This window comes from Electrophorus electricus, chromosome 7 (assembly GCF_041902795.1).
Source record: "Electrophorus electricus isolate QZ-2024a chromosome 7, ASM4190279v1, whole genome shotgun sequence".
Taxonomy (NCBI): Eukaryota; Metazoa; Chordata; class Actinopteri; order Gymnotiformes; family Gymnotidae; genus Electrophorus; species Electrophorus electricus.
In genome coordinates this window covers 26020949-26091503 of record NC_137503.1, presented here as the reverse complement: position 1 = coordinate 26091503, position 70555 = coordinate 26020949, and the positions used below count along the sequence as shown (strand labels likewise).

Below are 70555 nucleotides of genomic sequence, written 5' to 3'. Positions count from 1 at the left end.
TCGGATTAAGCTCTTCCCGCCTCTCCACCCATTCCACACACCTCCCATCAGCAGATGGGGCTGAGAAAGTAGCACTCGTGGAACTGTTGACATGCTCTCCCCAAAGTTTCTAATGGCCATATCCTCCACACCCTACGTACCCTACACACACACACACACACACACACACACACACACACACACACACACACATGCGCACGCGCAGACACACACACACACAAACTTCCTAGCAATCAGAGGCTGAGAATAGGAAGAAGGGAGAGGAAGTGACCGTGCATTCACAGGCTGGGAACAAGGGGTGAAGGGGGGTGGGATGGGGGAGCGGAACCTGGAATTTGCAAAGGAAAAAACAACAGGCTCCCAAAAATACCTCTGACCCATCCCCAACAGCAGATAAACAGAAATATTATTCCTCTGTTTCTCAAGCCATCATCTTGCACTCCGGCCCCCTCCCCACCCCTCCCCTCAGCACTAACCAGGAAACAGAGAGGTGGCTGCTAATTATTGACCTCATTAGCTTCCCGTGTAATGACAGCACAAAACTCAATCAGCATCTGAAGAGGAAGGCTGCATGCTATAGAGATGAGTGCAGGCAGTTTTTCCGTGCAAGAGAATCCTGAGTGTTTTATCCTGTCCCTTCACATGCACCTCTTTGGTTTACATTACGACTTCCTTTATACCACCCCATGACGGCTTGGCTTGGCCGCGGTCACGCGATTCATTCATGATGGCAATGGAATGCCTGATTTGCACCAGCTCCCGTGACCCAGCCTTTTTGGAAAGAGTCCCCCAGAGCATCGCCTTGTACCATCTAATGTTGGGACTTTGGTGCCATCAGCGGAGGTGACATGAAAGTAGTATGAGGTAGGCCACACACTTTGTATTGAGGAGTGAAGGTGGTGTGTATTAGGCCACACACTTTGCCCAGTGTTGCCAATCTGAGTCCTTGCCCTGAGCAATCGGGGGAGGGGGTCATGCCCTGAGGTCACTTCCTTTGACCTCAGCTTCCTAAGTGATTCAATTTTCTACTCGTTGGCCCAGCTATTAGCATTTTCTAAAAGAAAACCTCATCCTAATGTTCTAATGTCTCCTTAATTATGAAAACCTAATTTTCATTCAGAGGAAAAAATCTGATTCATAAGACATATGTTAACATATGGTGCTCGGGCATATCCAACAGCGTCGATGCAGTACTAACCCAAGTAAAACATGAGCAATAAGGAAGAGGACGTGCCTAATGACAGACAGAGTCAGCTCTGTCAGCAAGTCACAGTTCCTCCACAAGGTGAAGGAGAGTCACGCTGAACTCCTAAACTACTATCTACTGTAAACCGCTAGCTATTTAATGAGGGCAGTCCCATGATACCATTGCTACAAGGGAATCAGTCATAATACCATTGTTCCACACCCTGAACAACTTATGTGAGTTGTTACAATTTTTTAATATGAGTGATAATTGTTTAATAAGTATCTAGCATGTCTGTGACAAAGCTATTTCACATTAAAGAAGATTAGATATATTCCACAAATCATAAAGATTTACACACCCTGATTCCTTAATTGCTACCCTACAGTAACACCATGGTGTGCTTCTTGTTGTTGAGAAGTCCAGGGGTGGACCACGCGCATGTACCCGCTGGTGATTTTCCGCCAAGCGTAGCCTACAGTCATCTCGCCTTCATTCTTGACCAGGTTGTCTGTGCCAGTGGAGGTCCACTGTCATGTTTCACAGGGGGATTGATATATTTCAGACTGTGTTGACTTTCCAAACAGTGTTTCTGGTTGTGAAAACTGAATAAGCAATTAGGAGGCCACAATTGGTTTGTAAGTTTTCTAAAAGACACCATTACAGACACCATTACAGATTCTTAAGGACAAAGTAGATTACTATCTTGACCTTCACGGTAATCTATATTTACTTCAGTGTGCAATGACGGGCCCAACATAAAAGGGTGTGTAAACTTAAGACACCTTCTATTTTTGGACAAGCACTTTTTGTTTATTAAATACCATTACATGCATTTCAAGGATGATTAATGCAAATTCCCTGTCTCACACCTTAAAACACTGAGATTTCTTCTGATTGTTATTTTCCTTTCTTTTATTAAACATCAGAAGCCTGATTTTGACATTGATTATGAATTGATAATGTTACAGTAAGAGCTTACATCCCCTGTTGTTACAGCAATGACTGAAGACTGTGCATTATTAGAGTGATTTTAGATGGATCATCCTGAAACTAGTAGGCTATTAAACAGCCCCCATGTCCTTTCATTCAAGGCATTGGTTCCTAACCCATGTGCTTGGGACCTCATCATCTACACATTGTTGGGTTTTCCTAATCTGACATGTCTGACCCAGATAATTGACGATCTGATCATTAGCTAATGAGGGAAATCAAACTGAGGAAAATGCAAAGCCGTGCAGAAAATGGTGTTACCAGGACACAGATTGTGAGCCACCGGTCCAACCACGTACATCCTGTTGCATTGTGGAAGAGTTTTTCTATGCAATAATAAAACTGAAAGCCTCGATTTAGCAGCTGGTTTGTAATTGTTACAGATATACATCTTATTTCATTTTCAGTCACAGCCTGTTCAAGGTGTGTGTGAATACATGATGGTGCGCAGGTCTTATCTAACCCCTATGATCTTTTATGCATAGCCTACTGTACACAAGACAAAGATTAGTGGTAATTTATGAAAACAAAGGATGAAATTTCAAGCTTTCCCTTTACTTCATTATGATGAGAACAATCTTATTATTTTTGGATGTACCCTTGCACTTGGAGTGCTATCAACTACACCATAGTGCAAAATAATTAAGCATCATATAATAATACTGCCATTAGAAATAAAGATTCATAACTAATTTTCCTTTTTAATTTGCATAAAAAATGTGAAAATAAAGATACGGAAATGCCCAAGGTTTGAAGACTTTGTTATCCTAGAGAATAACATGGGAAGCAAAAAGAAACAATGGTAGGCTTTTTCCCTGTAACACACAGCAACCCCCCACAGCCTAATTCTGCCACTTCCCTAATTGCTTTGTTATTATATGTGGTCCAGGGGCCTTCATCAGAACTAAAGACATTTCATTAATTTTGAGTGTTTGACATGTTTTTATTTAAACACTTTATTTAAACAAGCTTTCTTGGTGTTAGGCTTAAAGCAGGGAGTATTGGGGGGGGGGGGATTTACAAATCTAAGCTTTGTTTTTTTACGACACACATGAAACGCTATGGGAGAGCACAGCGAGATGGTTAGGGTGAGAATGCCGCATGTTATATCCTGTTTGAAGTGACCTATAAGGACATGCTCTTGTCCAGAGTAAACAAACATCTAAGTCATCTGATGGATGAATCATACCAGCATGAGATAAAGGCAGGAGGGTTTCCTGAATTCAGAATGAATGGCTGAACTTGAAAGGAAACGGTATTTAGCATGAGGCTGAACTAAGAGTTAATGCACACTTTGTTGACTCATTACTGCTGTATGCTGCTCTGGACAAGAGCATCTGCTAAATGCTGTAAATGTAAAGCATTTTACATTTGATTACTGACCACAGCCACAGATGATTGACAGCGCTCTCCTCTTGCTCCCCTTGTAAAGGAACACTCAAGACATTTTTATGTCTTGCTTCAGTCACACTATCCACTGTTTAACCAATGAACATGGCTATGATACTGTAATAAACCAAAGGGTCCATTATTTACCTGCCACCCCTGTTCTGCCTCTCATCAGCCACCTTTGCTGGGTGGGTCAATATGATGCAGTGGAGACAGCTGGGATTAGTCCTTAATCCTACTGTGTTGAAGGCTTTACACAAACGCGCCCATATCTCCCATGTTCCATGGCTGTGCTCCCGACTCAGATCTGCCCTCCTGTGCCATTCATAATACATGTGGATCAGTAGCCAAAAGTTGCAGGGATGTGCATCCCACTGCAGGTGGTCCTTCTGTTCTACATTGTCGATCTCAGCCCCATGTTTTTCATAATTATCAAGCAGGGCTGAAAGCAGAGGATGGCTGCTCCTGCTATCATCATGCTATCTGGATTTATCAAGTTCATCTGCTACACTGCAGATTTGGGGAAAGCTGGCGGGGGGTGAATATGGCACTTAGAGATTAATTCAGATCTATCCTTAGTCTATAGATTGTTTCCATAGTTACCTGTGTCAAAAGATGTGGTCTCTATATAGGGAAAACCTTGAATATATCTAGGGCTCATCTGTGTCCTTGAAAGATGAGTTATGTGGTTAATTTTGTCTTTATGTTTTTTATTTTTTATGGTTAACTTACTGTTTTCTTTTCTAAGTTTCCAGTCAGCACATCCTCCACTTCTGTAAACAGTACTTGTATGGAGATTCAAAATTAATCAAAAACATAGTGACATTATTTTCCTAAAGTTAGTTTAAATAAAAATATTTCACTATTCTTGATGTTAATTTTAAACTGAAGCTTTAAATAGAACATATTCACATAGTGCATTACTCTATATTATAATCTCAAAAAATAAAACAAAAAGAAATGAAGTTATATTTGAGTAAATATTGGTGACAAAATGTTTGGCAGAATAAATTCCAACTACGTGACATATATTCATGGGTCAGTGTTTCAGTAAATAATATTGTTTCAACTGTTCCCAGTTGAGAGTGTTAGTATTAGGAGCAGGACTGAGCTGACCACAGACACACCACTGTTTGCTAAACACAAGAGGGAAAGCATGGAAGTAAATGGTCCAAGTTTTAAAACGTGCCTTTATGTAAAAGTGATACCCTCTCACACTTTTTCCAGTGTGTGTCTGTGTGTGTGTGTGTGTGTGTGTGTGTGTGTGTGTGTGTGTGTGTGTGTGTGTGTACACGTTGTGGTGATTCTCTCTTAGAGAGACTTAATAGTTTGCCAATACATATGAGAATGTGGTTGTAGTTTGACAAATATATCATTAGGTGAGCGGGTGTCCATGGTAATGCCATTTTGTTTTACATATATAAATATACATCCATCACCCACTTTTTAGAAGGTATGAAATGTTTATTTGTATAGAAACTTTAAAACAAGCGATGTAACACCAAAGTGCTTTACACAAGGTTTGTAAGAGATCAAGTATAAAAAAAGGAATGCTCTTTTGAAATGGCAATGATCTCAGTGGTGAGATGGCTCCAGAGTCTTGGGGTTCTTGGGGCTCTCTCAGAAGATTTTAGGGTTCTTGGTCTTATAAAGATAAAACAATCAGATATACAAAAGTGATCGGGCTCATTTAGAACTTTAGAAATTGACCATAACACCTTAGATTGAATTCCGAATTGAATTGGACACTAATGCATAGATGCTAGAATTAGTATAATATAATTGGTATAATGCATATATATATACACACACACACACACACTATTAACCAATTAAGTGGTGAAGATCAAATTCCCGACATTTACTGAGAAAGTTTTGTGATTTAAAAATACAAAAGACAAAGCTTTGCCCACCACTCTAAGTACATAGAGGTCCAGCAAGCAACACTGAGATCTAACAAAACTCCAAAGTTTTTGGAAACATTAGAAACGTCTTATACAGTTGCTATGAACTATCCTCCAATTCTTCATCAGTGGTCAGTTATTGAGCAAAGGATTGCTGCGGGCCAGACCACTGACAGCACAGCTGAGAGACTGGCAGCAGTGTCCACAACAGAGACACTCACATGTGCACATGTGCTGCTGTGTCCCATACGCTGCCATGTCACTACTATGAAGGCCAATTTGAGAATGGGCCGCAACTGAAAAAACGTGGTCCTGTTATTCAAAAAACAAACTGATTTGTGATGAACAGAGGAGAGGGTGTGGCTAACAGATGGGCTAATACCCAATATAGTGACATGTACTTTCAACTTAAGTGCTTCTAATAAACTGTATAGTGAGTGTATATATAACTCACACCTTTTTGATTTTGATGAGTATGATTTTACAGGCTTTAGCAAAGCCCATTAGTTTCTGATGAATTGAAACCTCGATGTTTGGAACCCACGTGACAGGCTCTCTAAATGGTATCAGGCCTCTGCTGTAGTACACCAGCCTTCTGATCAATAGATTGAGTGTTTTACAATGGGGCTCAGGCTCACATCAAACACCGCAAAGCCAGCCGTCCATTTGTGGAGCAAATACAGTCTGTAAGTGAAATGAGTGTAACAGGTGGCTTATATTGCTCTGATATGCAGCACCTTAGCAGGGACGTATGCCAGGCGGGCAGCGGATCAGCCAAAAACAGGTTGTGGCTCGGAGATCAAATGTAGCATTAAGTAGTGCGAAACTGCCATGTTTTTAATAGTGGTGTAATTCAAGTTGACCAAGGCCATCTGCCTTCGCTGCCAGGGTGGGATAAAAAAGAAGTGTTGATGGACATTTTCCCTACTGATCTGGAGTCAGCACTTACAATCTGGGATTTGGAAACCTGTTATAGAACAGCACTCAGGGGAGCGTGCACATGGATAATAAAAAAAGCAGTTGTTGCTATGCTACAGTGATAGCCCAAAGTCTCTTTTTGTAGATATAGTAGCCAGTGTCCATATTGTGTCATACTCACACTAATTGCCAAGATAATACTGTTTGACTGGCAAAAAAATATTATTCATTGACAGCAATGGCAATTATTAACTACTATTCTTCTGTATGCTTTTAGATGACTGATCTAACAGCACTATCAGAGGCTGTTATGTAGTGCTGCAGATTACTGCTGGTTTGGTAAGAACTGTAACTCGAATACATTATGTAACATGTTTAATCTTTATGGGTTTTTGGGTCAACAAATGTATGTACCCCCCAAATAAATACACAGAGAACAAACACACACAAACCCTGGCACTTTGTTGCTGCATAATTTACATTCCAAAATTCAAAACAATGTGAATTTATGTGTCCAGTTAACTTCATTTGCACAGCCATAAAAACAACACAGTTGTTGTGAGATTGGCAGCATTCTGAGGAGAGGAGCAGAGTTGAGCGTCCCCCTGTTCCGTTTGCGTTCCTTAGCCACAGACGTCTTCTCCCTATACCGTGCCATAGAGTTAAGGGAAGTGGACTAGACACAGGAGGAAAAGCAGTTACTGATCCTATCTTCCACACTCACTATGGGGTGATGGGGGAATCACAGGAAGTTTGGTCGAAAATCCCAGTTATCCTTCTGTCACAAAGGAACACAGATCAGTTCTGGCATGTATAAGGGTTTGTATAACTCTGTCTTGTGGTTTTGGTCAAAGGAACAAATACTCTTGGCAACAAGAGCATATGGGCTGGTTTCATCTGCTTTCTTGTGTTGGAAGACTGCCTAATAATTCTGTCTCAGACAGACATAGAAGACCATTGTCTTCACTGAGGCATTGAAATAATTGTTGGGGGCAAATGAGCAAGCAACAAGCAAATGCATGGACAAGCATACAACAGATCTGAAACACATCTCACCATTCCAAATCTGCGTTCATCACTTACTTATTAAGACTTCCAAGTGTTCCACGGCAGATATAAACAAAAAGTTTTGATTACATTCTCTGTGTAAATTTAGCAGTATCCACATGTGAAATACAGCTATAAAATACATTGTTGACATGCAATTGTTGACATACGACAGCAATTGTTACTCATTTATGACATTTCAGTTAGAATAGAGACATATGGCGCAAGAATGATAAGATAAAACATATTTATCAGCGAATCCATAATCTAAGATCCTGTCATCACAATCTCTGTAGTGCAAATAATATAAAATTATACCATCTGAATGAAGACCTCCTTTAACAAATTGCAGCATGACTTTTGATACTATACACAATTCTATTTAATCAGGACAAATTAAATTTTGAAAAGCTAACAAGGGCAATGTTCTTTAAACAGGTGCACAATAGTTAGTGCAGTAGCATTTGTAATAAACTCTTTTATACATTTATTTTTAGTTTAAACTAATAGTACATAATAACTTAATCTAAACTCTTTGAGTTTACTTTGCTGGTAACAATGTGCTGTGAACACATCTAAACTATTTTCATTCTGATTCAAAACAACTCTATCTGTATTATCAGCAGGTCAAACATGTCAGAAACACTTACAGATATTTCTAATTGCTTCACTGCCAAAGACAACAGTATTCTCCAAGAGCAGAACACAGCTAAGAAAAGAGATCTGAAACAGGTTTATTATCGCAACCAATTAAGAAAAGAGATATGAAACAGGTTTATTATCACAACCAGTTCTAGGCAAGCATCTGGAAATGCTAACCTGCATCAAGAATTTCCACAAAAGCATTCCTAAATAAAGCCCTGGAACCTTTATACAATTATGACAACTAAGTTTACTTGAAAGGGGAAAATTGCTTGCAGTTTCAGTTACAACTCTGTTTAATCTTTACTTTTCATGTAGGTGTACATTTCATGCAATACAAACTGTACTAACCATCATGTCTTTTTTATATTTTTATATCAGTAATGTTAAAAATGAATTCCATCAAAATTTTGAAAATCAAATTCACCATTCTGTAATTAAAAGGAATATTCCACAACTGGTAGTTAAATTATCTTTTTAATGTGGCTAAACCTCTTTTACATGACCTAACATAATGAAAACATATTCAAAACAAGAATTATTCGGCATTGTTTAACAGCTTAAACGGCAGTTCCTTTGTATGGTTTCGCTAAGTCTCTCTGAACTAGTATTTCCGTAACCCCTCCTCCTCCTCTGTGTTTCCTAAGAGTCTCCGTGTGTATGTGCCATGATTTACACAGGCTTTAGATCGCAGCATCTGCGCGCGTGTGATAAAAGTTACAATGGGCTGGGGTAAGATCCGTTATATCTTTGAGGAGCAGACGACTATGCAGTACAGTTTTGATGTCAGAAAGTTATGGAACGTTGGAACTGGAGGTAGAATTAATCTGCAGGTAGAATTTATTAAAGCTGTCATTTATCGCCTGACATCACCTGGTGAACTTCAAATACTAAAATGATTATCAACAAGTGTTAGGACATAGGAATGTGATAAATAAGATCATTTCGAAGAATTACAATTTAGGCAACTTATTTATTTCCTTAATGACGTAATAAGCGCTTAATGATCCGTCATGTCTATTCATAGTGGCCCATGATACATAGATGCACCTGCACTACTGTGTATCTTTAAAAGTAGTAGTTTCATAGATCAAAGTACCTAAAATTATTATCTTCTGTAACCAAAGAAACGGGGCAACAGATTATAGCGGTGAAAACAGCTCAAATGTCACTGCTCGCCACAAAGCAATTACACTTTCTTTCATAATCTCTCACCACCTGTGCCTGGGTCCAGCCTTGTCTTCTGACTGTCACATTGCCCCGCTCAAAGTGCCCTGGCGAATGAGCGCACTGGTTAGTGTAATTATACATCATTCCCCATCATTATATTGCAATTAATGTGCTTGTGTTCAGATGAGCTAATTCATTTTCAGTACAACACAAACGAAGCCAACTGGAATTTAAATTAAGTTTTAGCAGCCTACGATTTTCACCGCTCAGGCAGACGTGAGTGATAGAACACGAGCACAGTCTAGCACCAGATGGTAAGTGGAGAATCCTCGAGCGACAGGGCAGTCATATAGCACAACCAATCAAAAATCTCTGTGGATACTGGCAAACTATCGAGACCAAATTACGATTAGAAACTTAAATGAGAGAAGGAGCATGCGGTCAGACTGAACGAATTTCCCCGTCACTTGCAGTAGCCAACTATAGGAATTATTCAGTTTTACATATTATCAAGGAACACCCATATAAGTAACTGTAAAACTGCAATTAAATCTGAAATAATCCATGTATAATGATATATTATATTATATAACTCGTTGTATGTAGTCCTGAATCATAAAAAAGAAAGTGATCATGACGCCTTGGCTGGTTGTATATCATTCCTTTCCCTCACTGCACTTCTAAGATGTGTCTGACCGTGATTTAAAATAAACTACCATTCCACTATGTAGCCTACGTAAAAGACTATATGTTATCCGAGGTCACACGTCATGGCACGACAGGTAGCCTACATTGGCAGCAGAATTAAGAAAATGTATTATTTTACCTAAACTGACGCAGTTATGAAACCTGAAAACACTAAACAATTGCCATTTTACTCTGTCATTCCGAGTCGATTGCAAGGAATATTATACGAATTATGGCAGTTGTGAATTTAAATAAGTGCTCATTAACATACAGCTGAATAGTAATCTCAACCCCCATCGCTGCCACAGGCCCGCATGAAAAGCCACATGAAAGCGCCCTCAGCGCGCTTCTAACGAGAGGCACGCGACTCAACAATAAATGACACGCTGCATTCGAGATAGAAGCTGTTCGTAAGGCGTTATGCGGCACTATCGCTCACTCTCTAGGCAAAATAATCCCATTTCATTTTTTTCAGCCATTTTTATTTTATTCAGGCATACGTTGCAATCCTTTCATTCATTAGAACATACATCTAGTAAGGCAAATAAAATCGTAATTAATTCTGAATGTAAATATATTAAGATAAGACTGTTTCTGTAGCCTAACATATCTTATCTTTAATCGGTAATATTTAACACCTTATTATATGGTACGCACGGTACCAGTGCTTTATATCAGAATTCAATCACGTTATTTACCGTGAAAGGGTGAATTCATTTCGCATTAAACCGAAACTATAGGTCGGGATGTGACCCCGCTGTGGCCGTGCACACATTTAATGATGTAATCATTCATTCAAGTGACTGGACCATACTGACGAAAGTATAGTGACTAGTTTTTGTTTTGTTTTGTTTTTTTTTCCCTCCGAGGTGAGGAGTTTGTCGCTGATATTTATCCAAAACGGTGTTAAATATTTGTACGAAAGATTTGTATTAAAATGCGTCCGTTATAAATATGTCAGCAGATATGTCATTTTTGTTAATAATCACCCGCTCTCAATTGGTGGTCGGCACTGAGGTGGTGGGTATTAAGCGTGGATATCATTGTTGTTCTAGCAAAGGGGCAGTTGAATAAAGTGGGCGGTGTTTACTGATGGACAGTTTATGTAATGAGCAGCGCGGACACAAAGCCCGTATAAATACTCCGGGACGCAAGAAGTAAGAGTTCATTCACGACTTAGAAGAGAAGCGTTGGGACACCCGACGTTACAACCCTAACGCACAAAGTACCAAAACAAGACATTACCACTGACACGACATACATCAAGGAGATCATTGTGGAATACTGATCATGCACGGTGGACAAGCAAAGGATAAGAGGGAAAAGACTGGATATTGATCTTCCGTTTAACCTTCACCTTTCTGGATAACCTGGAAATTTGAATGTGCCCTTTGCGCATAGGAGGGAAGGACGAGGGGAACTCAACGAAGCTGACGTGCAGAGGAATATATTTTGTCGTTCTCGTACTTTTGTGTTTTTGTTTTTTTTAATCGAAACCTTACATTTTGGAGTAGGAGTTTTTAGGGAATATAACCGTGGGTGACGCGGCTGCCCACGAGCATCGGAAAGCATGGCAGCCTGGTTCACCTTATTCATCCCATTTTTCTCGACGCTTTTAACGCAGGTAAATAATTGCAGGTATTAGGTGGGGAGACTAGTTCTTGTCAACAGTCAGAAAAGTATCAGCTAATAACTACAGCACTGTCGTAGTTATGCAGATATTGCAGTGCAATGTTGTGATGCGTGTCATCTTTTCTCTTTAGATATTTGGAACTGGTGTATTCGAACTTGACCTCCACGAATTCAAAAATTTCAAAGGTTTGCTTGCAAATGGAAACTCGTGCAAACCTGACTGCAGGACGTTCTTCCGAGTTTGCCTTAAAAACTACCAAGCGGTCGTATCTCCAGGTGATTGTATCTTTGGAAATGCCATTACACCAGTACTTGGGACAAATTCATTCAGAATTGGAGGTGACGCTCTCAGTACACCGATTCGACTGCCACTGAACTTTGGATGGCTGGTAAGACGCAGAGAAATTGCTTTTAAGAGTAGACTTATGTACTGAAAAGTCCATAAAAGATGATGGCAACAAATGAAAACAGTTTGTAGAAGACAAAAGCAAGTATGTAGATTAGCCAATCGAAACTCATAAACTATTAAAATATTTTACTCACGGCAGAGAAAAATACCGCAAAATCATTTCTATTCCACTTTTGTTTACTTCATTGTCTTTAAGGCATAAATTCTGAAAGTTCGTGTAGTATCCTACGGATGATCCACTCGTGCATATATAAACTAGCTCTTTAATATGCTACTATATGTCATTTTGTGTTCTTTGAAGATGTAATTACAGATTGTTCTATTTTTCTTACCCCTCAGGGATCATTTTCTTTGATTATTGAGGCCTGGTATTCACCTCTTGGGAATCCACCTGTAGGTAAGTGGATCTATTTGTAGCCACTAGAGGGCAACACCACAATATATATACATATACCTTGTAGTGCGCAAAGCATCTTTCTTTTTCTTTTCTTTTTTCATTTATAGTGTAGATTGCCTTAATTAATGTGTCTTTTTAATTTTTTCTATTAAAAGCTTACTTTAATAGAAGTATTTTTTTTCAATAAGAAACGACACTTTCCTCTTGCTTCAAAACACCTTCACGTTCTCATACTCGAACACAATTGAACTTCCTGGGGTTTATTTTTGGCGTGGGAAAGCGCAGAGGACTTTGGTGAGAATACCCAACGCTTGCCAAAACCATCCGACTGCATTTTCCTGTATTTTACACCTTTCTGTGTCCCGCCCTTTGGAATGGGATAATAGCATGGGAATGTTTTGCTTTACTTAAAGGAAAAGGAAATTAATTTTACCCTATATATTTCAGGTGCCCTGAAATAAAAGGCAGTTAGCCAAATTACAAAAGGCCAAACGTTTAACATTTATTTTTAAAATGCATATAATAAAAACTAATATTTTGCGATAGTGTCTAATAAAACTTAAATGATAACACGAACTACGGTCTTAAAATGTGACTGTATGTTTTTCTTTCTCCCTAGACTCAGACAACCCCCATTTACAGATTAGTTCTTTTGCCATCCAAAGAGAGTTGGAAGTAGGGGCTGAGTGGTCTCAGGATGTTCAAACCAGGCAGCAGACGGAGCTAAGGTATTCTTACCGGTTCATCTGCAATGAAAATTACTACGGCGACAGTTGTTCGAAAATATGCACGCCCAGGGACGACCGTTTTGGCCACTACACCTGCAACCCAGATGGGCAGTTATCCTGTCTCCCTGGCTGGAAGGGAGAATACTGCGAAGAACGTAAGCAATCAGAGATCACAATCCACTGGCCTTAAGGCGACTGAGGCTTCACCTTCTGTCATCAAACAGAACAGTTGTTTTCTCATGTGCAAACATGGTCCCTGCTTTTAATAGCCTTTTATATAAATCGTTCGTCTAAGAGTCTTCTTTTAAAAAAGAAAGAAAGAAAGAAAAAACAAAAGAACGGAAAAGGGAAACCCAGTTTATTTATTTTGCATTTTATTCATATCAAGCATTTACCCTGACAATAACTGATGTTTTTCACAAATGTAGGCTAATCTATTTGGGGCATTTGACAAAGTTTAAACAGCGGTATCTTTGTAGGTCCTTGCCAATTTTGGGCGCGCACTGCTTCAGTAGTCTGGCTAGCATCCATACAATGGTGTGCCAGGCCACTTCCACGAGCCATTTGGATTGCCAAAGGTTTAGTTGTCTTGCTTAGTTTATGTTCTGCAAGTTACCAGTTATTCACAGATGTGCATTTGTCTGGACTGCACACATATTCGACCTAATTCTTTTGAAACTAGTCTATGACCAGAGATACAGTTCTTCGAGACATCGCCTGGCAATCACACTGACATACTGGTTTGTGTATACTCCACGCGCGTTCTTAGTAATTTAATCCCAGGCGAGCGGCATGGCAAGGAGGAGGCAAGCACGCGCCGGGTTAATCGCGGTATTATTATCCGCCACGCGCCACGAAATTGTAGTCCCCATTGTTGCTCTGCAGCGTAGCAGCTGCAAATATGGTTCGCACAGACTACATACAACAATAGGGGCAGCTGTCCGTTATTGAGATAGAGCATCTGTTCTGGCCTAACCAGCAGCTCAGTACGGGTCAGATACCAACTCAAAATCAATGTCACATACAGCCCAACACAAACAACAGTAAATCAACCTGCTTCCATAGCAGTTGGCCAGTTTAACAGGTTCTCCTAAATTGTGTGTACTAGCAGGGAAGGCTTTAGTCAAGCTTTTTTGTTTTGTTTTGTTGTTGTTGTTGTTGTCTTGTGTCTTGTTGAAAATAAACCTAAACCCCAGCAATACTTATACTTAGGAGCATCAGTCATGTTAATAAGCCTCAATTCACCAAGATGATATTTTGAATACTATTTAATATTATAATTTTTTAAATAACTTGTAGTACCTTGTGTAATCTGTTTCTGTGAGTGTGATTATGCAGTATGTTGCTTGGTGAACTCAATCTGAGTTAGGCTTTACTTTCAAAGCTAATCCTTTGGCCTCTTCGTTGACTGAGCTTGCAACCATCTATTTAGTCCATTTAGTACTGAAAATGCTGGCACCACTGGAGCCCCTGTACTAACAGCAGTGTCTGTTTGTTGTTGCAGCAATCTGCCTCCAGGGGTGCAGTGAGGCGAACGGCAACTGCTCTAAACCCGGAGAGTGTGTGTAAGTACGCAGTCCAGAAAAATGGGTGTGTGACACACTTTTGAATGAATTATTATTGCTCAAACATCCCTGTGTAATGCCAGGACACTAAATGGGAATCAGATGTTCGTAAAACTCCCATAGCATAATGGCTGCTTGTCAGCATGTCCAGTACGCCTGAGATTCTAGTCCTGACCTCACACCAGAAATCTGTCTCTTCGCCTCGAGTGTCAAGCTCAGGCTGTGTTCATGCTGTCATTTTATTTTCACTCTACTGGCCATTTCTGACCTATTTAGAATACAGATCCCCGCAATGGGAGTTTAGCCAAGATTATCTCATGGTGCTAGATACACAATTTATTTGCAAATCACCATTTGGTTGTGAGTGAGAATAATCCAGCAAAACTGTAATTTGGTAAATATGTGGTTATGATGATTAACATAAACATACAATTATAGCAAATTTAGTTTGAATTTTTTAAATGGGTACTTTAAAAATCCCAGTGTGCTTATGTGGAAATGTTGTGTGTTGCAGCTGCAGAGAGGGTTGGCAGGGCACACTGTGCACAGAGTGCAAGAAACACCCAGTGTGCAAGCATGGCACCTGCCAGCTGCCCTGGCAGTGCGACTGCAAGGAAGGCTGGGGGGGGCTCTTCTGTGACCAAGGTGAGCCTGAACACTGCCTTATTCCCCAAATGATGTTTAACAGCTAACTGAACATATTATTGAATACATTTGAAGATACCTGAGCAAAATGTGATGAAATAATTGAGTATAATTTTATAATTCAAACTGAACACTGTATATATAGGCTTTTTGCATGATGATGAATCGTATAGCAGCTACAGTGGGAATGGGGTAGAAGCCAAGATGGTTATTCACCTACAGTCGGTGATAAGAAGTGACAATTTAGGATTGTAACCACCAGGCACTGTAATTGTGCCAAAACAAACACTCTGAAGTGGAAAGTGGAACGTAGGTCCTATTTTAAGTGGTGTCGTTGGCGTTTGACACTAGATCTGAACTTCTGCACCCACCACAAGCCGTGCATGAATGGAGCCACGTGCATGAACACTGGCCAGGGCAGCTACACATGCACATGCCCACCGGGGTACACTGGAGTCAACTGTGAGCTGGAGGTGCGACACTGCGACAGCAGCCCCTGCCAGAACCAGGGACACTGCACTGTAAGTCAGGCCTCTGCTCAGTCACCAGCTCTGATCCTAAACCAGCACACCATTCTTATGTCTTTGCACTGCTGTTTGTAACTGCATGTACTGTGCCAGCACTGAAATGACATGCTTATCATTTGTTTCCCATGTCCTTGTCAAATTGGCTAAATGTTGTATCCAGTTTTGTATAATGCTTAACAGAACAAAAAGGGATGGAATAGTGCCCTAAAGGCCTGTGTCTTCTGTCTGCCTATAGGAGCTGGATAATGGCTACATCTGTACATGCCTGCCAGGCTTTGAGGGCACATACTGTGAACACAGCCTGCTAACATGTGCCGACCGACCCTGCTTTCATGGGGGCAAGTGCCATGAGCGTGACAATGGCCGCAGCTACTCCTGCGACTGCCCCCGAGGTTACACTGGGCTCAACTGTGAGAAGAGAGTAGACAAATGCACAACCTGGCCCTGTACCAATGGTACGTCCCACCCCATCTCACCCAACCACTCGGCTAGACACACCAGCAGGACTTAGCTGTTCCTTATCAATTGTCCTTAGAGCTATCTGGGCTTTCCAGAAGTTAGACAGATTATATCTCTACCCAGTAGGTAGCAAACTTGATGTTTTAATGAGCATACATTTCATTACGTTCATATTATGCTAGTGTGTTTCATTATGCTTGTGACTATTACTGTAATATGAAAAGTCTGGAAGCAGAGAGGTTACTGTGGTGGTGCTTGTAGAATTTAAAGTGGAATTTATTTCAGTTCTCCAGTAATATTATCCACTCTGTTACCCCTTCTTCGATTGAATTTAAAGATCAATTAGGGCACGTTTGTGTATTTTGTGTATGTGTAATTGATGCATGCCTGTATGTTCCTGCAGGAGGCACGTGTGTGGTGCTGGCAGGTGTACACATGTGCAGCTGCCGTGCCAGCTTCACAGGCCCGCGCTGCGAGATCAACATCAACGACTGTGCATCCAACCCCTGCGTCAACGGCGGCACCTGCCATGACCGCATGGGCGACTATGTCTGCTCCTGCCCACCGGGTTACAGAGGCCGCAACTGCCACCAGCTCTCCGCCGCATGCCCCTCCCAGCTGTGCCTCAACGGTGGCTCGTGCGGCACCATGCCAGGCGGCCCGCCCGTCTGCTTCTGTCCTGCTGGCTTCACGGGGCCCCGCTGCGAGTACTTCGCCGTCACGCTGCCCATGGCGCCTGCCTCCAGCGAGCCCCAAGACGGCTTCCAGTGGGCGGCCGTCTCTCTGGCTGTGGGCCTGGTGGCCCTGCTTGTGCTCCTGTGCATGGTGGGCATCGCCCTGCGGCAGGTCCACAGGCACGCCAGCACCGAGAGGACTCACATGGACACCATGAACAATCAGTCAGACGCACAGAGGGACAACCTGATACCCACCTCGCAGCTGAAAAACACTAATAAGAGGGTGGGACTGGAGGTAGACTGTGGGTCAGAGAAATCCAATTACATACACAAGAACTACCACTTAGACTACAACTCAACGAAAGATTTCAAAGAGACCCCTTCGCAAGAGGACAAAAGTCACAACTATGAAAAGTGTTTAGAAGACAAAATACCACTGAGTAGAATGTACAGGTAAGAGAGGAGATTTGCCTGTTACGGTGGCAGTTAGAATTATATTAAAGCTTGTGCTGCTGTAGAATATAAGACATAATTTAGATAAATTCTACCATACTACGATACCCTCTGTTACCCACTGTTTTGGTTTCTAGCTGTCTAAATTTAAATGTGTATAATCTCAAAAGCCCTATCCACATTTCAGCCCCTATCCTTATTCACGTGTGTAATTTATGCAGTTGGTCTGGTTTCCATTGATGTGATTAATATAGTTAAAAGGGGATCTCAATCAGAAGCCTTTTAAAGGGGTGAAAATTAAAACTCTCATAATATTTTGAATCCCAACAGTAAATGTCCATCTACTTATAGATCACAGTTGGTTGTGGGACCCATATCCTTTTACACTGATTTAACACTGTGTGTGATTTGTTTGTGCAGTGAAAAGCCAGAGTGTAGGATATCAACGATATGTTCCCCAAGAGACTCCATGTACCAGTCTGTGTTTGTAATAGCAGAGGAGAGAAGTGAATGCGTCATAGCAACTGAGGTAAGAACGGACAGGAAATACCCATAATTCCTTAAAATGGCCATGGTGGTGGGTAATGTAATTTTCATGTTAAGTGCTGTAACTGTTGTTATTTATATAACAACCCCACTGTACATATCAAAGCATGCCTCAAACCCGTGTTCTTCTCTCATTGCTCTCTCCTCAGGTATAAATGACAGGAGGGTGTGAAGAATAGGGTGAGGAAGACACAATCAAAGCAGAACTTTCTGGATTGTTTACAAAGACTGAGAGACTGGAGATGATTAGTTTGTGAGATCCACTGCTGCTCTGAGAAACTTGAGAAACTGGAGAGAGCAGAAGCCTGCTCACTGAACACAACGTTGGTGTTCTGTTGACATGTGTTTGTGTACAAACGTGTACAGACCTGGAAAGTTTGTTTTTTTATCCCTCCTGCTACGGTATGTTTTTCCCTCACAAACTGTAAGTAAAAATGGACTTGCAAGAGGAAAAAAAAATGTCTATGGCAGAGAGAAGTGGTCCCACCCCCACATAGAGTGAGCGTTCTCTCTCTCTCTCTTTCTCTCTCTCTCTCTGTCTCTCTCTATCTTCCCCCCTCCACTCACTCTCCTTCACCCTCTCTCACTCTCTTGTGATAATCATGGACACATTGTCTGCCAACTAATCGTTAGAAGGTGCCAGGGACGTCCAACCCTTCAGCCAGCATTGCCAGCTATGCAAGAAGAGAGCGCGGGGGGGAGGGGGGTGCAATCAAAGACAGCCCACCCCAATCAGGAGAAGAAATGAATGTCTGAAAAAATAAACATGTAGAAATGTCAATCATATCAAAAATGACTGTTGTTCTAAGATTGTATACAGCCCAAATTCACGAAAAAGCCTTAAAAGAATGGGACAGGATGTTCATTTTCTTGGATTGTTTGTAAGAAGGGAAAATGCTTGTGTAAAGAACAGGGGGGAGAGCAGGATTGCAGTATATCGAGCTGTGCCGGCATCCAAGAGGAAGTGTCACTGGCTTCTTTTATGCAATATGGCCCGCAAGTACAAGACTGAAAGGACAAAAACCTGAAATCGTGACTGCTTACCACTGACTGCCTAGCATTCATTTTGAGACCAATAATGTAATTTTTAAGAAAATGATTATGTCCAGAGTTAATTTAATTATGACACACTGCTCTTTATATGTTTTATACTATTATTTTGTATATAATGCATATTTATAAGAACCAAACATCTGAAGAATAAAAATGTTAATTCCTTTGACGTATGATTTTGCTTGCTTTGGGAAACATTTAAGATACTAACATGGATTTTCTGCTTTGCAATTATCTGGATTTCTCTCCATCTAGCAGCTCCTCACAATCCTGTAAAAAACACCCTCAGCACCCCAAACACACACATACACACACACTTCCTCAGTTGTAAATTGGCTTGAAATTCAAATCCGTTGCCTCGGATACAGGCCCCTTGAGCTGGTGATGAGCGTGCGCACCATAGGAGTGGCCCCTCCTCAAAAAGCCGAAACAGATGCCCCAGGGTGCGACCCTGCGTCGCTATAAAAACAGCAGCATATGCCACCCTCTCTCTTTCCACGTGGCCGTGCACATAGCGTGCGGAGTGGCAGTAAGGCGCTCACACGCACCCACGTGTGCTCACACGCACTCACATGCGCTCACACACGAACGGGCTTCAGGCACCAGGCTACTCGGCCAGTCCTCGCCTTCAGAGATAAAGGAGAGATCTGTGCTTCTGCCTCTGCTGCTGCCCCCACCCGCAATAAACCAAAACAAAAGGGTAGGCAGATCCCATTGGCACCATATTCCTTCAGCAAAGAGGAAAAGGCTACAGGCTTTCTAGACGTCCAACTGACCAGTTGGAGCAGTCTGCTGCGAGAAGCAGTATTATTTATTGCCACTTTTCAATACAGTCAAAACAGGGTCACCTGGGGTCTCCACTTAAGGGAGGAAGGGTCAAAATGTCATCTGTCATTTACGTTGGTCATTATGTACTCAGCCAACTTTGGCCTTGACCTAAGCTGAGACTTGGTGAAAAATAAATGAGATATTTTGAAATCACTAAAGAGAAATCCCAGAGTCGGCGATATGGGACAGTTAACCACATTGTAAGACTCAGTGTCAAGCCAGTGACAAGCTCACCTCTCTGGCCAAGACTCACAGAAGCAGACCAGTCCTGCCCTTTAAATCATCACCTGGGTCAATGTCAGCCCTCACAGGACACATGCAAGAGAGGGCATATTAGAAAGCATTAAGGTAACAAAGATAACTACAGACGATGCTCCACAGTAGTCTCTCTCGCAGACACATACGAGTATGGACAGACCAAGAATATGGAAGCAAGCAAGTGATTCTCTGGACTGAGAATATTTGGACTGTACCTCACTACACAACAGGAGAGTAATGATCCAAACGTTGCTTTAAAACCTTTTAGAACGTTTTAAACAGGAACAAACAGCAATGGAAAATCGCCTGACCCACACAGTCAAAAGAATTTTACCATTCACATCGCTAATGAAACTAACATGACCATTCAGTGAGAACAGCAGGAGCTAACTGTCAGAAATGACTTCTGGAAGAACATAAAGGCTTAGAATGCCACTCCAATTACATACTTACAGAAACTTTATGAGGGTATTCTTCAACTATGTCAGACTGTAGCTGAAATATTATGGGGAGATATTTAAAATATGTCAGACTGGAGCTGAAGCCAATAAAGGATATTTTGAAGAATACAAAATTTACAAAACAAATCAACGATCAGTTGAAACCATTTTGTTGTGTGAATAAATATATTATGCTGTTGCGCAAATATAAATGTCATGTTTATTTTGACAAGGGTGCTGTTGTTTCCAAACTGCTGGCCTGTATTATATACATAGTGTCAGTCAGTGTTAGCCAGTCATGTCTTATCATGTGTCTGAGCGAAAAGGATGCCCAGATTGAAACACACACATTTCACAAGGTTAGGAGAGCGCTTCCTTTAGCAGCCTGAGTGTAAAACACACTCGTTATCACAGCAATTAGTCATGAGCCTTCCACTGAAACCTGTTCCCTAACCCTGTTCAGGAGAATGAGTGAGAGAGAGAGTGTGTATGTATGTGTGTGCCACACTCTTTGGCCTCTGGGTCTCCATCACATGGCCAGGCATTCTCATTGTGTTATAATCACAGCATCCTGTTTGTGACCTAGTGACATCATTTCCTGCTTCCTTTCTGATTAAAAAATGCAGAACATGCCGGCACTAGCCAAACGCTTTTCTCACGCATCTTTTTTTTCTGTGCTCCAGGTTTGCGTGGATATCACAGATTTCAGGACACCAATTCATAACAAACAAAAAGGAGGTCATATCAAATTAAGAATATTGTTATTTTATTTCCAGTTCCTATATATATATACATATTGTGTATAAGTGCTGTAGCAAACAAAGGTCAGTCTGACACTTGCACAATTACACTTGTCTTATTCAATGCATTACGAGCAGACAAAAATAGGTCTACAGCAAAGCTGAGTTGGAAATGGTCACCATCACTGCAAGGTTTTTAAATACAGCACACAGGTTTTCAGGTCAAATTACTTCAAATGACTCACAATTAAAAATGACTGTCAACTGATTCAAACCAGGCATCCTCCAATCTGCAGTTACTATTAATTAACACTAGGGGTCAGTAAGATGCTCACTGAGAGACTTACTGAAGGTGTCGTCGGCTCACTGATGATCATTTATTACTGTGATACAAGCTTTGGTTTATCGGATTTGAATAGGTTTTGGGCAGAGATTAAACGAGCTTCTTCCATTTGGATTCGAACTCTCTAAAATCCTATGTCCTGTTACAATTCTTTTTCATATGAATCAATGAAAGAAATAATGTGTTAGCTGTCTTGTGTTTCTAGTGCTTCTCACTTTTATTTTGTGTTTATTCACAGATTACTCTGGGAGCAAATCCCCTAGCCCAGGACCAGTACACCCCATGGAGCCCATTCTTCAGTTTGGTTGATTTTTGAAAGGGATATTTTTACTTTTCTTTCTTTTTATTTCATTTTTTATTTATTTTTTAGAGTGTTCATGTAAAACCTGGTCATGTAAAGCACACCACACCTATCAATCATGTTCACATGGCTTGGACTGAAATGTAAATAAAGAAATGAAAACCATTCTGTGGAATCCGCACGTAGGCTTTTTTCCCGTGCCACGTTTACTGTGTACACAAGGGCACACAGCAGCCTTGAATGTCGAGGCCTAAGGTTACTGGTGGAGAGTGAGTAAACAGGCTGTTCCTTGAAAGGTACAACCATGGGAGAAACACCACCCAGCCTTTCAGCAGGCAGAGAAAGCTCGTGCATCACGTAGACTTTTAAGGAGCTTACATTCGCTTGTATCTTATGATACCAGCTAATGCCTCTATTTATAGATAATCCTATTTTAACTTAAGAGGAAAGGGGACCCTGGACTAAAAACATAAGGAAGTGTTGGGAGAGGTGGGGGTGGGGTACTTTGTTTAGCAAAACCTGAAGTAGGCCAAATTAGGGGAAAGTTCACATGAAAAAAAAGAAAGGGTCAGAGACAGAGGTAAAACCTTGGGGATCTAAGGTTCTAATCTTCAGATTTTGCCCTGTTAAACTTGGGTGTTTCTCAGTAGTTCACCTATGACTATATGTAGTAGGCTTTTTAACATAAGGGTTAATTACCCATAGGGCTAGTGCATTCTGCAAATGTATCAGGCCACCATGCATGCACATGTAATAGACTTAATGATGCCATGTTTTCAGAGAACTGAACATATTTAGCCAGAGTCACCAATAGCAGAGTACAGGGCAATGATGGTGATGCGGGAAGTTTGGTCCTTGGAGAAACCCAGAGATGTTGGCAGAATCTTAAGATGTGAATTACAGTGATGCAACAAATGAACAACTGGCTTCAGTCTTACTCAGACTGTGCTTTCCAGCCCCTGTTCTTAGAGCAGGGTCTCCTAACCCAGTCCACAGTCTACATTTTGGTACATCCCAGGTCACAGCAGCCCTGTACTAGGTATTCAGTTCAGTTCTGTTCAATTCAACAATTCAAAAGACCATTTTAAGTGGTAGACATAAAACAAAATTTTAAAATGTCAGACACCCTACACCACAAAACAATCAGAAAACAATACATGATCTTTCAATAGTCTCATTCTCAGTTTGAAACCAAAGATAAATAAACTTTATTTACATGACGCTTTTATCCAAAGCAACTTACAATTACGACTGAGTACAACTTGAGCAATTGAGGGTTAAGAGCTTTGCTCAGGGGCCCAACAGTACCTTAAACACAAAGCTACCATGAACCTTAAAGGAAACCCTAAACTTTATTTAATTCAGTGTTCTTGGTCACTCAATTCAGGGATCACCAGAAGTGCAGATAAAGCAAAAAAACAAAACAAAACAAAAAAAAAAAAAAACCCATGGCGCTTCAATGGGAATCGGATTGGAAATACTGTCGGTATTTCCTTCTCCAACAAACAAATTCATCAAGAGGTTATCAAGCCTTGCATGTACTGAACCAAGCACCTGAATAAGGAAAGTACTAAATTGTAAGGAAGAAATTCTTTACTATACATCAGGTAGCTATGGCTTTATCAGCTCACTCTTGGGAAGCGATACTAGTCTAGGCCAAAGCCAAAATATTTAGTTAACATCTTTTTAATATTTATAATCTCTCTCTCTCTCTCTCTCTCTCGCTCTCTCTCTCTCTCTCTCTCTCTCTCTCTCATAAGGTATCATCCTAAAATCATAATTCGATCATAAAATTATATTCTTTCTTTCTTTTCCTTTTTCTTATTCCAAAAATACTTGATTTAATACCTAATCAAACCTACTGGTGTTCTAGGAGTGTTTACATGAAATGCTTCTGACAAGTTGCATCAGCCTTCCCGTAGTACAGATGATGCAAATATTTTAAATAGACGTTCTTTTGACGAATAAGCATACGGAGCAAATATGATTGATAGTTCTTTAACCAATAAAATAATCTAGAATGCAGGCTCAAGCTACACTTCTTGCCCAATGAAATGTTCGAATCATGATGTAATCAGGGTCGTTGCACATCTGAAAAATTGTGATTGGACAAGAGGAATTACAGCCCACCTTTTCTAATCTGTCATTGGCACAGAATTTGGGCGTAATGACGTACTCCCATGGACAACTACAGCATATATGTAGCCGTCAGTCCGACCTTCATTTCATCACCCGGCCAGGCAGAGTATCTAACTAGAGGTGGTTAATAATAAAGCTAGCTTGTTAGCTAGCCAGGACAGTATCGATAATTGGTTCTTAACGTCGTCATTACTAAACAGTCAAGTATCTAACGGCTTTTCTTTTCTTTAAGAACTCTACATAGGGCGGCTAGTGCGCTAGCCTGCCAGGCGATTTTCGTTTAGGTTTTGACTTCGCTCGAGCCGAAAAGGCGGAATGGCATTTTAAGGCATTATGCGGCAACACTAATGCGTCGGCATGCACCAGGCAAAGAAAAACGGTTTGCGAAACTCCATCTTCACGACTGCCAAGCAGTTGGGCTCCAATACCGTCCGCGGTATAGCGGTGAGCCAGCCGATACCTCTCCTCCTTGACCGAAGGAAGCTAACGCTAGGGAGTTAGCTGGCTAGCTTTTGAGCCAGCCAGCTAGAGCTAGCTGTTTTACGTCGAGTTATTCCACCAGTTATTGTGAACGTCAGTTATTGTGAACGACCAGAGAAGGTTTCTAATCTCTCGTAATGAAGCCTCAAGACATAGTCGCTGGCAAAAACAGCCTCTGGATTTTCGGGTACGGTTCGCTGGTTTGGAAACCCGATTTCAAGTACAGGAGGAGCAAGGTCGGGTATATTCAGGGCTATAAAAGACGCTTCTGGCACGGGGATAACTTCCATCGTGGAAATGATGAAACGGTGAGTTGATGTTTAGTGATGACTTTATAGTTTAAAATAATGCCTGTCTTTGAGTGCATTTGAACTCTGATGTCATGCTGAAACCTCATTTTTCTGTCGTCATGGCAGCCCGGAAGAGTGGTGACGCTCATTGAGGAGGAAGACGTAAGTGGAATTTACAGTTTGTTTTACATAATGGAGATTCAGATATAGCACAGTTAATTGAGTAAATGTCAGGGTTTGCGTTAGTAGTAGTAAGTAAGATATTTTAATTGCCTCCTACACAGGCCTGCACCTGGGGTGTAGCCTTTGAGGTGACTGGTCCTCAAGTACAAGAATCTCTCAAGTACCTGAATGTCAGGGAGGCGGTGCATGGAGGCTATGTTACACGAGTTGTCGATTTCATGCCACGCGATGAGAACCAGGTGCCCGTCCAGGCCCTGGTTTACATCGCTACAGCTGACAACCCGATTTACCTCGGGCCTGCCAGTGTGGAGGAGATCGCTGCCCAGATATCTGTGTCCAAGGGGAAGACGGGCCACAACATGGAGTACCTGCTTCGCCTGGCTGACTTCATGAGGCAGAGCTGCCCAGATGTGGATGACCCCCACCTGTTCTCCATCGAAGGAGCTTGCCTGGCCATCATTAGGCCCATACTGTTGGTGGCTCCGCTACCTGTACCTGCTCTGTAAAGCTTGGAACAGGCTGCCAACATTCGGTCTGACTCAATAACATGCTTCTGTGTTTATGCTGATTGCATCCCATGCACTACAAATGCATTAATGTGTCTTACTGTACTAAGAGAAAAGTGAGGTCCTTTTTTAATTTTTGTAACTAGTGTGCTGTTCACTGTCCATGTTTCTTAGGTCTCTACTACATAAGATGTCTATGGAGCAAGATAAAAGGATCTGTTGCATAAAAAAAAGATCTTGAGAATCTGCATAATTCCATTGCATGCATAGTGAGTTGGCAACAGATTTCTTAATGCGGTTCTCATTTGATTTGCACTCCAAAGATGACTCGGCCATCCTAATCTGTTAAATTCCCTTTGAGTCCTTTGTTGTAAAAGGTTCCTTAGTTGTCACTCAATGGTGTCCTTAAATAAAATATGTAAATGATAACTATCTAGAGTGTTTAATTATTGTGACCTCTTTTGATATTCCAGTTGAATGTTTTAGGTTCTTTGTGATATTTTTGGTAGCTTTTAACTGGAGGAAAAAAAAAAATTGTTGGTTATTATTCCCAATGGCACCTGTACATTAAAAACATCAGGTGAGCAAGTGAGATGCATTTGCAATAGTGCACCACTGCCTAGCTTTCTTGTTTCCATACAGCTGCCTAACTTGGCAGGTATTTTGGCTATGACTGCCTCCTGTATGCACAAACATCCAGGGTTATGCCAATTGGAGCAAGGAACACACTGCACTTGGAAGACCTGTGTTTACAGTGCTTTGCTCCGAAGGAGCAGGAAGCAGAGACAATGCAGATAAAGCCAGGAGTCTTGTCTTTGCTATGAACCTGCACGCATTAGGGCAAATCCTCACACTGTTCAGGCCATTACTGACAACTCTTGTCAGGAAACTGGAGTACAAGTGCAAAAAAACCCTTTCATCTTTGTGATCTCTTCCGTACATTCTATTAAAATGATTCTGTATGTCACAGAGAAATAAAATTGCACCTATTTCAGTCAGTATGATATCTTACCTGTCTTAATCATAACAAATGTGAGCATGGAATTATAGAATGACACTGTCAGTTTTGATATACCATTTAATCTTTTTTAATTTTACTATTTTTAGCATATACATTAATTTTGAAAGTTCTAAAAATAAAAAGTGGCCCTCATAATGAATGTGCTATAGGACAAACCTAGCATTAACTATCCATTGTGGACTTATGTATGTGACCATATTGAATTTGTCTAGTTAATTTGGTGTTGCTGACAGTCAAAACTTTCACCTGAGGAGATTTTATAACATGCAAATTAGCTTTATTAATTATAGTTAACTGCTTCCCCAGCCATTCTAAAGACAAACGGTGATTTAAAAAATTGGACAAATGCATTTGAAATTATTTTGATTTTTATTTTGGATTTATTCCAAGTTAGTAAAATGACCACTTTTCTCTCACCAGTATGTACACAGTGACCTATAAAAATAGACAAGCATTATGGGAAATATGGAGGGCTCTGAGCAATATCCACTGCATTATTTACAAACACTGGACAATTTTACCACATTTAGAGACAAAATAATCCCCAAAAATCACTGATCCCACAAAAATTACGAACTTTCAACATGTTTATCTTTTAAAAAATAAATGGCTTCAATACAATATACAGGTAGCACAAATTTCATAAATTACCAACTTTTAACTTAAGCTATGATACATTTTACATCCATCAGAGAAGTTGAAGTCAGAACTGACCCCACAGCAAGCAGAGTAGTGATATTTTCAAGCAGTGCTCCCCTCCACTTTTTTCACTCCCTACAAAATACCTGGAACTCTTTCTCCTTTCAGGTCAAAATATATATTAGTATTTAATGGCAAAATCTAATTTGCAGCAAATAACTTTACAAAAAGAAGGCTGTTTGGCATTTTATATAGCTAATTTTGAACCTGGAACACAATCCATGTAGCTGTCCATAATAAACGTCTTATCTTCTTCGGTTCGAGGGGCTGAAATAAATTTTACCCTACAGCTCTGCAATTTGCATGCTCCACTGCACAATGCCCTTCATAACTGGGATCAGATTAAGTGCAAGTAGAGGAGCAAAGTTTTGAATCCATATTCTACTATTACTCACTAAAACACCAGCACCTGTTTTAATGTCAAGACTGTTGAAACTGGATGGGAGAGCAAGTTGTTTACTTATACCGAAGGTTAACTGGGAGAGTGACTGAATTTACTGCTATTCCAGAAAGGGGAGAGCATGTTAGGCAGCCCTTTGTTCAGTGCATGATGGAGTTTTGCAGGGGTTCTCAAGAACATCTGATGCTGTTTTACTACCTCACAGTGCACGTAATATTTCATGTGTTACGGCTATTGGTTGTTTCTTACTCATAGTACTCAAAAATATTTTGTCCTTCACAAAACAAATATATTTAACAAACAAACTTTTTGAAATAAACAGGAATTTGCATTTTACCTCAAATTTCAAGCATTCTTGCCATTTCCAGTCTTCCCCAAATAAGATTCTCCTCTTTGATCTATGGGGTTAAGACCACTGCTAAATACCAGGGAAACGAAGCAAAGGTTCACAGTGACAGCAGGGCTGGTGAAATGTTTTGGGTTGGGTAGGAATCCCCTTAAAATGTGGGGAGCCCTGCCCCAAGACAAACATTACTGGCCAAGCTAGAAGCACAAAACAAGCCTCTCCACACACACTGCTACCGCCCCCCATGACTGCTTGGACCTTTGCCTCTCTTGGAGGGAGTGTGATGGATGTGTGAGCTGCCATGTGCCAGCATCTGCGAGCTGGGGCCCATGGTGCCCCCTTTAGCCTGGGAGGAAGAGGCACCCACAGGGATGAAGGTGGCAGCTGAGGAGCGGGCCAGAGAAGGCTGCAATGGGCCAGAAGCAGCAATACCTGAGAGAAGAGTCAAACAACACAAGGCTCTGTGTACTGCTCAGATAAACCAGTGCTGAAAGGCATGAGGAAGTATTCAAAAGAACGTCTATGACTATTCATTTAATGCAGGGGTGGTCACAGACTGGAATATGTTTAACAATGCATATTAAAGATGGCATATAAAAGGCCAATTCAAACTTCTGGTACCTTTGTAAGCATTACCTATAAGGAATGAGAAGACAATTTGAGGGACCTATTTTATGGTGATTGGCATGTACCTAAATCATTGAGCTGTGTACCTAGAGTACCTTTAAACAGCAGCAGATTGCTAGCATGCACCTTTAATGGCATAATTATAGGATAATGCACAAACATTATAAGTATGAGTGTGTGTGTACGTGCACACAGAACCCACCTTTGGACACACTGTAGCCATACGCAGCATACGCAGCAGCTGAGGCGGCCGCTGCCCCTGCCATTGCTCCAGCCATGGCTGCTGCACTGCCTGCTGTTGACTTCCTCCCGCGGCCCTTCCGGCCTGAGCACTTCCCCGCCCCTCCAGAACCTTTGGGCCGTCCACGGCTCCGGCCGGACCTCCCTCTGCCTGGGCTGGCTGTGTCTTGAGAAGAAACGCCTGAAGGAACATAGCGTGAGTTTCACTGGAAAGCCTGGCCCTAAAACCCCAACGCCATCTACCTGCCTGGCCCCAAAACCCCAACACCATCTACCTGCCTGGCCCCAAAACCCAAATGCCATCTACCAGCCTGGGCCCAAAACCCCAATGCAATCTACCAGCCTGGTCCTAAAACCTAAATGCAATAGATCTACTTGGCCCCAGAAACTAAACCCCACCTTTGGACCCAAAACCCAAATACCATCTATCTGCCTGGCCCCCAAAACTGAACCACGCCTACACACCTGGCCCAGCTCAGCTTTTTTTTTTTTTACAGCAATGAGCCAAACCCAGCAGGCTTGAGGCAATTCTGCCAGAGTGATCATTTTACGAAAGGCTTCTTGCCTTCCAGTGACTTTTTAGGAACTTAACGGGCAGGTTTCTTTCTCTCCCTCTCCTTTTCCTGCCCTCTAATCCTTATGGGTGCCAAGGCAACCCCAGCTGGTGAGAGAGCGAATCCAGCCTAGAGCCGTCATGTTTATATGGTACTTGATTGCAACCACGTGGCGCATCGAACATGTGAGAGAGACGAAAGAACAGAGCGGCTCTACAGCAAATCGAGCAGGCTTGGCAGAGTCCTTCCACAAGTGTGAGACGGTACACCAGTGGGACTGTTAGCTAGCAGACTGGATGTAGTGTCAAACATACAAATCAAGGACAAGGTCTGTGGGAAAAACAGTCCAAAGAGTTCCTCTGAAAACCACAGCAGAGAATGGTTTTATATTGCTTTGACAACCCTCGTGTTTACTTAGCTTTTTAAAGCTTTTTTATAGCTTTTTTGGTCTCTGTAAGGCCATGGGGCCCTTTATATTCGGCCGTTAACTCTCAGACACCATGGACATTTAATATTCACAGCACGAGCCACAGGACTTGCTGTCAGTGTCTCTCATTCTCTCGCACACTCTGCATTAATGATAACAATCGTTATTCGTTATGCCTTATTCACGGCACATCATCACTGATTTCTGTTTATACGGGTGAACACCAAGTTGGCTTTGTTTAACAAAATGAAGACCCAGATGGGACAAAATGTTGGTATTTTAAGAGAAGCGTGCCCAGGAGCGGTTTGATCAGCGTGCAGGCGTCGCCCGCGTTCTCACCCACCGTTCATGTTGTCCGACACGGAGCCGGTGCCAGAGGCGGGCGAGTTGGTGGCACGCGACTGCGGGGCAGAGGACGCCGGCTCATCCACGATCACCAGCATGTCACTGCTGCTCTCGTCGGCCGGGAGGGAGCCTGCCTGCAGCTCGCTGCTCAGGGAGATCTGCGGAGACACACACATGCCGCGACGTGGAGGACGGGAGAGGACGCCAGGAAGGGAAGAGTGAGGATTTTGAAAGCCATGGTGGACACAGGAGTGTGTGAGGGCCTGAGTGATCAAGTGCCAGACTGGACCATATTTGCACACATGAACACACTACACAGCTCAGCACTGGAGAGTAAATTCACTTTACTCTTGGTTTGGATAAATAGTTCAGTTGCCATGACAAAACAGCAAAATTCCAATTAACTGTTCAAACTGCACCCCCTCATGAGCGCCCCCCACAGAGCACCACAGGCTGTACCAGGCACCCAGTCAGCTCTCATCCCCGGAGCACCGCACCTCGCTGAAGGGGCTGGGCATGGCCGAGTCCATGTCCACGCTGATGAACGAGTCCTCGCCGTCTGCCGACAGGTTGGAGTTGTCGGCGGAGGGGGCATAGGGGATGACCAGGGTCCCTCCCTCCTTCCTCCTTTTCCCCTCTACATCGTCCTCCTTTTTCCGCTGCGCAGAGAGAAGCGCGGGGGGGGGGGGGGGGGCGTTGTAAGAGCACGACCTGCAGGACGTCTTGGTGATGCAAGCGTGCACTGGTGGAGAACGTTACCTTCTCAGCGTACTTCTCCCGTTTCCTCTTGCGCTCCTTCACCTTGCTGCTCTCCTCCTGCTGCCGTTTCTCCTCCTGCCTCAGGCGCACTGCTTGCCAACACGGGCCGATCACCAAAACCACGGGCAGAGAGAAAGCCAATCAGAACAGAGCCAATCAACCTATCAGCATCAGCACGACCTCGTAGAACAAATGCATGCAACAGGAACTAGACAGGACACGAGCAGAGGTGATGAGGGGTCGGGTAGTCAGATGAATTAGAGTTCAACAACCTAGCCATTGTTGTAACATTCTGAGTCAGAAGCAGAGCGTTTTTGTAATCTGAAAGCACAGGAAGAGGCAGGTTGAAATGTGGGTTAAACAAATAAACTAACGTGCCTTTCGCCTGTGATCACTGGAAGCCACACGCCTTCCCCCACCCCCTCACTGCGCTCCTTTATCAGAACATCAACTCACGTTTCTTCTCCAACTCCTCGTCATCCAGCAGCAGACTGACCACCTCCTTGGGCTTAAGCGTGTCGGGTTTGAAGTTGCCACCTGAGATCACCATTCTTTGAATCTGAGACCCAGGAAGCAGGACAGTGATTAGCCAAAATAACACTCAGGTGAACCTTTCACTCAGGGTGATGCTCAAGTGTTAGTCTGTATAGCAGGTATTCAACCCCAGACCCTGAATTCTGGATTTTGTAATCACTGATTACAGATAGCTTTTAATGTGATTTATTCCCCTAAATACAATAATGCAAATCACTTCCCACAAAGTTCAGGCACTATAGATTTTCCATACAGACCGGTGTGATGACAAAGTGACAAATCAGTTTTACAAACTGTTTAAATAACTACCAGCGATTACATCAGTAGTAACTAATCTGTAATTACAGTGTCAGACATTGAACTACAACATTCCAATGGCAAATCAATCATAAATACACTACAATTGTAAAACGACAATGGTATGATTTAAAATAAATTCAATACAATTTTAAGGCATTCTTCAGACATACTTGGCAGACAAGAGATGTGTGAGAAAGGCTTAATTAGAGCGGGGTGTGTAGGTACCTCACTCTTCTCCTTGGCTCTCTGCAGGATACGCTCCTCAATAGTGCCCTTACATATGAGGCGGTAGACTGTGACCTGCTTGGTCTGGCCTAGCCTGTGAGCTCTGTCCATGGCCTGCTGGTCCACGGTAGGGTTCCAGTCACTGTCGTAGAAAATCACCTGCACCGGCACACACAACAGCGTGCTCACCACACACATCCTCTGACAAACTGCCTCACGTAAGCTGCTTCTATACACTACCTTGTTCTTTTTTTTGGGGGGGGGGGGGGGGGGGGAGATCTACAGTGTAAACGCTCACATTTTCTCTTTCTTTTATAAAAGTGTGAATGGAATTTTGATTTAGGAGCACGCGTACAACAAGACGCATATTTGGATGCTGCTGCTGCTGCTATTTTGTGTGGTGGAAATCTTCCTGGACAGGTTAGAGAAACAATATAATGATTGCAGCAATTGCTGTGCTATGAACTGACTCTGAGGCAGTGGTAAAAAAAAGAAAAAGATAGTTTATTCAAAGACTCAGCCTGAGGACGTCTCAGTTATATACACAAGCATCCGTAAGGCCCTTTCTCAGGCCAACTTTATGCTGTTCACCCATGGGGCATGACAAGAAAATTAGTCTGCGCTTTGTGCATGTCAAATAACATAAATAAAGAATCCTAGCTAACGTGAGTATCAATATGACTGCTTACAGAACCTATGTAAAACTGTTATACATATGACGTGCACACGAGCTGTAACCCGATGGGACGGTTCAATGTTGATTCAAAATTAGATTTGATTCAAGTTCTTGTACTCTAGGTGATTGTTGGTTGATTACTTCATTAGTGTAATTGGATTTGGTTTTCAGTATAGTCTGAATAAATCATTGTCATCTCACTGCATTGTGAATAAAAAGCCATGTCAAATTGATGCTCATAGATGTCTGTGTGAGGTCCTATGTCAGGAGCACCAGTGATCTTTGGCAAAAAGCTTCCCTCAGAACCTTGGCAGGTGGACCAGGGGGGTTCCAGAAGTTCACTAAAAACTACAAGCCATGTGAATTCACACACAAGGTTGGTGTGTGTGCTAATGTTCCACCTGAAGATTCCTGACTCCTGAAACACAGCCCAATTATCATCAATTAAGCCGTTATAGAGGTAAGCTCTGTAGCCTCACCGTATCTGCTGCAGTTAGGTTAATCCCAAGACCTCCCGCTCTTGTGCTGAGAAGGAAGACAAAAATATCCGTCCTGCGAAGGAGAAAGGAAGAGAGATTGAGAGAATGCGTAAAGAAAGGAGGGGCTAAACACGCTACAGCCAGCACACCAGGAGTAACAGCAAGAGACATTTCAGTGTACCACATGGACCTCTGCTAAATACAAAGCAGACCCCACTGAGTCTCCCAGATAATGCAAACCAGAGACTGAGAGGGAGGCTGGTCAGGGGAGAGTGGAGAGAGACAGAGAGACAAAGAAAAAGGCAAGGAGACAGATAGAGAGAAAGAAGGACAGAGATGGACAGAGAGAGAGAGAGAGAGAGAGAAAGAAAGAAAGAATTGTGATACAGAGAGAGGAAAAGAAACAGACAAATTCAGAGAATGAGAAGGAAGACGAGAGACAGGCTGAAATCAAACTCTTCTCGGAGGAGGAGGCACGTTGAGGCTTGGGGGTTTTAGACTCTGTGGAAAATATGCTCAAATTATCTTAAGAAGAGACAGACACTAACGTCTCCATCCGAGCCTGTGGTGAAGGACGGGTCCGAAACCTGAGCTTCTCTCCGGTCCCCCCCCCCCCCCCCCCCACCTTCAGAGTCGACTGTTAGCTCACCGGCTCTGGAAGTCCGCTACCATGTCCCGGCGTTCCGAAATCTTGGATGAGCCATCCAGCCGCATGTAGGTATGTTTGCGGTACACCATGTACTCCTGAGGATCAGCGAGAGGCAATAAAACAAGAGGAATTAGGCTTTAGGAATGTCCTCTTTCAGCTGGCAGCACAAGTCTCATTAGGAGAATAAGCGCATTTCACAGATGACCAAAACAATTCCAGACACATCCCTGGCACGTTATCAACATCCCACCCCCACACATCACCCTCAGTGACGCCGCTACTCCATCAGGTCTACGACTCCTAGGCCGACCCGCCCAAAAGCACTTCTGGGCTGCGGGAAGCATGCGTAAGCCCTCTTGTGGACATTAACATCCTTCGATCAGGCCTTGGGTTCGGACGAAAACAACGTTGCAGCTAAAAACCCAGCCACCCTTTACAGGTCGCAAGCTAGCAGGTCGATGAAGCCATCTCCAAATATACCACAGCACAAAGAGAGTCCCCCTCCCAGCCAGCCAACTGAGCTAAATTAATACAAAGTGAGAAGACCACCATGTCCATATGTAGTCAGGGAACACATGTACACCAAAACTGAAACGGCAGAACGTGGAGTCCAAAATGGCAGGAAATGGCCATCCATGTTCTCTTTATTTCCACCATGTGATGTTGGAGTATAAAGCTAGTCAAATAGTTGTTTGTCATTACACAGATGGAAGATAAGGATGCTGCTTATTCCCAACCGGACTACTGCCCAGGTCATGTGGAACTAGGCAGTGTCAAAGCTGGGCCGGGGGGGTGTGTGTAAAATCAACAACAATAAAGCTAATGGCAACAAAGATTACAATCAGCAAAGCCTCCCCCCACCTCCCTAGAGCCAATATGGGGACTTCAAATGGACTGCAGCTGGGTCTTTTAAACCCTGGCCGAGCCAATTGAGTCAGAGGAAACTGTTCAGGGCATGGCTTCATTTACCAAACAGAACGCAGGCTTCTCAAAGAGATCATTTACAAGAACTCACTACCATCGCACCATCATAACCACAGGCTGGGCGCTAGGGCTTATCACTGTACTGTGCTATGAGAACACAGTGATATACAATGATCCTTCCAAGCGAGTGATTAGTGGAGAAACACGGGAAAAAAATGTTCCCACATCAGAGCTAATAGTCAAAGTCAGCGCATGCTTGTTTTGTCCCATGATTAATTTTTCCCATGGAGCACGTACTACACAAACAGAGGAAGCAAAGTGTGTGGAACCACCTGGTAAGCTCCTTCCAGCCTTCAAGCATGTCTGGAAAAAAAAAACCTTTAATGGAAAAGATCGGAAGGAATTCCCATGGACTCTGCAGAGGTGCTCGCAAACTACAAATGGTGTTGTGCATAAAGTCGGCAAGAAAGAACAATACTTGTAGCAGACTAAAGGCAGCCTTTGTTGGGAATGTTAGTGAAAGGTCTAGTTTTAAGTCTGCTTTACAGCTCAATAGGAGGCAAAACAATTGGCCTTCTCTGGATTCCTTCATTCTCTTTTTAAGTCTTTGTCTTTCTGCCACTGGGTTTCTTGCCAGGTCTTTTAGACCTCTCTTCCCTTCTCATTATTCTCTCCTTGCAGTGCAACAACAGAGAGCGCTACTGTGAGCTACCCAACAGCAAAGAAATATGGCCCACACATGATGAGCCCATTCAGTTCAGCGTTATTGGAGTCTCACGCTTTCCACAAAACCGCAGCGCCGTCGTTCTGGTGGATGAGATGGTTCCAGAAGCACTCACCTCCAGCAGGTCGATCATGCGGGTCATCTGTGAGTAGATGAGGACGCGGTGGCCCTGGGACTTGAGACGCGTCAGCAGCAGGTCCAGGGTGTGAAGCTTGCCACTGTCCGTGATCAGGCTCTCTTTGTCTGGAACACAAAAGGGCAAAAGTAGATTCCATATTGAAACAGGCTGTGACTAACTGGGACAGAAAGGTCCATCAGTTCATACCCTCCTATATTAGGCTAAATACCAGCAGAAACAAGACAAGATCATGAAGAGAATGTATAGGATTAAATCAATTAAGTCATATCTGGTCATCTCAAAACAACAGTCATTGGGTGCTCACTCATTACAAATGTCATAAGCTTCTTTTGAATGGCACCCATGGACAAAAACAACACAAAATGAAGAGGGGGTGAACTTTCCACAGCAGACTCACTCAACCCCCTGACCCAGTGGGTAAAGCAAGGGTTTCGGGGTTGAGTGGGGTTGACCTCTCTGGTCACGGGGCCTCAGGAAGTGATGACAGAGCTGCAGGCCCCAGGAAGGGTACGGAGGTCCCTGGAGAGGTCCAGAGGCCGTAGTCACTTCTACGCTGAACGGACAACACATGTCACAGCACTAGCAATCTGCGGCCATGCTAATGTGACCCAGGGATGAACCGTGACCTGTGATCTCATAATCTGGAGAGGTTAAGAGACATTCTTTCAAGGTTATTAGCTAAAAAGAAACAACTAGCTGTAATGGGGATTGTATAGTCAGAGACTATTGCATTCCCATCACACTTAAAGCTTATGTGCAAATGGCAATCTTCTAATCTAATCAAGCATTTGTCCTGGGAGATGGCATCCAATATTGAACAACCCTTTTTTTTTCTTTTTTAAGATTTACAGACTAAATAAGTGAGTTTGAGTAGCCAATGTGGGCCTATATCACTAGGACAGGAAACTATCTGGCAAAGAGAAGAGCTGTCTGGCAGGCAGACCAAAACCTGCATTTTAAAGATCACACATCTCTCTGAGGAGCCCATCAGTCACTGTCGGCCTGCAGACTTCACCGTTCCTTTGAGGTCAGTGCGGTTTGATGATGAGAACAGACATGTGTCACACGCTGCTCCATGAAAGAGCCTTAATTTAATGTGCTGGAGGGGCAGCAGACCCATTGGCTGCCAGACCTGCCTTTATTCGGCTCCGTAAGCAGAGGACTGTGGGCTGGAGCCGGGATGCGGTTACGCTGGCGACCTGAGCAGCCCGTCGCACTGATAGAGGGTCCCAAATCAAGCCCCATGACCACAGAGCAAGGGGGCTTAGAGGGGGCTTTCCACAGCAGGGAGGCTGTCTCATCAGGGTCTCATGGAAATACTGAACATAAAAAGCCTCAGTTTTGCTGAAAAGCTTGAGTTCAACATGGTACTTGGCGATTATTGGTCAGGAGGATTTTCTGTTACGTTTATTATACGGGAAAAGGAAAATGGAGCAAAAGCCAAATGCATCTTTATGACAGCAGAAAATTAATCAGTCCATTAATTATTGGCCCAAAAATAAAAAATAAAATAAAATCCCACAGTGTGTAGTCTAGTAGATGAGAGGAGCCCAAAAGTATCCACTGTTGTGCTCCACAATCATTACCATGATTACAGTTATCAAACCCAGACACCTGCTGGTTGTAAGCCCCCTCCTCCCAGACACCAGCAAATCCAATCCCTACTGCCCAGGCCTGGGGTCTGACCCTGGAGTGACCCCTAATGTAGGGGCTGCCAGGGAGCCCTGGTTGGGCTAATTAACCCCATAGCCTGACACTGAAATTATTTTTGTGCTCCTCACTAATTTAATTAAGGGGGGGGGGGGGAGAGAGATAGAGGGCATGGCAGATAGATCTGCAACAGCACCACCACTGGCCAGTTACAGGAATCCCAACACGTGATTAAGCTGTTATGCCTGGTAACAAGGCCTTTCAGAGACCCCCTAGTGGCCAAGAGGAAAAGCATCGTTAACTAAAAAAAAACGGTTAAAATTTTGTAGGGGGGAAATAACAAATCACTGTGTACTACAGTGCCAGCGCCCTGTGTGTCTGACCAAGCGAGCACTATACACACAAAACTAAAACAAAGCATTCATTATTCACCAGGGCCAAGAAGTTCTGTCCATCTACTCGAATGCTCTGAAGTTCTAAAGTCATTTCCCACAAAAATCAGTATTTACAAAGGAAAAAAGGCTTGAAATGTCTTTGCCTATCTTGCTGGTTAGTACATCTGCACACATTTATAAGAAGCATTATTCTCTTCAGAAATGTGACTGGTTTGTAAATGCTGATACATTACCCGAGAGGACTATGATTAAACACATTATAGCGGGAGGAAGTGGAACAGTTCAGCAGCGGGGAGTGGGAGAACTTCAGAGGAGTACTCACAAGTCACATGACCGGGCTTAGAAGGTGAAAGGGCCCAGGCTAGTCAGGTTATATGACGATTCCATGACACGCCAGGGGCTTCAGTAGGCTTGAGCAGGATCATGTATACCCGTGGGCGTGGGAGGGTGAAAAGTGAGACTAATGAGGCATGACGGCTGTCCTTATGCTGTCAAATAAATGCTGTACACAATAACTGGTCTGGAGTCAGTTAGAGTAACAGGTTAACCTGTTACTTGGCTCGGCACACAAAACAGGGCAAAGAGCTCCCCCTGCTGGTCACACTGTCAGCGGCATATGGTGTCACCACTCGATCTGGGTGCATAACCGTTCCAAATGAGACCTGTTCAACTATCACCACTGAGATTAACACTATGGATTGCACAAAAAAAAACTGCTCTTCTCTTCTCTACTCTGTGAACCATTTTGAAGGAAGAAATCTGCCCACACCTTGGTGAACTCTGGTCTTTCTTCTTAGCCGAGATAGTAGGGCCAAGGCACAGACCGCAAACAATGACGTAGACACCAATGCTCGGGACGAAAATCAAAAAAGGCCAAGAATGTTTCCGGCCATTTTGCTGGAGAGCAGGAATTCTTTGAAGGAACAGGAAGGGAAAGCAGAGTTTCCCACAGGCTGTCTGTGAACTAAGAGCAATGCCCCACCATCACCTCCACCTCCTCAACAACAGTCTGTAGCAATGCAGTTCCAAATAAAAACAAACAAACAAACAAACAAACAAACACCTCACTGTGCTACTGTGTGAAAAGACCTACAGTGTTTTCACGCTACAGTGCTTTGCCCTCTAATTAGAGAGCAGCACTCAAAACGCACTTCAGCAACATGCTACTACATATACTGTGTTTACACAACTAAGCGGGCGGCTTCGCCGCGTCAAAGATCCACCTCAGAGTCACGGTGGTGTTGGCGCAACAGAGAGGTCACGAGGAGACACACAAAAGGTCGGCAAACTGCAGGCTGCGACAGCCCTCCGGGACAGAGGCAGCCCGACACGATGCGTCCCTCGCGATCGCGGCCGAGCGCAATGCGTCCCGCCCGCGATCGCGGCCCAAGACAATGCGTTCCACGCGCTTGCAAAGAACGATTCGATGGGTCCTGCAGTACAGTGCTCCACGGCCGCCCATGGGCAAGTGTGTGCTTTGTTTTGTGATTATTTGAAATACTTCTGCCGCTTAGCTAACATGTTGATATTGCTGATTAGCAAGAATCACAAAAGGGTATTCAAGCTCTCCTCCACCGTAACTCTGGGTTCCAGGCTCCGGCTGCGAGGCCGGGGTGTGGGCAGTCGCCCTGCAGCAGCACTTCAATGAGCCTGGCTTACTGTTGTGTCACTTCCTTCCCGCGGTACAGTATGACTCTGAGAAAATGGGAAAGCGGCGAGCCTGTGAATGAGCCTTCACAGCCTCTCACACACGCGCTCGCACGCACGCCCGCAGCACTCCGCCTAACAATGTGCCGAAACGATGTCCGACAGTCCCACTTCCTTGCTTTGTCCCCTCCCCATCCCCCAGCCCTCCGCCGCGTACCCCCACTTCACTTGAGTTCACAGACCTGTGTCTCGCAAACTCCAGTGCAAGCAGTCACGCCACACAGGCCAAATCCGCAGCCCTCCGGCCCTGGTCTTCCCCCACAATCCTCCGGCCTGGTCTTCCTCCGATCCTCAGTCTACCTTTCCTGCTAATCACTGCGGTGTTAGACGGCCGCGCGTTGCTAGCGTGCAGAAGCATGCTGGGCCAAAGGGCTGACAGTGACAGAGAGGTGCAGCGCCCTGACCCTGGAGCAGCCAGGGCCCAGAGCCAGCGCGACCCCTGCGATTCTCCCACGGGTGGCCCTCCCTCCCTGGGGGTGGGGGGTCGGAGGGGGGGGCTGGCTGCCTCTCCTGCTCCCTGTGCACCATTTCCTCTGGTTCACACGCACCATGGCCTCTGGGACACAGCTGCGCTGTGGGGCCCGATGAGACTGGCCTATCGAACAAGGTCTGCCAACAGACAGAATTATGGAGTATTGGGGCGGGGCGGGGGTGGATAGGTGTAAGGGTGGGGGTCTGAAAGTGGGCGTGGGTCTGTTAGTGGGCATCGGCTCTCTGTGAAGACTGCTGCAGCCCTGACTAAGACTTGTGGGCCGTTTTTTGAGGAGATTTGTGCATGGACTCAAATGGAGGACCTATGAGAAAGTTTCTTGTCTTAAATAAAACAGTCGACACATGAACAATAGCCGGATACCACTCTGGCAAATGACATAGTGCTGTTAGCTCGCACCTTTCCACCTAAGACCACACTAACAGCCCCCACATCCCCCCACCCAGCCACCCCCTTGGCTGCAGCTCGCTTACCTGGGATCCTGATGAAGGACCAGCCGTGTCTGGGCTGGAGAGCCATCAGGCCGCCGGGGCTCTGTGCGTGGAAGGAGTGGGCGCGCGTGGCCCAGGCAACCGCCAGCTCCGGCAAGCCGTACAGGAAGCACTGTCTAGCGGGGAGACTCCCGCCGTCGCGAAGCCGCCGCCAGTCATACTCAGCGCTACGGTCCGCGCAGTAGCACTCCATGGGGACCGCCGTCACCTAGGAGACAAAGCAATAAATAAACAGACAGACAGACAGACAGACAGACAGACAGACAGACAGACAGATAGATATGGCCAGCGCACATCCTGTCGCTGGTCGCCTGTGGTCGAGGGTGTTTGGGGACTCATGGAGTCGCCTGCATCTCCACTGGGAAGGAACTGGGCAGTGTAAGCACTTTGATTTGTGAGGGGCAATTAATGACGGACTTGGCCCGAGGAAGAGGAGAGTTAGTGAGGAAGCTTTCAGTGAAGCTCCTCGGCTAGCCAGCAAAAACGCAACATGGATAGTGTCATATCCAAAGGGGGCAAACTCCAAAGACTGGAAACTACAGAGAACTTATCTTTAAGTAAACAAACACATTTAAATAAAAAGAACTAATTAAAATGAACAAAAATCAGACCTTTGCTAACAGTTCATTATCCTGAGAATACTGTCACAAGAGCAACAGAGGACACTCTATTCTTTTACTTCTATTTACCAGCAACAGTGGACAAACTGCACGGCAGCTAAGAGTTTCCCACCATTAACGAGCACATACTCGCGGAGATGCACGCGAACACATGTACGTGTGCGCACACACCCCCGCCGTTGCAATGTTGCGCTCGCACCCTGCTCTGACAGGAAAAAGAGGTCTGCAGCGCGAGCCGCACCACCAGGCCTTTGGGTAGCAGACGACCGTTTCCTGTAGTGATTCACCCCACCCTCGCGCCCCCTCCATTCTCTTCTCTCTTTTCTTTCACGTCTCCCTTTCTCGCTCTCTCTTTCAGCTCTGCCGAGAGGTTTACAACTTGCTGACAAGCGGATGATATTATCTTCCTTTCATTCTTATCGCCGCTGAAAAACAGCTCAGCTTGGCGTGGCTTCGAGCTCGGGGGGGGGAGGGGTCCACGCACATGCGACCTTAAAAGCCAACGAGGTCAAGAACCCCCCCCCCCCGAACAGAGAAAGTGTTAATCTATCTCATCACTTTCCCACAGTGCCCATATGCCGCTGGAGCTTGCGGGCTAGTGCCAAACACTGTGCCAGCTCTCACGGGCAGCGGGTAGGGTCAGGAGTCCGTCCAGCGTCCCAGCGCGCACGCAAGCCTCACAGTGGTGACACCGCCTCCACCGCTGCACCAAATACACCAACCTTCCACGCATCATGCCCTGCTGTGTGAAATTCCATGCGAGTTGAGCACGTTATAGCGAGTGCTTCTGGCATTAATAACCTTCTAAAACGCATAACTAAATGAGGCCATGTCTAAATCGACTCCCAATTTAAAAGGTTCAGTGTGGAATGCAATTGCTGAGATTTAATCTCATTTTAGTCTATGATACAAATGTTGGACTGAAACTTCCTGAAAATGTTATTAACTCTAACAAAGTTTTTTTTTTTTTTTCTGTCTGTGACTAAAATGACTTAAAGAGCTCCAAGAGCCAGTCTGTCCGGGCTGTGCGGATCAGGTCTGTGTTGGGAGCAGCAGTTTTCGCGGCCTGCTCTCTGTCCTCCCTGGTGGCCTGGGGCTGTTTGGTTGCTCCATGGAAGGGTCAGGCCCAGCGGAGCGGCAGGTTGCCAAGGGACTCGGGCTGGGTAAATAAACTGGCCTCGGGGTCAGGGCGAGCAGTGGCTTTAGAGGTTTTATTTTGGCTGGGCCGTTTGTTTGCAGTGCAGCGGGGGGTCACTGTCGGGGGGTGGGCCACACGCGCGCCCTTCTGCAGGCTCTGGTGCCACTGCGAGGCCAGGCTGTGGAAAAGCCCGCCAACAGATGAGTGTGTGTGTGTGTGTGTGTGTGCGTGCGTGTCCGTGAGTGCCCTTACCCTGGGTGCAGCTGCAAGGAGGAACTTGGGAAGCTGGACGGGCTGGCAGGGCCTGAGAGTGGAGGTGGGCAAACGCCGGCCGTGGACCAGCACGTCTGCGTGGGAGAAGAGCCACGGCCTCTGGGCTGTGAAGACCAAGTCCTGCGCCAGAGCAGAACAGAGATTCGCACATCAAACCACAACTCTGGCCATCCAATACCGTCATGTATGCAGGACTGCAGTTGATTTGTGTGGGAGAGTGGGACAAGGAGAAATGAACTTTTCAGCATAAGCAAGACTAAGTGGATATACAGCACCCCCTAGTGTCACTTGTTGTCACTGCGGCCAGTGTCCCTTTGAGCCCCCTTTTGGACTTGACAAGTTCAGCCTTCACAAAGCAAACGTTCATCACTTGTCACAACACCTCCGCAGACAGCACAGTGTCTCCAGATTCAGAATTAGGTCTGTATTTCCAACAATTCACAAACACCAAAACCAGCGCAGAGCTCCAGCTCTCCAACGTATCCCATAAGTGTCAGCCATCAAGGACTGCTTTCCTCACTGGATACTGATGGAGGAGGTGTGAGGAGAAGGTGCGGGGAGCAGGAGGGAATGAGAGGGAGAGAGAGAGAGAAACAATGAGAGAGACAGAGAGAGAGAGAGAGAGATAGAGAGAGAGAGCGAGCGAGCAGGGGGAGCAGGAGTGCTTGTGTCTGGAGACCCGCTGTCTGGGCTATGTTCCCGACCACAAGCACGGAGGGTAGCTCTGTCTGGAAACTCTCACCATGATGAATGCAGACAGAAAAGGAGGCGTCAGCGAGGCACAGGCACCCAGATCTCCAACATTCTCTCTCTCCCTCTCTCTCTCGGAGAACGCTAAATCACGCCTTTGACTATATAATCAAAGCCATGATCAAAAATGTAAGCAGGGAGATGAACAAATAAAACAGAATCTAGCTAAGCAAACTGAGTCTGCATCGCTGTAGCAACAGCAAAGCGCAGGCTCTATGGACGCTTCCTGCTCCTGGATGTCCATGCTATGACAGTGCCAATAAATCTCTCCTCAGAAATCAAACCAGGGACACAGAAGCATGGTTATCGCTAATCTAATCTGTCCCGTGTAAGCACAGTGTAAGCACCAAAACAACTACGGAAGGCATTTTTTATGGCACCTAAACTTGAGTACTTTAACCAGAATCCAAAACATAGCTGAACTGCGCGCTCCCGGAGTTCTCCCCTTAAGCGGCGGCCGGTGTGTCCCACGCTCAATGGATCGCGGCACGCTGCTCCAACAGACAGAAAACCAAGATGCGTGCTGCTCCATGCTGGAACACACAAAGGCTTTCATGGGAGGAGGGGGGCTGGAAGGTGAAGAGTGGGGCAGCTGCTTCCTCTTTCACCCGGAGCAGAGCCAGCAGGCCGGGTGGGGGCGTGTAGGTCAGGTCGGGTAAAGGGTTCCTCCGGGCCCACGAGTGTGGTGGCGCAGGTCCCAGTCCAGGCTTGGCGTGGCGGGGCTGCGTGGTGGTGGCGGGGGGGGGGGGGGGGGGGGTGTCTCGCTGTGGTGTAAGGTTGCCGGCCATGCCTCGCTGAAGCTAGGAGACGCGGCGTGAGGGAGGCCCAAAGCAGCCCGGAGTAGGATGACGCCTCCGTCAGCAACTGATGAGTCAGGCTTGCCCCTGCCTGCGCTGCGCTCGCACTGGAGCCCTCTCAGGCCCAGAAGGCCCAGACCACCGGGCCGGTGTCATTTACGTCGCCACTTCAGCCCCGTCTTACGGTCCCTCCCGCCACAGAAAGCTGGAAAGGACGTGCGCCAGAGGCCATCTGCGCTCAGGCGGAGCAAGAGTGGCCCTTCACAGGCGAGACGCCTGGGAGCACGCACGATGAAACCAGACACCCGCCAGCTCGTGACTGATGAGATCCGCTAAGTGCACCCTCAGAGTGGTATTCCGTGAAGGAAACAAACCTGCTCTCCCAGTCAACCTCGAACAGCCCTGTTCACGCTCTCTCTCTCTCTCACACGCACACATATGCATGCACGCACGCACGCAAGCACGCACGCAAGCACACACCCCAACCTCAACACTAACATGCTATTTCCAGCCTGCACAGTTCTGGTCTCCTGTTCAAGGATGTACCTAGTATTCTTCATGTTGTTATTCATAAAGACACTTGTAGCATTTTAGTTATTTAACAGTAATTTAGTATTTAAGTGCACAAACATTATTCCAACAACAGTATTCTTATGCTATGGTAGAGAATCATTAGTAATATTCGTCCTCAGAGAAAGTTTCCAAGGCCTTCATTCTGCATTTAATTCCTAGGCATCCAGCCGGTATCCAAAGTAAAATCTATTAACAGTCAATTTGTCCCGCTGTGACAGCTTTATGGCACCTCTATGTCACCCTTATGAAAACTTTGATGCAGGTGCAGGAACTCACCTGCAGGGCGGCGCTGGTGTGTGTGCTGGGGAAAGACGTGGACCTATCCGGCCACAGGATGAGGTCTCGGTTCGAGAGGCAGCGGGACCCAGGGTTTGCTCCGCGCCCGCCCTCTTCGTCCTCGTCCCACAGCCGGCGGTGATGGAGCCGGTAGGCCGACTTGAAGGAGAGGTAAAGTGCTAGCCATCTGCAGAGGGCCGAGAGGAGCAGCAGCACGTCAGGGCTTGCGTGTGGGCAGTACGGGCGCTGGGAAGCCTCAGACCTCAGCTCACTCTTACCCTTCCACCCCTCTGCTGCTTTCTCATTTGGTTCCAAACGAATTAAGGGACGTCGACGCACGTGTAATGAGATTAAGCACGACCTCTTTACCCTCACGAGCTGCTGCTTGCTCGTACAAAGACATTTTGGAACTGGGCTTCACATTGCAGTGGCTCTCAGGAGGTTAACTAATGTGCTCCAGTGCCGCTCATGGAGTAATCTGTAGCATACCGACCCACAGAAACACCAGAAGAAGTGGACTCGGGGTAGGCATTAACGGAAGGGGCTGATCGGGCCCCAGATAGCGCCGTTCTCGTGGTGCTGGCGCCAGGAGCCTGAAGCGAAGCTGACGTATTGCGTGTGGATGGCCAAGAACAGGGGGGTGGGTGGGGGAAGCAGACCTGGTCAGAGTGCCGCGCTGCATGATGTTTGCCGTCTCCGCCGGCGTCACGTCGATGAAGCGGAGGAATGAGAAAGAGCTGCCCTCATCGCCACCTGAGCGTGTGTAAACGGAGAATGGCATCAGCACCAACCCCTACGCAGTCTTCTTGGCTAAGTGTTTACATATTAAGTAGTTTAAGTTACATTAACTCTTACCCATTACGCTTTTTTATTATTGTCATTATTGCTGTTGCTGGTGGTGATGGTGCTTTGGCTACTATTATTGCTTTGGCAATGCTCGATTTTGTACAGTGCAATGAAAAATGTTATCGACCTCTTGAACGCTTTGTGCAGCAGGTTAGGATGTTACAGGCGCTTCCTCTCGTCTCTCTGACCACGACCTTGCTCACTATCTGACCCACCCAGCTTCTTGACGCTGGTGTAGGGAAGATAGATGCAGTAGGACAAAAAAACACAACCCCTAGTAGGGAGAAGCTCCTTTTTCTCACTGCTTTGGATGAACAGCATAAAGTTGGCCTGAGAAAGGGCCTTACGGCTGCTTGTGTGTGTAACTGAGACGTCCTCAGGCTGAGTCCTTGAATAAACTAACTTCAGTTCATTCAGTTCATAGCACAGCAATTGCTGCAATCATTATATTGTTTCTCTAACCTGTCCAGGAAGATTTCCACCACAAAGCTTAGCACCCCAGATGGGAGCCCGTGATTGAGGACGGCAGGGGAACCTCAGGGGGTATAGCGCACAATACCCTGGAGGCTGTAACTCCATCCGGCTGACACCAAACCGCCGAAGGACCTGGGCTCGGGTGCCGTCTCAACACCAGGGCCTCACCTTAAAAGGAAATCTCCAGGGCAGTAAGTAAACTTACATAGATCGTCTGAATTAAAATAACCTCATAAACCTGTTAATGGTCTGAGATCATGGGAATAGATTTCAGAGGAATCTAAAATATGGGGTTTTAGACACCCCAACACTTATGCTGACAAGCATTGCGCGAGTAATATCTCTAGAGCAGGGAATTAAAGACAGAATAATTGAGGGGGGAAAAAAATTAAATCAAATATAATAACCTGGACATTTCCTGCATGATCTAATCAGAGGTATAATGGGTAATAATACAAGCAAGCAAGAACAACGCCCTCACTCAAATGAAATATTTATGTTTAAGAATTATGCACAGGAATCGTTAGACCAGTTTGATTTATGGGTAAATAGATGTGGCTTCCCAGATAAGGGTAGTATTTCCATGAGACAGTTAGAAATATTTAAATACAAGTTGGCAGACCTAGACAGAAAAAGAAAGAAAAAATGAACAGGAAGGCTTATGACATGTGGGTCACTGTGGCAAAGGCATGCGAACCGTGATCCACGGGGTTAACACAAGCTTGCAGTACCCCGTGTCTGTTACAGACGCAGACCTAGATGGACGTCCCCGCCGACGCCCCTGACCCTCGGCTCTGCCCGCCCCCCCACCACCACCTCGGCGCCGGCTTCCACTAAAGACGCCAGTAGAGAAACCACAGCCGCGGGGGGGGGGAGTTTCTGCCCTCTCACTTACAGAGGCCAAGCGCCTGTCCCTTAGAGTTGCGCGCGTGTGTGTAACTGAGACGTCCTCGGGCTGATTCTTTGAATAAACTATCTTTTTATTTTTTTTTACCACTGCCTCAGAGTCAGTTCATAGCACAGCAAAGACTGCAATCATTATATTGTTTCTCTAACCTGTCCAGGAAGGTTTCCATGACAGTCATGCTAATAATGCCAACCACAAACACATACATTATATATATATATATATATATATATATATATATATATATATATATATATATATATATATATATATATATATGAGAGAGAGAGAGAGAGAGAGAGAGAGAGAGAGAGAGAGAGACAGACAAACCTTTAAGTGCTTAGCTAGTACTGAACATGATTCAATCATTCCAATAAGTTGAGAGGAGAGAGAAGAGGAGTAAAACCTAGGGGGAGGGGCGGACTGAGAGGATGGTAGAGACTCACTTTTTCTGTGGAATAATGACTGCTGGATGTGCTGAGGTGAGAAAGGGGAGAGCAGAACCTGTAGTAGCCTGCAAGGTAAAGAGAAAGAGAAAGAGCAAGAAAGGCAACACATGAGGGGTGCATGTTCACACATGGAGCCATGCTGTCAACTGCTTGTCTACTCACTTGGTTCTTCCCTGGCTGCAGGTGTGGAGGAGGCCGTGCCGGAAGAGGAGCTTTGACATGATGAAGGGCTTCAGAGACATGTGGAAGGGCGAGCGCGTCTCCTGCCGCTCAAACAGGTCGGAGTGGTTACACACCTACACACACACACACACACACACAAATACTCTCAGCTCTGGACTCTGTGTTTGCCTTCAACCTCTCTGCACTGAAACTGCAGCTTTCCTCTTGTAGGGATCAGTGGCGCCCCCTACCTTTCGGAACTGCATGACGAGGTTCATGAGGCTGCTGGTGGTGGTGTGGGCTTGCTGGGCCGTGCCCATGGACGACTGCAGCAGGTCCTCGATGGAGATCTTATTCTTCAGAGCCTGGTAGAGCAGCCTCTGTCTGCTCGTCAGCTGGCAATACGTCAAGATCTCAATCTGGTGAAGAGAAGCGTGGGGACAGCAGGGGTTCACCACCACCACACACAAACACACACACACACACACACACACACACATCAGCAGGAAGGCCTGGATTAAACACTAGGTTGACCTAGGCAGTGTTTTGCGGTACCTTGTCAGAGAGCTCATTCTCTACGTCCTTCTTTATCCTGCGAAGCATGAACGGCTTCAGAATCATGTGTAGTCTGGACAGCTGGTCTGCCGTTCAAGAAAAGGACACAGAGTGCTTTTAACTGGAAGCCCAATCCTGGGTCAGTTTGACAACACACTAAGCAAATGTCTATCAGTTTTGCCAAGAAGATTCTAATGTGGCTTTGGCAAAAGTACTCAAAAGTAAAAACAAAAATACTCACTCTCATCTATGGCCGACTTGTTCTCGGCGTGGCTCTCGATGTCTTTGGAGAACCACTCGTTGAACTCCTCGTGAGAGTCAAACAGAGTCGGCATGATGAAGTGAAGCAAGGCCCACAACTGAGGAGGAGAACAAAGAAGTCAAACAGTGAAAATGCCTCCTCTCACTCTCCCTCTCACACTCACACACACACACACACACACATATATATGCATTTTGTGTGTGCTCACCTCAGCCATTGTGTTCTGAATGGGTGTTCCTGTCAGCAGAAGTCGATTGCGGCACTGGAACTGAAGCAGGATCTTCCACCGCACACTGTGGATCAGAACCCCACACCAAACACACTGTCAGACCATGTACTCCACCCAGACAACATCAGGACACAACCGTGGGGCAGGTCTAGCAGGACCAGAGCGCTCGAGGGGACAGCGCCAGCACCTGGCTGAGATGGTCGGCATGGTAATTAATCACACACTACCACGGGAGAAGCCACGGGTGCGCGTGAGCACCCGTAGCTGGCACACGCGACGGGGGTAGGCGAAGTCCGGAACAGTACTGGAGACTTCCCGTGAGAAACCCCACCCATGCGCAGCCTTTGAGGAGCTTAACAGATAAAAAGCCTGACATCCAGCCACCACTGGGAGACATTCGACATTTGTTTTCACTGTCTGTTTGGAGTATACCAGTCTTTGTGTTTGAGGAAAGGAAAGCAATAAAAAGAGAGCTGGTCATGAGGATTTAACATGCTTCCAAGCGCACAATGCTTCCATTCAAATCCCATCTAATAGTAGCAACTTCGCTTCTGAAACACCATTAGGTCGCCAGCATTAGAGTCTGCAGTGGCTGGCAGGGACATTTCTAGTAGAAACAAACATTTCTGAGCTGAATCTCAGAGAAGGAGGGTTGGGCCCACGGCCTCCCCACCTGGAGCTGCTCTTCAGAGCCTGGGCCTCGTCCAGAACCATGTACTGCCACTTCACCCGCTGGAAGTACTTCACGTCCTGCACCACCAGCTGGTAGCTGGTGATCACCACATGGAAGGGGGCATTCTGGGTGTAAAGGGTTTTCTGGGGAGGACACAAAAGGGGAAAACAAAAGGCGTCCTGTTTCAGCTTGGGCGAAACCCGGCGTTGTCAGTTGTCTGTTGGTTACTTCGCGGAGAGCTCACCTGACTCCAGAACTTTCGGATTACTTTGCGGTCGTGGGGGTTGCCCCAGTATGGAAGCACCTGGGGAGGAGCAGAATGGTGAGATGGCAGAGCGACAGTTAGCCTTAGGGGTACGTTCACAGTGCGTCAGCAACAAACTCAGAACTCATTCTCATAGCCTCAATTTCCAGTGCTTTGGTTGTACATAAATCATAACTCAGTCATGGTCTCCCCCTTACAAGGCCTCAGGGCATTCTACACCTTTAACAGTCAGCTTGAAGATCAAGTCAGGATCAAAATAGCTAAGATACAGCATTGGGCACTTATTTTGGTACTAATGAATCCCACCACCCATGCTCTGGATGAGTATTTCAAATGTAGACAATTTTACTTTAACTGCTGTAATAAATTATATTTTGGAGCACAGAGTTTGATTTCAACAAACACTGGCGATACAACACTGCCCCCTACAGATCAAGAACATTTATACTATTCGGCCAATAGCTGATATGGTACAGGTCTTCTAGAGGGCAAAAATAGAATTAGGTAACCTTGCCTAAGTGCTATTGTTCCTATAATAGATCCAGTTCAATGAGTTTATGAAAGAGAGATACAGAAAAAAAAAAGACAGCAGGGCATTTAAAGGATTCCACGGGACCAGGTGTCTTCCTGCACAGCTGTGACGTTCACCTTGAATTTCGGCACGAAGCGAGCAAACTCCTGGTGCCAGTTGTTGAGTGTCGAGGCCGGAGATATGATCAAGAAGGGTCCCCAAATGTTGTCCCTCTGCAGAACAGGACACACATGTACCCACACACGCGCGCACACACACGAAACACAGCAAATGAGCCTAAAACGCAGGTGCACGACGGGGAGGGGTGGGGGGTCGGCGGCGGGAAAGACCCGGTGAGGAGAGAGGGGTGAAAACAGGAAGCAACGAAGGAGAGAGGCAGCATACGAGCACGGCTTCCTGTGGGCCTGGCACTTTCATATCAAACGCCAAAACTCCCCCAAATTCCATTTCCTCCCCACTCCAGAGGCCTCGGGGGGGGCGGCCGAGCAGCGGAGGCAGCTGGAGGTCTCACGCCGATGCCAGACGACAGACGCTCGCCTTCGGGAGCATGTTTGGGAGAGAGCTGCGTGGTCGACCCAAACTCCACACAGGAAAATGGCCCCTTTTCTGCTCGTGTGTGATTTGTCTGTCGGGTTTCCCGAAAGAAAGCAAAACCCATGCTGTCCCTTTAGGAGTGCGAGTGGCGACCATCCCCGAGCCCAAGCAGGCATTTTGCACCGGCGTGCGCCGTCAAAGTTTCCCACGTTGCTGTAGAAACCGCTTACCTCCGCCAGGTGGGCGAGCAGGGCGATGCTCTGCACCGTTTTGCCGAGGCCCATCTCGTCTGCCAGGATGCCATTGATGCCCTGAGATAGGAAGAGAGCAAGTGGCATTACACACACACACACACACACACACACACACGCGCGCGCGCGCGCAAACATACAGGCACACACACACCTGTTCATAAAGGTTAGCCAGCCAGTTCATGCCTTTCAACTGATAGCCCTTAAGCTTGCCGTTGAAGATGGTGGGCTGTGGGATGTCTTCTCCAGCACTGATGGAGGGGTTGGAGAGGCTGTAGCTCTCGCCGAAGCCCGAGGCGGAGGCGGCGTGCAGCGAGGCGCAGCGGCTGTCCTTCGCCTCCTCGTCAAACTGCCTCGTCTGCAATGGCCACAGTGCAAACACGTTGCTGATGGCACAGAGAAGCCGAAGGCCAAACACTCCCCACCTCAGCCACTCTGGTGAGCGGGTGCGCGCTGCAGATGCCCTCCCTCCCGCTTACTCACCCTGGCCTGGTGGATTAGGTAGGCTTCTTTTGCATTCCTCAAGGCCTGAGATTTGTAGTATTCACTGTCTGCAGACACAGTTGACAAAGAGTTTTCAACCACAGGACAGCACAACTTGTGCCGCCACCCTCTCGCAGGGTGCAAAGCGGGCAACTGACGGTCACTGCGGCCTACCATAGTCCTCCGGACCCACGTTGACCATCACGCCTCCCCCCACATCGATCTGCCGCTGGGCTGAGCTCTCATCCAGCTGCTGCAGGATCTGCTCCTGCGTGCTGTCGCCCCCTGCCATGCTCTGCTTGCCTCCCATGAAGTGAGCATACAGCTCCGTCTGTGTGATGAGGAAGTTCAGCTTCCTCTGCTGCCTCTTGGCCTGATGGGATTGGGTCGGGGGGGGGGGTCGGTTGAGGTCCATCCTCCGTCAACATGCAAATGGCAGCACTCGGTGCGGGTGTGCATGTGCGCGTACCTCTCTCATCTCCTCGTCCAGTTTGCGCTGCTCTAGGGCCTCCTTCTCCGCACGCTTCCGGTGTTCCTTCTCCACCTTCTCGTACTTCTTCCAGTAGAGCAGCATCTCCTTGGTGAGGCGTCGTGCCCGGGGCAGTGTCTCCTTACAGTTCTTCTGGGCCTGGATAGCAGCCCGCCGCACCTCCCGCATGCACTGGTGGGCCAGCTGGACATGTGCACACACACACAGAGACAGAGACACATCCACACACACACACACAGAGACAGAGACACATCCACACACACACACACACACAGACAGAGACACATCCACACACACACACACACACACACAGAGACAGAGACACATCCACACACACACACAGAGAGACAGAGACACATCCACACACACACACAGAGAGACAGAGACACATCCACACACACACACAGAGAGACAGAGACACATCCACACACACACACACACAGAGACAGAGACACATCCACACACACACACACACAGAGACAGAGACACATCCACACACACACACACACAGAGACAGAGACACATCCACACACACACACACAGAGACAGAGACACATCCACACACACACACACAGAGACAGAGACACATCCACACACACACACACACACACAGAGACAGAGACACATCCACACACACACACACAGAGACAGAGACACATCCACACACACACACACACACACACACACACACACACACACACACACACACACACACAGAGACACATCCACACACACACACACACAGAGACAGAGACACATCCACACACACACACACACACACACACACAGACAGAGACACATCCACACACACACACACACACACACACAGACAGAGACACATCCACACACACACACACACACAGAGACAGAGACACATCCACACACACACACACACACACACAGAGACACATCCACACACACACAGAGACAGAGACACATCCACACACACAGAGACAGAGACACATCCACACACACACACACACAGAGACAGAGACACATCCACACACACACACACACACACACACAGAGACAGAGACACATCCACACACACACACACACACACAGAGACAGAGACACATCCACACACACACACACAGAGACAGAGACACATCCACACACACACACACAGAGACAGAGACACATCCACACACACACACACAGAGACAGAGACACATCCACACACACACACACAGAGACAGAGACACATCCACACACACACACACAGAGACAGAGACACATCCACACACACACACACACAGAGACAGAGACACATCCACACACACACACACAGAGACAGAGACACATCCACACACACAGAGACAGAGACACATCCACACACACAGAGACAGAGACACATCCACACACACACACACAGAGACAGAGACACATCCACACACACACACACAGAGACAGAGACACATCCACACACACACACACACAGAGACAGAGACACATCCACACACACACACACACAGACACATCCACACACACACACACACAGAGACAGAGACACATCCACACACACAGAGACAGAGACACATCCACACACACACACACACACAGAGACAGAGACACATCCACACACACACACACAGAGACAGAGACACATCCACACACACACACACAGAGACAGAGACACATCCACACACACACACACACACACAGAGACACATCCACACACACACACAGAGACAGAGACACATCCACACACACACACACAGAGACAGAGACACATCCACACACACACACACAGAGACAGAGACACATCCACACACACACACACAGAGACAGAGACACATCCACACACACAGAGACAGAGACACATCCACACACACACACACAGAGACAGAGACACATCCACACACACACACACAGAGACAGAGACACATCCACACACACACACACACACAGAGACAGAGACACATCCACACACACAGAGACAGAGACACATCCACACACACACACACACACAGAGACAGAGACACATCCACACACACACACACAGAGACAGAGACACATCCACACACACACACACAGAGACAGAGACACATCCACACACACACACACAGAGACAGAGACACATCCACACACACACACACAGAGACAGAGACACATCCACACACACACACACAGAGACAGAGACACATCCACACACACACACACACAGAGACAGAGACACATCCACACACACACACAGAGACAGAGACACATCCACACACACACACACAGAGACAGAGACACATCCACACACACACACACACAGAGACACATCCACACACACACACACACAGAGACACATCCACACACACACACACACAGAGACACATCCACACACACACACACACAGAGACAGAGACACATCCACACACACACACACACAGAGACACATCCACACACACACACACACAGAGACAGAGACACATCCACACACACAGAGACAGAGACACATCCACACACACAGAGACAGAGACACATCCACACACACACACACACACAGAGACAGAGACACATCCACACACACACACAGAGACACATCCACACACACACACACACACACACACACACACAGAGACAGAGACACATCCACACACACACACAGAGACAGAGACACATCCACACACACACACAGAGACAGAGACACATCCACACACACACACACACACACACACACACACACACACACACACACACAGAGACATAGACACATCCACACACACACAGTCAACCTTCTCCATCGTTCTCAGCAGCAAAGGCACACACAGCAGCCTCAACCAGCAAATGTCTGTAATATCGTTACCTTTTTGGCATTGGTTGAAACAAAGTTCTTCGCTGAGGCTTTCTGTTTAAATGCCTGGAAAAAACAAAACAAACAAAACAAACAAAAAAAAAACAACCACAAAACAAAAATAAAAATGGATCGTGTGTGAGGAACATGGTGACAGCAGTGTGTCATTCACAGAGGATGGCTGTGAAGCGCAGCTCCGGAGGACGCAGCTAACCTTAGGGTTTTCTTTTTTGGCAATGGTGAGCCAGACCTTTCGCCTACGAGCATTGAATTGCTCGACTGTTAAGTGCTTCTTCTTTGTCATGGGCAGAGGTGCATCATGGGAGAACTTGGCAAATATTTTGGTGGCGTATGGCCGGCCCTCCATGGAGTAATCCTCACCTCGTTTCTTCTTCTTCTTCAACTTTTTTAACTTGGCTGTGACAAAACAGAAGATAATTATTAATGTGCATATTAATCAAACAGAAAATTGACCCACATTTTGTCTTCTGCTGTACCTTTAAACTTCTTCTCCTCCTTAATCTTCTTTTTCTTGGGCCCCAGTAGATGGCGCTGTTGCTCATAGAATGGGTCTTGGGTGGACAGAAGCCCTGTGCTGTAGAACTGATATTGTTGCAGCTGTGAACACACATCATTAACAGCCTTCACTGTTACTACCCTTGCAGTAATAGCTGCCCTTCTTTTTGTGTGTGTGTGTGTGTGTGTGTGTGTGTGTGTGTGTGTGTGTGTGTGTGTACCTCACGGTCAGCCTGAAACTTGCTCTGGTGCAACCTGGTGAACTTATGCAGCCGCAGCATGTCATGCAATTCCTCGCGGGACAGTGAAAAATCAGAATCATCCGAGTCCGTGTCCGAATCTGTGGTGTCGTCACTTAGCAAGATGGCCTGAGGGTCGCAAGAGACCGGTCACACCCCAAAACACCCGGCAGCTTTGCCTTTTGCAAGAAGCTGGACCGGGTCCAGGTCCTGAGGCCTAACAGTGCCAACACTAATCTACCATGTACTGCACATACCTTTAGCCATTTCCGGCTCTTCCTCAGCTTGGAGAAGTTGTACAGACTGCCTTTGTCAGCTTTGTGTTCTGTGGAGGAGAGTACATAATTGAGAAATGACACGACAAATGAATTACCATTGAAGCGAGCAAGTGAATGGGTGTCTATAGTAACTCGCCAGGTTCCGCACCCTGCAGCAGAGCTCCATTGATAGTTCCACACTCTGTTCCTGCTCCTCCCAAGCCCGAGCCCCTGGCACACTCCTCAGAGTCAAGCTCCTCCTTTCCCACCAGCACGGGGGCATGAGGGTTAGAGGGGGCCAGCGAAGGCCCCTCACCCAAACCATCATCACTGTCATCACTGAAACACACACACGACAACATAAACTGCTTTCCAGTATTATGAGACACACAAAAGGACATGAAACTGACATGATCCTACTGGGATCCACTAAGGAATTAAACATGCAGTGCGTGTACATGCGTGCCATGCATATATAAATATAAAACTGGAAACGAGATGAAAAGAGAAGACTTCAGGTGAGCAACTGCAGTGTACTCTAGTAAAAGATGTAAAGGCGTTCAAAATTGTAGTGATGTTCACAGTTTCCAGAGAAACAGGACATTTCTGATAGTGGTCCTTCATCAGCTGTGCAAGCAAAGTGCAGAACACGCTGATATTTTTATTATCTATCCATCACATTATATGTAGTTTATATATATATATATATATATATATATATATATATATATATATATAATGTGATAGATAATAAAAATATCTATACACACACACACATACACACACATGTCCAATGACCAGACTATTATTTCTCAGTCTCTCTATTAGAATACAACTAGAAAATACCCCCCCCCCCCAAAAAAACACCCCCCCCCAACCAAGAAAAAAACAGATTTTAGATTATAGGCTACAGTGGCAAGTATTTAGTCTGACCTCCCCTTACACTTAGCAGGAACAATAAGTGAGATATAAGAGCAATAGCAGGAACCTGGCACTCTTAAACCTTAATAGAATGGAACCTGAAATGAATGGTACCAGAAGATTACATCAGAAAACTTCAGGACAGTCTCCTCAAAAGACTTCAAGATTTTCTTTAGTGCCAAGGGAGGTCACATTAAATATTGACTTTTGCCCACAGAAGGCATTTTGATCTAAAAATTGTGTTTTTTAATTTTGTGTACACATTTCTTGTACTGTCTGTATCTTAATAAAGAAACTGAAAAATAATTAAATATGGTCATTGCATACTATTGCTAAAATGACAAATCTAATGGTGGCCTAAGACTTTTGCACAGTACTGTAGGTCACAGTTTACACTAGAAGACCTGCATATCAATCTTGCTTGCGCACACACACACACACACACACACACACACACACACACACACACACACACACACACACATGCACACACACACAGAGAGAGAGAGAACTGTCCAGGGTGGAGGACATTGACCTAATATCATTTGACATGGCCCAGACTAACCCTACTCTGCATGCAACAGCCCCAGTAGTCTGGCACCCTACCTGGATATGTCTCGATTGAACACGGCGGCGGCGTGGCGGAGGAAGGCGTCCAGCCGGAGTGAGCGCTCCAGGCGCTGCAGATGGAGCGGCTTGGCCAGCTGCGAGCGGCCCGAGTCTCCCAGGCCATCCTGCTCTGAGGCCATAGGGAGACAAAAACAGTCCAGCGCCCAACGGGGCGCTCACTGTGGAGAAGAGCAGGGAAAAACTTGAGCAGGTCCCACACATTTTTGCTAAATAATATCTGCTGGTTTGGGATTATAGCTGCTATACACCAAATAGAGACAGGGCAAAGGTTAAACTTTGACAATCCATTAAAACACCTAAATTAACAAATGCTTAAAATGTTATTCGTTGCGATATTGGCTGTCAAATATTGTACTCATAGATATGATGTATGAATACATGGTGTGGAAACCATTCCTCAATTAATTCAATTAAACCTTTGCCAGTGCTACCACTGTGTTACTCCAAAAGCATTGCCTTTGGCTTCAGCATCATACAATTCAAGTACCTTAGGAAAACAAGATGTCATCTTTGCTAGTTCCAAGATCTGGACTTCCGGAAATTGTGACACTGCAGAAGCAAAAGAAGACAGTCACAATAAAATCTGGGCTGTAAGTTGGCTATGAGCAAATCATAAATTACTTTTTTTAAAGCATGAGTTAAGTCTTAACACAACAAAAAGAACTCCAACTAAAACAAAACATGCAGAGTTTTAACATCATATTAAGAACTGACCGTTAAAGGTCATGGGAGATCTTATCTATAAGAAAAGGATATCTAGAGTTGTTAATTAGTGAAATATGTGAACCATAACAAAATGTGACTAAAATTTCATATTCAAATTTACATTCTATTACATCGCATGCAACAGAAATATTTGTGCATTTTGAATATTTGACAAGTTGGTTTTCTTCCTAGGGAGAACTAAGTAATTCAGAAATTATTTAAAATTACATTTGAATAAAACATGATGCATGATTCACAAGTGCACACTCCTATTAACCTCTGTCTCTTTAGTAATGTGTTCTAGGCTTTATATGCTATGTGCACGCAGCACGTGACAAATACAATGGAGATTTATTTCTGGATAGGTAGTATTAACTAGAACGAAACCTGGTCAGTCCCTGGTACAATATGTCAGTGGAAAACACTGAAACACCAAGCAGGATCTGTGTTTGCAGAGTATACAGTGCTGTCTAGAAAAAGAATACCTTCAGTCAGTGCTGAAGGAAGGGAATGGTTACACTGAAAATAATATGCACAAGGACATATAATTGTCACTGACATTAACACCAAGGAACTCAGACTACTTAAATTAACCCAGGGTATTATTTCCATGCAGGTCCTTGGAGCCATTTCTAATTACTAACTAATAAACAGTTAAATTATGTTTACACTGACTGAAAATGACAAGTCCAATATACTTGTTTCCAGAGGCCAAAGACTGTGAATACTCAGGGAGCGGACACAAGTAAATTCAGGCAGTAGCTTTAATTTGACGTGTATATGCAAAATCAGCTGCACTCATTTTAATACATCAAAATATTTGGGTAATTTAAACATTTGTTTGCACAGGTGATGAGTAACAAACATTTCAGACTTTATGGATATTTTACAATAATATCTGCATGTCATCTATGTTCCCTAGTTTGTAGTGACAATTATAGCTATCGTAGTCCTTTAAACTCACGCAGTACCTTCAATTGCTAATTGCATTTTTCTCTAATGTCCTTACAAATTTATCACAAGGGCAACGTTAAACCTGTAAGAAGTTAAACTCTCCCATTGTACTGATAATAGGATGGCGGTTATTCATAATAAATTCTGTATAAAAGTTATGGACTTTACAACCCAAGGGCTCCAATTTCAAATGTGTGCAGTAGATGACTCGTGCAACCTATGCTAGCTAATGTAGCTAGCATAGCTTTTCTAATATATTTTTATGCGATACCCACTGTAAAATTAGCTACATTGTCCAAAAATAGACACATAGCGGACTGTTAACGGAGACTGCTGATCATTCAATTTGATTTCGTGATACAAACTAGTTTATTTCAGATTACCAGCTTCAGCACTTCACAGCTACGACAGCTATTTCTTGCTTGCTAGATAACCTAGCTTAGTCCCTCATAAACAAAATAAACTGTCCAGGCTACCGTTAAGCGTCTAAACCGGCCTGCCAGACACATAGCTAGCTATTAAAATCTTTTAAGGTAAAGTGAATTAGCAACTACCATGCTTAATCCTAAGCATCCTTCTTATCCCAAACCGAAAACGCTAGGATGCGGTAGCTAATTTTAGCTAGCCAATTCATGAGAATCTCCATAGGCTATGTGTACATAGCTACCTAGCCAATTAGCTATATAGGTTAGCTAGCTAACTGGCTAACCGTTAGCCATCCGTCTACCTCGCATACAAAGCTATTTAGTTTGCTAACTGAGTTAGCTATGTGAGTTTAATAGCTGACACTTTGACATGCCGTTGGCTTGATCAATTTTAACGAAGGTAAAATGTTTACCGAGGTTGGGACATAAAAAAAGCACCAAGAAGCCTCGTTACAGGTAGTTTATTAACCTTGAGCAGTTAGCATTAGCTAGCTGGCTAGCTAGCAAGCTAGACTGTTTTGTCCCTTATCAGGTTTGCAAGGTTTTTAGTTTCCATTCCATAATTTTGAATAATTCAAATGGGCTCTGTCTCTTTAAGACATCCTTCAGGGAAAACTATACAAGTTAACCAGCTAGTTAGCGCCATAAATCTTAAGGCCTCTCTGCCTTAAACGCGTGGCCACGGAATCTGCCCCTTATATCTTTCCCATATCGCTTCCACTGAGTCGAGGAGGCCAGCTCTTCGATTCCCGTATTCTAATTCTTTCTCCCTCCCGGCCATCTTACCCCAATGCTCCCCCACCATGTCCCTCATAAACACTAGCTCACCTTGTCCCCCGTGTCCCCCTTTTTCGCTCTGTCTCTGCTGCTGCCGACTCTCAGCTCTCTGTCTCCAAAATGGCGGTTCTGAGCAAGGAGAGAGACTGAGGGTAGAGTCGACAACAGTAGAGAGGCGGCCACTTTCAGTAACTGAGAGAGCAGGGACACGGCGCCATGGCGAGGACAGAGTAGGGAACAGGCATACTAATCAACCCTGGAGTGGTTAAGCTAAATCTCTAATGTTTTGCACGTAATCATAAGATTTCTGTCAGCAAGAAATCAACGCCTCTCATATGTCTCTACATTTTAGTAACACGCATCATGTTTACTTTGAAAATATAGGTTTTATGAAGTTGCATATCAGTATTCATAGTTCTGATATCAATTGTTGATGTCTGAAGATTCGGAAGACTGCCGGGGTGCACATGACGTAATCAACGTCAGTTGAAAATATCGCGTGACTAAGGATGAGAAGTTGTAGGATTTTTTTTTTTACTATAAACGCACCGCTGAACACGTTAGGAAAATACGAAATGTAACTGCTTTAACAATGTCACGTGTTGCTAACAACGAAAACTAATACATTTCAACATGCGGCCAAGATATTTCATTCTTTGGTGCCGTAATGGTTTCTAGTTAAGCAAAAAATAATAATTTTTGCTAAACCCCCTGCAGTTGGTAATCCCACGGTTCTAATTCTACAGTTATACAATAATGCAACGATAACACAATGCCATAGTTTATTAGGTCCGGTTCTTTTATACACAAAGCACTTATGTACGCACACATGCACAGAGTGGTAGATAACTTTACAGACAAGTTATGTTAGAATTATTTCTCCACAAACACGTTTTATCACATTCAACAATAATGAGCCATTCATTCAGGACCACACTTTTGAATTATTAAAATATATTTTGAAAGCACTGAAATATTGATGCATGAGTGGTTACATTAGCACAGGGACTAAACAGCAACAGCATTGTTCACAAACACAAAAACTCCATAATTGCAGCTTTTACACCGTAGCACAGTTGACCTTAATCAGTATGCGGAGTCCATCATGTTCATGAGTGCTTCTTTCTAACTCAAAAGTCTGTTTTAAAGCCAGCTGGACATCTCTTCCTCAAATTTCTCTGGATCAATAAAAGGCTTATCAATAGATTTGATCATCAGCTCACCACAGTAGGCACACTCAGAAGCAATGATGTCATCAATGTCTGATTTGAGCTGCTCTCGGCTACCCTGGCCTTTTCCCAGGCTGACTGTATCGTCTTCTTTGGGCCTGTGACGGGACTTGGTGGTCTGGGTGGTCCCTGTGAGTTTTTTCTGAAGTTCCTCCAGCTTACTTTGCTTGAGGGCAGATAGATGAGGAATGACTTCTTGAAAGAGACAGTCATGATGGAACATGTGCCCACACAGGAAGAGATAGAAGGGTCGGTTGAGTAATGGAAAATCACAGGTGGCACATTTCTCCTGAGATTCCACCACGCCGTATTTGTTCCTCATCTCTTGAATGTCCTCACGTATGCGCTTGGCACTTTCTGTGGCCTCTTCCATCTCGTGCTTTAGTTCCTCAATGTGCTGGTTATACTCATCCAAAGAGATGATAATGGCCTCCTTGAAGTGGTCAATTGTGACAAAGTCTGGAAAAAAGGGCAAGATGTCCTCAATCTTAAGCAAGTTGCAACTGGACAAACAGTTCATTGCCTTCTTCACATCCTTCTCCTCCTGAACCACGTGACGAGCAATTTTTAGCCACAGTTTCTTCCTCAGCTCCTCATCATCCTCTGGAAGGTCAGCACATGACTTGGCCAAATCAACATCAACCTTGCCACACACACACACAAACACACACACACACACACACTTTAGATATTGCATATATTTTATTTAAAATATACATTCCATTGATATTGCAATGCATACTTACTTGTAAGGCTAAATCCACAGCTTCCTCATAGAGCTCCATTATCTTGTAAACCAAGACACAGGCTTGAAGATTCCCATGTTCAGCACAAAGGCGTAAAGCATATTTCAGGTCATAGTGGATTTCTGAGGCATGTGTACCTGCCTGCTCAAGATACCATAGCAAAGAATCTGGCTTAGATTTGGCATAGAGAGACAGCAGGTAATTATGGATGGCCTCCTCCTTCACATTCAGCTGATAAACACAGAACTCCATATAACGTATTGTCTCGGTCTGCTGGGTGCTACCTATCTGACTGTAGTTCACCAAAGCAGGGATAAGCTTCTTGGGATCTAGTCGGTTCCCCATTTGAATCCAGGCATCTACCACTTCCTTAGGAATGTGCTGCATAAGAACTGGGGAAAACTTGTAGAAGAGTTTCTCATCACAGTGCTTGGAGAGCACCTCTAGGGCTGCACTGTAGTCATCATGCTGGCAATAATGAGAGATGACCCTCTCATAGTCCTGCATTATAACAGAGAAATAAACCATGTCCTCTACATTACCATGACTTGCCAGGAGATCATAGATGGTGCTGCGGTTGTTGAAGAAGCATTCCTTGAACCTGGTGTTGCCGAGGAAGTTACGGAACTCCTCACGAGTTTCCTGAAAGAAGGCAATCTTTGCGTTATCCAACTCTAGTTGCCCAAGCCGGTTCAAGTACAACTCAGTCAACCAGGTGACAAGCAGGGTGATCTGTGTCTTCTCAGTGGATTTCAGGTTATTTAGCTTCTTAAGAAGAAATTCTTTTAGTGCCTCCTCCTGCTTGGCCTCAATGAATTTCAGTGCAATCTCTTCAAAGTAGTTCTGAGTGAGAGCATAACACTTAGCACTCTCCAGGTACCGTTTGTTATGGAAGCAGTGTTCCGCCTCCTTGGCCAATACCATATCAATGCACTCTGGTCGATCTCTGCAATACTCTTTGGCCAGGTCAAACTTGTTCATGTTCATGTACATCTGCCAGACATCTCTTGACTCCTTCTGAATATGATAGCGAAATACAGCTTTCTCTGTGTATAGCCATACCAGCCCACCAACAGGATCTTTGATCATCTTCTTGAGTGTGCCAAACTTGTCTGGAAACACATCTTCATAGACTACTTGCCCGTTTAAAGTACAAATAGCCTTAACACGGTCAGGGAGTAGAAGGAGGAAATGAAACTGTGTGAGTACAATGGAAATAGGTTTGTTGAGGTTAAAGTCAATATCTGGTGTGTATTCCCAAACCTGTACATCACTAAGGAGAGAGTCAGGCCGCACATAGTCCAACTGTCCATACAAAACCCCATTTCCCATCATCCATGCAAAGGACTTAGGACATGAACGGAGCTTTGAGGTATAGAAAGCGATCTCACTGTAGCCCATATTTACAGGAAACTCCTGAAAGCTGGGTAGGAGATCCTGATTCTGAGCAAAGACGGAACTCAAACCCTGTTGCTCAGTACCTTCTACTAATCTGCCCACAAACTGAAAGAGACGTTTGCGAGTGGTGGCGATAATGTAATACTTCGACTCTACCCCACGTTCCACCTCAAGGCAGCACACAGGTGCTGGATTGCCATCCTCTTCCAAGGAATGAACCTGCCTAAAGTACTGGTCAGGATTAGTGTTGAACAGAGTACCCTCTGAAGCAGAGATTTCTGCCTCAAAGATTATGCCTTGGCTGGTTCCAACCAGAATTGGGCCAGTATTGGTTTCTGTGCCTAATAACTTGTTCCAGCCCACACTTTCTATTAAGTGGCCTCTCCAACGAGAGAGACTGCGAACTTTTTGGGTGTTTCTGTTCAAGTAAACACACTCATTTGTGGTTAGACTGATCACCAAGTGAGATCCTGCAACACACAAAAAAAACAGTTATTTTTAGGTGTACTACATTCATTTGAATCACTGGACGGTTCTGTTTGTATATATTTGTATTGCCATGCGCAATAACCATCCCAGACCTCAGCTGAGCATCAGCCTTTCAAAATCACAAATACTACACATAAAGGAGAACACATGAAAATGTTGATTTATTCTGCAAACTACTACAATATGATCAGAAATTGCAGATCAGAGGTGGTGCTTCTTTACGTCTTTTATATGTCTTTTATGCAGGTCATTACTAAAGAACAGGCAAGTAACTGACAGCTTGGCCTTACTTTTGTGTTGTGTATACTGTTAACTTAAATGCAGGTTTGTCTGTGACTTAAGTTTGTCACTCTAGCATTGCACAGTAGCAATTCTAAGATTATACTGATTTAGCTTTAAAAGTATCTTGAACTCCAACCTACTGTACTGGCTGGATGTATTCTACGAGTAAATGACAGAACCTTTGTAAGTCGCTCTGGATAAGAGCATCTGCCAAATGCTGTAAATGTAAATGGAAAACTTCAGATCTATTTGAAATACATTGAGACAGAGAATTTCAGAAAATGTGTAAATATTCAAGAACATTTTTTAAAAATCATTGGATTTTTGTGTAGTTCAAATCCATGCAAGCAGAAATCTAATATTGCATCCAGGGTACCATGGATGTCTAGGACTAAATATTCTCTATTAAGGCATACAACTGACAATTACCAGTTGGGTCCAAGAACAGTTTGTGTACTTTACTGTCATCCTTCCTCCCCAGTTCAATCTGGTTTGGCTGATCTGGCTTTCCAAGATCAATTCTGTAAGTAAGAATGTAAGTAAGTAAGCAAATAAATACATGCATGCATACAGACATAGACACAACACACACAAAAAAAAACTTATGTAAAATGTATTTTCACAACATGAAGAAAACTGCACAGATCACTTCCAAATCGGCACACATTTACATCTCGGAGCCAGCAAATTAGCACACTTTACAGTTAATTACAGTTCCTAGTCAGACTGCAGAACTGCTTAAATTAACATGCTACTTATAAAGCAGACAATACAAACATAAAGCATGCCAAATATAAAGCACCCCTATTAGCACTACAATATTCAGTAAAGATTAATTGGCTGTTGATAGCAAGGGTTATGTTTGGTGAGGTAAACAACATTTACCTCAAAAGAGCGTCCTTCCCCAAACTCATGCATAACTGGTTGTTGCACACTACAAAGTGATTTATCTTTTCAGGAGGTGAAAAATCGATCCGTTGCTTGTTGAAAATAGGTTTTTCTTCTTCAAGCCTTACGTTCACAAACCCTGTAAAACATGAAGTAGCTCGTGGTTTACATCGTCTCGTTATAACCTTAGTTTACTATACGTAACTTACCGATTTTTATTGTCGTTACCAAAAGCAACAATGGTGAACACACATACATAAGTCTTTATGTATTTTCCACGTCCTGTAGCATTATTTCACAGAATTCAATATTGGGCCTGCTCGCCCTTTACCTGAATGAGTTATCCCAATTATGTTAGCCGCAGACATACGATTCTGTTGCGCAAGGTTCCGGGTGATTTGCGAGTCTTCGTATTCATCGAGAATAGATGCCATTGTATCTCTATTGGTGGATCAATGTAGAATCTACGCCTTAATCGTAAATTAATTTAGTTTGCATTTCGAGATTATCCGTATTCAGAGCTAAGGTTACAAATTAGCTAGCTAGTTAGCCAAGATAGCGAGCGACGGTAGTTTGCTAACATCTGGCATTAGCCAGCTACACTTTTCAACTTCAGTGAGCAGAGAATAAATAATGTCTTATCAAAATAAAGAAAGTTTAAACAAAACACGATGCAAATGAAAGGCTAGATAGCTAGATTATGTAGCGCGCTACCTAAAACCTCGGAACTTCGAACTACTGACCAATGTTACATGCAATGGCCCTTAGTCAGATGACCAAAATCATGTGATTGAATGATTGCCTATAGGTTATGCATCTAAAACGAGAGACATCCTTTTAAACTCATCACCTAATACGAGATGTGATCCCGATAGGACCCAAGACCTAGCTAACTACATGTTTTTCTGCAGAATGCCAGAAGAATCCTCTCTTGACAATGACACCATGAATAAATTGCTAGTGCAAGACTGTATTTCTCAGCTTCACTAGTTTTTTTAACATTTTATTTTACACGATTTCATTGTTATCGATTTATGTTTTAGGTCAATTTATCATTTTTAACTAACTTTATTATTTGTAATAATAAAAATATCATGTTCTACTTGTTTGTTTTGTTTATCTGTTTGAAATGTTAAAATGTACTTTTTACAAAATTTAATTCGCAACTGTTATGTTTTTCAGTCCACAGGAGGACGCAGTTTAGCTGCCTAAGATTTAGTTTTTGAGGTCTTGTTGCATAGTAAAGAAAGCGACCTTCTTCTTGTTCTTGTTCTTCTTCTTCTTCTTCTTCTTCTTCTTCTTCTTCTTATTATTATTATTATTATTATTATTATTATTATTATTAGTGGTAGTAGTAGTATTGTTGTTGTTGTTCACAAATTAATATTGTTTTTAATATTGTTACACATTTAAGAAATCACAGGCTGGTTTTTTGCTGGTTGGTTGGTTGGTTGGTTTTGCGGGGCGTGGTAAAGTCTATATTCATTGGGTTTTAAGAATGAGGAAAATGTTTCTTCATCTGTTACAGCTAACATAAAAGAGCGGGACTAGAGACTAAAGCTTTCGGTTTGATGGAGGACTTATCAATGGGCGGGGGAGTGGCTATGCAAATGAAAATCTTTTCAAGCAGAGGGCTCATTTAGAAAGCAAAACGTCTGGTGTGATTAGTGTTGATTCAGCCTGGGAGGGATGAGGTGATTTAGTGTGGTTAACAAAGCGCCGTCTTTCAGTGATTTACTTGAGAATCCTAGTGGTTTTCGTGAAGAACCTTTCAGACTTCAGCTGTTGGACATGCCCCCTCAAATGGATTATTTCTACCAAGAACCAAGAGTTCCGTCGGTGTGCCTAGATCAAGACGACGCATTGGAACCTGTCATCAGCTGTATGCTTGTTGGGGACGGTGCGGTAGGAAAAACTAGTATGATTGTCAGCTATACCTCCAATGGATATCCCACGGATTACAAACAGACAGCCTTTGACGTTTTTTCAGGTAGGCTTATGGTAACTCTTTTTACTTTTTCTAGATAAATATTTAAACTAATCTATGCTTCGCCGAGGTTTAATAAAAAGCCTGTTTTGAGTATGTCAGTGACAGTTGTGACAACGAGTAGCATACGCTGATTAACTTTAACTGATTTAATTTCCTTTATTTAGGACAAGTGCAAGTGGATGGAACACCTGTACGGATTCAGTTGATGGACACTGCTGGACAGGTAGCTGATCCTAATTAGCTTAATAGCTCTAAAAATTGTGGGTTTTAATTTGAGTTTTAAACCTTAAGAGAATACATGTTAAATTTTGCCTTCTAAGTTTAGATTGTATGGATTCCCCCCCACCCCCCCCAAAAAAAAATTATAGTAGCCTTCTGAATAAGAACTTCTCTGTAATTTAAGACCTTTTACTGTAAAAAATAAATGCTTAGATTTTTTTTTTTTAATGTATTTGTCTTTGGAATTTCAGGAGGAGTTTGATGGCTTCCGCTCTCTGTCATACGCCCACACCGATGTCTTCCTCCTTTGCTTCAGTGTGGTCAACCCTTCTTCATTCCAGAATATCACTAAAAAATGGATCCCAGAGATCCGCTCCTGTAATCCGTCCTCCCCAATAATATTGGTAGGAACCCAGTCGGACCTGCTTTTGGATGTCAATGTTCTTATAAACTTGGATCGTTACAAGGTCAAGCCTGTGCTCAGCACACGGGCACGGAGTCTGGCCGAGAAGATCAGGGCCATCGAGTACGTAGAGTGCTCAGCCTTAACGCAAAAGAACTTGAAGGAGGCTTTCGATGCTGCCATATTTGCTGCCATCAAACACAAGGCCAGGAAGGCCAAAAAGATGAGGCTGTCGGACAGGACAGCCAAGGCTTTTTCAAAGTGCAGTTGGAAAAAATTCTTCTGCTTCATCTGACCCCATGGGTCAAAATGAGAACTGCCTATGTAATTTATTATTTATTCTGGACATTGAAGTGCAAAGTTGAATTATTTGTGCAGATCTAGTGAGTGACTATGACCAACAAGGGTAATGATCTGTTTTGTTTTTTTGTTGCTGTTGTTTTTTGGTTTAAATAACATGCAACTGTCCCGCAGTGCCAGAATCATCCCATTGCATATGTTAGGCATGTACATCAAAATGTGTACTGGTGGGATGGAGACAGTACATATAAAAGCCAGTTGGCAACCAAATCCCCAGACCCAGATTAGGCCTAGTTACAAACCAAAACCTGGATTTTCAATAGGGAATTTCTATTTCAAGTTTATTCTGGGTTTAGTCATAATTCACACTTGGCAACGTTTTAACTTAAATTACTTTATGAACAATCAACTACCATATGGAAATGTTGTGAATTTGCATTATCTGGATGGGTGCCCAAAGCTTTGTGGAGCTTCCCACATGTAGGCGTTTCTGAGAGAGTAGAATGGGAAAAGAATGGTTTACAGTCTTTCTTTTTGTCTTTAGTGGCACCTTGTCCAACAGGACCTTTTATATGCAACAGCCGAAGCTCAAGCTACAGTGTGACTTGTATTCGTAATCCTTTCTCTGTAAACTCTTAAGTCACATCTTAAGATGTCAATATTCAGTTTGTTCAACCAACCACCATCTTTTGGCAGGCCATTGTATTGCAAATGTGGGTTAGTTTGCTTGCCAGACAGCCTGGTCTTTTGCATTAGGACTTTCCTAACGCTTGTTCTCTAGTATTGTGGAATTTTGGATACACACCCTCTTTCCCTAATTGTCAGCTTTTTTCAGAAATCTTGTATATGCATCTGCAAAGCAAGATGAATGGCTGAAACTACAGACCCCAGCCCGCAGTGATTTGCTGTAGAGCCTTGGTTTGTTGATGTTGATCACAATCTTTATCTTGGGGAGAATTTATTGATTCAATGACAATAATGTATATATGATGGAGTATAAAAAATGCTGTTTTTGCTAAAACACAAATTGTTTATGCTTCTTGTAGAAGATATTAAGATCATTTTAAATGCTGTTTATTTTAAACAGTTTCAACTATTCTGTTTTAATGCTATGGGCAAGAAACATGCTTTCAACACAAAGTACTGCACAATATTCTGACAGCCATTCATTCATGTCAGCTTTGATTTTCATTTTGATCTCAGTCAAGCTGAACATCCAAACAGTGTTTAGTTTCATGCCTTTCTAATAAACTGAAGTAAAAGTGCTTAATTTGTATCTTGCATTTTTTCCATGCTACAGATGTCCAGAAGGTATAATCCTTACTCTGCAGTTATCCAAAGCTACTATATGCAACAACTCATGCCAAAGGTGCAAGACTAATTATTTATTAACAGTTTCAACTCTCCTAATGTTAGTATATGAAAAAGACAGGAAGCAAAATGTCCTAGAGGTTTCCAGAAGCAATGTAAATGTTAAGATTTAAGACTTTTACATTTATAGTAGAAAAACACGTATTGGCAATTTCAACATGAGGGAAAAAATATTTTCTTTTGCAATGTTTGTGTCAGATCAGGATGCTTTACTATGATTTGCCATTCAACCACAACGTTATACCTTATTACCTATACAAAAGTTACCATTGGTATTAGTTCAAGTGACAACACTGTTGTATGCAAAATTAAATAGAAACCTTTGGTAATGAAGACACCTATTTAATATTCCAGTTTCCAATGATCCGCTCGGATGATGCTTGATTACAAAAGTACACAGTATTATATTTACATATGTGATGTGAATGAGTGTTGTCATTAAATCCCTTTTTTTCCTGTGAGGGATTAAATGACTCACTGCTAGACAGTGGCTACAACATATTACATTTTGAATGAGAGCATTCTATGATTATGACATCATGTTTCTGTTGCAATTTTGAATTTAGAATGTGAGGTGAAAATGACTTATCTTAAAGGATAGGTGCTTTAAAAAGTTATTGATCAATAGTATAAGTAACCTAATTAGATATTCTCTCTCATTTTCCACATACACATAAATACACTTACTTTCACTTTTTTAGTAAGTCTGTTCTGACTACCATATACATATTGTGCAACAGGAACCGGACTCGACAAGTTCAGGTTCCCAGGAGTGAGGTGTTCCTCTCACTTGTGGTTGAGGGACGGTTACTCACCTCTTTGTTCGACTTCTTCCCCGCCCCCTTTCCCAGGGCTCAGGCTAAACAGACCAGCACCTTCTCTGGAATTGTGCCAGTTTCAGACTCTGAGTTTCACTGTTGTCACTCATAGCTAGATTGGCCAGGTGGAAGGCACTCTTCTCAGCATGTAGGATGGGCCTAGTCCTGGACGTGTACCTCACACCTTTATCAACACCAGCCGTCTGCCAGTAAAAGATACAATCGGTTTCCTAATGACATTGTTAATATGTCCATGAAAGAAACACAACAACAACAACAACAACAATAATAATAAATATTCCTTCAAACAGGGAATTGAGTTCAAAGTGCTTTACGAG

At 44.3% G+C, this 70555-nt stretch overlaps 5 protein-coding genes across 6 annotated transcripts; 3 read left to right on the top strand and 2 right to left on the bottom strand.

The window, feature by feature from the left end:
• Positions 1 to 11100: 11100 nt before the first annotated feature.
• On the top strand, positions 11101 to 19196 carry dll4 (delta-like 4 (Drosophila)). Its single transcript, XM_026999697.3, has 11 exons — positions 11101 to 11560; positions 11700 to 11957; positions 12317 to 12374; positions 12994 to 13257; positions 14607 to 14667; positions 15182 to 15312; positions 15664 to 15833; positions 16075 to 16294; positions 16702 to 17428; positions 17849 to 17957; positions 18124 to 19196. The coding sequence occupies exons 1-11, from the start codon at positions 11507 to 11509 to the stop codon at positions 18127 to 18129; spliced, it is 2058 nt and encodes a 685-aa protein (XP_026855498.2). The 5' UTR covers positions 11101 to 11506; the 3' UTR covers positions 18130 to 19196.
• Positions 19197 to 24148: 4952 nt separating this feature from the next.
• On the top strand, positions 24149 to 25964 carry chac1 (ChaC, cation transport regulator homolog 1 (E. coli)). The gene is made up of 3 exons (XM_026997921.3): positions 24149 to 24864; positions 24973 to 25008; positions 25131 to 25964. The coding sequence occupies exons 1-3, from the start codon at positions 24694 to 24696 to the stop codon at positions 25533 to 25535; spliced, it is 612 nt and encodes a 203-aa protein (XP_026853722.1). The 5' UTR covers positions 24149 to 24693; the 3' UTR covers positions 25536 to 25964.
• A 942-nt stretch (positions 25965 to 26906) lies between these two features.
• ino80 (INO80 complex ATPase subunit) lies at positions 26907 to 60276 on the bottom strand. 2 transcript variants are annotated; one of them, XM_026998703.3, is made up of 37 exons: positions 60136 to 60276; positions 57711 to 57772; positions 57200 to 57381; positions 55830 to 56011; positions 55673 to 55740; positions 55398 to 55544; positions 55158 to 55278; positions 54875 to 55077; positions 54673 to 54726; positions 51855 to 52058; positions 51560 to 51758; positions 51386 to 51453; positions 51057 to 51260; positions 50882 to 50962; positions 50234 to 50329; positions 49565 to 49624; positions 49321 to 49463; positions 48627 to 48711; positions 48398 to 48515; positions 48157 to 48242; positions 47853 to 48020; positions 47602 to 47735; positions 47437 to 47504; positions 45423 to 45516; positions 44764 to 44950; positions 42347 to 42487; positions 40319 to 40544; positions 35580 to 35707; positions 33817 to 33911; positions 33168 to 33240; positions 32013 to 32171; positions 31410 to 31512; positions 30954 to 31042; positions 30692 to 30853; positions 30193 to 30352; positions 28831 to 29049; positions 26907 to 28433 (listed from the first exon to the last, which is right to left on the bottom strand). In XM_026998703.3, exons 3-37 carry the CDS (start codon positions 57340 to 57342, stop codon positions 28234 to 28236), a joined length of 4668 nt encoding a protein of 1555 aa, XP_026854504.2. In that variant the 5' UTR covers positions 57343 to 57381; positions 57711 to 57772; positions 60136 to 60276; the 3' UTR covers positions 26907 to 28233. The 2 variants fall into 2 exon arrangements, with proteins under 2 accessions (XP_026854504.2, XP_026854513.2); XM_026998712.3 differs by having other exon boundaries at positions 55842 to 56011.
• Positions 60277 to 60852: 576 nt separating this feature from the next.
• Positions 60853 to 65915, bottom strand: vps18 (VPS18 core subunit of CORVET and HOPS complexes). Its single transcript, XM_026999393.3, has 5 exons — positions 65448 to 65915; positions 65114 to 65255; positions 64658 to 64749; positions 62060 to 63927; positions 60853 to 61956 (listed from the first exon to the last, which is right to left on the bottom strand). The coding sequence occupies exons 1-5, from the start codon at positions 65548 to 65550 to the stop codon at positions 61228 to 61230; spliced, it is 2934 nt and encodes a 977-aa protein (XP_026855194.2). The 5' UTR covers positions 65551 to 65915; the 3' UTR covers positions 60853 to 61227.
• A 770-nt stretch (positions 65916 to 66685) lies between these two features.
• rhov (ras homolog family member V) lies at positions 66686 to 69293 on the top strand. The gene is made up of 3 exons (XM_026999482.3): positions 66686 to 67106; positions 67271 to 67329; positions 67577 to 69293. The coding sequence occupies exons 1-3, from the start codon at positions 66908 to 66910 to the stop codon at positions 68021 to 68023; spliced, it is 705 nt and encodes a 234-aa protein (XP_026855283.3). The 5' UTR covers positions 66686 to 66907; the 3' UTR covers positions 68024 to 69293.
• The last annotated feature ends 1262 nt before the right edge of the window (positions 69294 to 70555 follow it).

What these genes read in the sequence shown, in the direction of transcription:
- dll4 (XM_026999697.3), top strand. Translation starts at nt 11,507, where the DNA reads ATGGCAGCCTGGTTCACCTTATTCATCCCATTTTTCTCGACGCTTTTA. An exon ending in TCTAAACCCGGAGAGTGTGT is followed by an intron (nt 14,668 to 15,181) that starts GTAAGTACGCAG and finishes TGTGTGTTGCAG; the next exon opens with CTGCAGAGAGGGTTGGCAGG. An exon ending in AGAACCAGGGACACTGCACT is followed by an intron (nt 15,834 to 16,074) that starts GTAAGTCAGGCC and finishes GTCTGCCTATAG; the next exon opens with GAGCTGGATAATGGCTACAT.
- chac1 (XM_026997921.3), top strand. Translation starts at nt 24,694, where the DNA reads ATGAAGCCTCAAGACATAGTCGCTGGCAAAAACAGCCTCTGGATTTTC. An exon ending in ATCGTGGAAATGATGAAACG is followed by an intron (nt 24,865 to 24,972) that starts GTGAGTTGATGT and finishes TCGTCATGGCAG; the next exon opens with CCCGGAAGAGTGGTGACGCT. An exon ending in CGCTCATTGAGGAGGAAGAC is followed by an intron (nt 25,009 to 25,130) that starts GTAAGTGGAATT and finishes CCTCCTACACAG; the next exon opens with GCCTGCACCTGGGGTGTAGC.
- ino80 (XM_026998703.3), bottom strand. Translation starts at nt 57,342, where the DNA reads ATGGCCTCAGAGCAGGATGGCCTGGGAGACTCGGGCCGCTCGCAGCTG. An exon ending in GGAGGAGAAGAAGTTTAAAG is followed by an intron (nt 55,078 to 55,157) that starts GTACAGCAGAAG and finishes GTTTTGTCACAG; the next exon opens with CCAAGTTAAAAAAGTTGAAG. An exon ending in CAGCGCGGCACTCTGACCAG is followed by an intron (nt 44,951 to 45,422) that starts GTCTGCTTCCCC and finishes GGCCCTCTGCAG; the next exon opens with ATGGCTAGCACTTTACCTCT.
- vps18 (XM_026999393.3), bottom strand. Translation starts at nt 65,550, where the DNA reads ATGGCATCTATTCTCGATGAATACGAAGACTCGCAAATCACCCGGAAC. An exon ending in ACTGTTCTTGGACCCAACTG is followed by an intron (nt 63,928 to 64,657) that starts GTAATTGTCAGT and finishes TGTGTGTTGCAG; the next exon opens with GATCTCACTTGGTGATCAGT. An exon ending in CTGTGGATTTAGCCTTACAA is followed by an intron (nt 61,957 to 62,059) that starts GTAAGTATGCAT and finishes GTGTGTGGCAAG; the next exon opens with GTTGATGTTGATTTGGCCAA.
- rhov (XM_026999482.3), top strand. Translation starts at nt 66,908, where the DNA reads ATGCCCCCTCAAATGGATTATTTCTACCAAGAACCAAGAGTTCCGTCG. An exon ending in AGCCTTTGACGTTTTTTCAG is followed by an intron (nt 67,107 to 67,270) that starts GTAGGCTTATGG and finishes TCCTTTATTTAG; the next exon opens with GACAAGTGCAAGTGGATGGA. An exon ending in TGATGGACACTGCTGGACAG is followed by an intron (nt 67,330 to 67,576) that starts GTAGCTGATCCT and finishes TTGGAATTTCAG; the next exon opens with GAGGAGTTTGATGGCTTCCG.